At 41.3% G+C, this 72,089-nt stretch overlaps 3 protein-coding genes across 6 annotated transcripts in view; all 3 read left to right on the plus strand.

The window, feature by feature from the left end:
- Nucleotides 1-1,969, plus strand: part of LOC311123225 (ladderlectin-like) — a 12,650-nt gene extending 10,681 nt beyond the window's left edge. For both annotated transcript variants that reach the window (XM_084158155.1, XM_084158154.1), the window contains exons 4-6: nt 1,009-1,143; nt 1,422-1,533; nt 1,709-1,969. In XM_084158155.1, the coding sequence (XP_084014281.1) occupies nt 1,009-1,143; nt 1,422-1,533; nt 1,709-1,794 (333 nt within the window). In that variant the 3' untranslated portion in view covers nt 1,795-1,969. The remainder of the gene's footprint in view (nt 1-1,008; nt 1,144-1,421; nt 1,534-1,708) is intronic.
- Nucleotides 1,970-14,984: 13,015 nt separating this feature from the next.
- LOC311114777 (ladderlectin-like) lies at nt 14,985-17,053 on the plus strand. 2 transcript variants are annotated; one of them, XM_084157236.1, is made up of 6 exons: nt 14,985-15,189; nt 15,296-15,385; nt 15,675-15,808; nt 16,200-16,334; nt 16,506-16,617; nt 16,793-17,053. In XM_084157236.1, exons 2-6 carry the CDS (start codon nt 15,331-15,333, stop codon nt 16,876-16,878), a joined length of 522 nt encoding a protein of 173 aa, XP_084013362.1. In that variant the 5' UTR covers nt 14,985-15,189; nt 15,296-15,330; the 3' UTR covers nt 16,879-17,053. The 2 variants fall into 2 exon arrangements, with proteins under 2 accessions (XP_084013362.1, XP_084013361.1); XM_084157235.1 differs by having other exon boundaries at nt 14,986-15,189; nt 15,310-15,385.
- A 4,425-nt stretch (nt 17,054-21,478) lies between these two features.
- Nucleotides 21,479-38,862, plus strand: LOC311111906 (C-type mannose receptor 2-like). 2 transcript variants are annotated; one of them, XM_084154826.1, is made up of 10 exons: nt 21,479-21,684; nt 21,791-21,880; nt 22,170-22,303; nt 22,695-22,829; nt 23,001-23,112; nt 23,288-23,362; nt 23,971-24,098; nt 38,009-38,143; nt 38,315-38,426; nt 38,602-38,862. In XM_084154826.1, the coding sequence occupies exons 2-10, from the start codon at nt 21,826-21,828 to the stop codon at nt 38,685-38,687; spliced, it is 972 nt and encodes a 323-aa protein (XP_084010952.1). In that variant the 5' UTR covers nt 21,479-21,684; nt 21,791-21,825; the 3' UTR covers nt 38,688-38,862. The 2 variants fall into 2 exon arrangements, with proteins under 2 accessions (XP_084010952.1, XP_084010951.1); XM_084154825.1 differs by having other exon boundaries at nt 21,805-21,880.
- Nucleotides 38,863-72,089: the final 33,227 nt, after the last annotated feature.

Genomic DNA, 72,089 nt, shown 5'->3' on the forward strand with positions numbered 1-72,089 from the left:
TTTCTCAATACTTTGTTATATACCCTTTGTTGGCAATGACACAGGTCAAACGCTTTCTGTAAGTCTTCACAAGGTTTTCACACACTGTTGCTGGTATTTTGGCCCATTCCTCCATGCAGATCTCCTCTAGAGCAGTGATGTTTTGGGGCTGTCGCTGGGCAACACGGACTTTCAACTCCCTCCAAAGATTTTCTATGGGGTTGAGATCTGGAGACTGGCTAGGCCACTCCAGGGCCTTGAAATGCTTCTTACGAAGCCACTCCTTCGTTGCCCGGGCGGTGTGTTTGGGATCATTGTCATGCTGAAAGACCCAGCCACGTTTCATCTTCAATGCCCTTGCTGATGGAAGGAGGTTTTCACTCAAAATCTCACGATACATGGCCCCATTCATTCTTTCCTTTACACGGATCAGTCATCCTGGTCCCTTTGTAGAAAAACAGCCCCAAAGCATGATGTTTCCACCCCCATGCCTCTTGCCATTCGAACTACTGAACAAAGAAAACCTCTCAGTTTACCTTTTGTTACACGTTTCTTCAACAACATCTGTTAACCATCAGTGGGCACTCCCTTCTTTGATGTTATTACCTTGTACCCCAAGTCAGTATATAATGTCTATCATTCATTCTAAGATAAACCACCAGTAAGCTCCCTTGACATACTGGAATCCTTGGTATTCAAACACTGTGGCACCCAGAATCACTTATTCTGCATGCGTCATGTAAAATACTGAACCTCCCCTTTAAGTTATTGTTTCATTGGAATTTTCTTTAAGCGTGGAATATTTATTGATATATTTATATTAATTAAGGCCTACTGTATATTGGAACCCACAGGACATTGGTTAAGACAGAGATAATCTAATATCTCTAAGAGCATTTTTAAAAGAGCATTAATTGCGATGGACAATATTTGATTGTGAGAGTCCAGAAGATAAGTAATCACAGACTGGACTACTGACTAATACTTACATTATGAAATGTCTTTGCCCCTGTCTACCTCTCACTGTAGCACCACTGTGTGTCCATTGGAGCAAACCTGGCGTCTGTGCACAGCTCTGCGGAATATCAATTTCTACAGGAAGTGGTGGGGAGCAAGATTGGCGGTTTCTCTACTACCTGGATTGGAGGATTTGATGCTGTTCAGGTGGAGTATACTCACATATCAGTAGTATCTTGGTATACTCATCAATATCTCAAGGGTCACTGGTAAAGTCAGATCTAGGTTTGGAAGATCTTATAGATCTACAAAAAAACACTGCAGTATCCACTGGCATACTATAATAATAATAATAATAATAATAATAATAATAATAATAATAATAATAATAATAATAATAATAATAATAATAATAATAATAATAATAAAATAATAATAATAATATGGGATTGCTTTGTTACTGAGACCTCACTTCTTCACCACAGGACAGGCTATGGTTTTGGAGCGACGGCTCCGAATTTGATTACCAGAACTGGAAGAAAGGAGAGCCCAATAATAGCGGTGGCAGAGAGCCATGTATGGTGATGAACTGGGGAGGTACAGTAGGCCCACTATCATTCACTGATACATTCATCAAATTAAACTTTATTCATAGTACATTTAACAAATAAAACTGACACACACACCACATCCCGCAAACACACTATTATATTGTTGTGTGAACATCTGAGATTATTTGAGAGGTCATTTCTGTTCTGTGTTTCCTTTTAAGATGAATACCGCTGGAACGATATAAACTGTGGAAACAGCTTTCCCTCTGTGTGCTCCAAAAGAATCTGTGAAATAGAGAAAAACTGAAACCATAAATGCTACTCGATAGTGTCAGCATCCAACTGAACACTTTTTATGGTAAAGTCAAATATTTAGTAAAGATTATTTGTTGCTGTAAACTGTACGTTTGAGTTAGTTGTTGTTCATAATTGTTGAGTAATGGTTTTGTTGTTTATTGTCAATAAAACGGTTGTACACATTATTAGTTTTCTCTTATGAGTCATTATTAAACATGAATGATACTGCCATAATTGTAAGAGGATTCTTAAAGGTACAGTCTAGGATTTCAGAGTTTGTTCAATGGTCATTTAAATTCTTGATATTTATCCATTGATTCAAGATTATTATTGTAAACAAAAACGGATACAAAAATAACAATTTAATTTGGATAAACAATTTAGTAAACTGAAATAAAATAATTAATACAAATATTTCAAAAAATACAACTATACTGAAACTATTATCTTTGACTGCAAATTAAAATAAAAAACATCATCAATTGTTTTGTTTCATTTTTTTCCCCTTTGGGCAATAATCTAATTGGGTTTTCAAGCTTTTCTTTCTAATGGGGTTTTCCAGTGTAGTATCTGAGGAATTATGACTTTGCTAATGTTTTCAAATGGTATCTGAGAGGATGTTTATTCAGCTTAGAGGGAGCATCTGGGGAGCAGTTTTATGGGGACACCCCATAGAACAGAGGAAGTCTGTTGTGTGGAGACAGGTGATTGGTCTGTATGGAAATCCACCCATATCATGGTAAAGATTATAAATACTTGGTTGAGACAAAGTAGATCAGAACAACTTATTATTTTGGGTCGTTGGTCTCCAGATGTCTGCAGATATCTGTAAATTGAAGCTGTAACCCTTTGATATAAATAAACCTTTATGATCAAAGTACAGCGTCAGCGGATTTCCTTGGTCTCACAGCATAATTAGCAACGTTTTCTCGACACAACAAAATGGCGACGAGGATTTGGACGAATTGTGTTTTTTCTCAGCGTTCCATTCATGGGCGCCGAGCTGACTCTGGCTCCAGAATCCGGCAGATAAGGGTGAGTTTTCTCACCACTTTGGGCTCTGGTTAGTTCGTGTGTCTGTGTGTCTGTGCGTTGAATGAATGCACCGTTAAGAACTTGCGTGTGTGCTTTGCTGTTATTTGCTGTGGGATAGGAGTCCGTTCTAAATTTGTTTGCGCTGGTAAACAACGCAAAAAGGGGGGAGTGTCTATAGGGATATTTTGCTTGAAAACAATTCAAGAATAATAGATTGAAAGGAATAAGGCCAAGGTAAATGTATACAAATTAGGACCATTGCGAATCTATGGAAGCCCTCTCAGAGGCGATCATTAGGATGGGCCAAAAATCCTAAAAGCACGTTAGGTGTATTTAGGTAAGTCCAGGGGGCATGAGGCTGTGGTATATATATATTCGGTTGCAAGTTACCTCTCAACATGTGGTTGACTAATTATATGATTGATGTGACCGCTCATTGAATTTCCGCGGACCTCGTGGTAGCCTAAATTTAGGAACAAAGGAATTTTACGGCGCAATGGAGGTAACATGCTACATGCTACATGCTACATGCTACCTTAGGGGTCCATAGGAATGGATTAAGCCTCTTAAACTGTGTTTATGTGTGTAGAATAGAGTAGGATTTGTGTTCTATGGTTTGTGAGCTCTGTTAAGTGTTATTGTTTGTCTATGGGGGGTAAAAGAACGGAGGTACAACGGGACTGTTAACTTTCTGTTGTCTGGCTTGGAGAGAGCTGGGAGAAAGCTCCATCCACTCTGAAATTGTATTGGTGAATGTACTACGTATGCACGTGATTTTATGACTTTAGAGTTACGTAGGGCAAATATGCCACTCCCCTGCACTGAGCTGCTGGGAGACGCAGACAAAGAGAGAGAAGATTTAGACACTAATAGTGTATTCTGGTTGTTAAATCGGCTGTTGTTTGAAGATGAAACTGTTTTCTTGAGACTTATCGAATTGATAAACTAGAGATATGTTGACAGATTAAAAATAATTAAATAAATAAAATAAAATGTTATTGAGCTATTTATACTATTCCTGAGTTAAGTTGTTTGCTTATTTCTTAGCGCGAATGTGACTAGAGGAATATTGAATGGTTGAAATAACTCAGTGAGTGCATAAACTACTAAAGTCTTGTCTGTTCTTTGTTCTTTTGTCATATGAGAGACGATAAGAAGAAGGAGAGAGAGAGAGAGAGAGAAAGGAATTGCTGACGTGTACATCATGCGACAGAGTCTGCTGCAATGGATCAAGTCAAATCAAGGCCAGTACTGTTCTATTTACAAAACTTACCTTCCCATACAGGATATTTTGTGTGCCTAGCATAATTGATGTTATGACAATTTGACAAGGACTTGGCAACAGACTGATCAATTGATGTAATTGCATATTGGAGTTTTTGTGCATGAGTGGGTTTGATTAGAGTTCTGTTGGGAATCGAGTACTGACATTATTCTGTAAAATTAAGGTAATTGGGTGCTTATTAAGCAATTGGTTTGTGAGTACTGTAGTGTTGCTGGATTGTAGGTCTTTCTTTTTTGGATTGCTCTGAAGTTGACTACTTTCCTTTACTTTTCCTGATCGGATGTGGTAAGATTGCCACTAATTAATAACTTGGTAAAATAAAACTCAATAAAAAAATAAAAAAATAAAATAAATACATTATACATTTTTTAATTGATTAATGTTTATTTAATTGTTTAATAAAAAAATAAAATAAAAATAATAATAATAGGGAGGAAACCATAAGCTATATAGTCTAAAATAATAAAATAATTCACAATAAAGGAATATAAAATAGTTGTTACAATGGGGAAAAAGGACATCAAAACTATGAAAGGAATTACTCCTGTTGATATAGTACAAAATAGTAATCCTCTAGTTAATGGTATTGCAAGGTTATCTGGAAAATGGAATAAACGTTGGCCTGACATTGAACAACCATGGCCAGTGGAAGGGACTCTTAACCCTGACGTCATCAACATAATGAAAGTGCTTCTGTCAATTCATAAGGCAGATCAAAAGAAAGGGAAAAAAGGGAACAACGTAAAGAAAAGAGACAAAGAGAGCTGGGTGTTCTTAAGCTGTTTGAAAATGAAGGACAAAAACTGATAAAAGATACCAACGATAAAAGAAACAAAGGTATAGAGAAAATTGTAAAAGCAGTGAAGGTGACAGAAAAACTAATGACAGAAGTCAGTACACCTTCTCACATACAGATTCAGCAAAAAGACCCCCACCTTATGAGAAAGAAGTAGAGTTTAAGGACGTCTATCCTCAGCTTCCAATGATCATTCAGGAGGGTGATTATTGCATCAGAGATGAGGATGAACGAATAATAGAGACAGGACAAGCAGAAACGACCATAAAAATGAATCCAAACTCCAAAAGTAGGAAGAAAACGAGATGTCTGGAAACTAAGGGTGGAGTGAGGTTCAGGAGGATGGAACTTGAAGATGATGAAGATGATGATGATGATCAGAGTGATTCAGAAGAGATCATGGGTGGATATGACCCTGTGATCAGACGGAGGCTGGCCAGAGCGGAAAGAAGGGGTGATGGATGTTTGAAGAAGAAGAATACAAGATATTCCAGTTCTGATGAAAGCGAAGATGAAGACAGCAATAAAGATTTGGAGATTAAAGGTGCTGCATATTCAAGAGGATTTTATCCTACAATGATTAGCACAGAAGAAATAGAAAGAGATATAGACCGATGCGTATTATGCCTGGATAAAGCAAATAATTTAGAAGAAGTAAGAGAACTGGAACAACAACTCAAGAAGCTGAAGATACAGAAGAAAAAACTGCTGAGAAAAGGATCCCAAGAATTGGAGAAAAAGTATACATTGAGGCCAAGGAAAGAGGGCACCAGTAAGAAAATGATGCCAGTGATCATTCGAGGACAAAACCTAGAATATAAGCCTTTGCAAAATACTGATATGTCAGATATACTTGAGAAGCTGCCTACTCTTCAAGATGGAGCCTATCCTTGGATTTCAAAATTGGAAGAAATTACGGTGGGAACACAGTCAGCCATAGGAGACATTAAGAGACTTTTGGATAATCTCCTTGGGATTCCAGATATGGAAGAAATATTTCAGAGAGCTGGACTCAATAGATATGTGGGGACTGCAGTGAATGATCCTGAATTGTTGGCTGCAAGTAGGAATCGGCTGTGGAGAGCACTGAAAGATACGTTTCCAACAAATGTGCATCCTGACAACATTCTGATTGATCCACTAGGACAACAAGAAAATCAGAGAGCCTATGTGTCAAGAGTCCATCAAGTGTGGAGAAATATTACCGGAAATGATCCAGATGTGAGTCAAATTGAGCAGTCAATTTTGAGAGCTAAACTGCAGATGGGACTGCCCTCACCAGTAAGGAGCAAACTGGCAAAGGTGGTTGGACTTGGAAGCATGACAAAAGGTGTCTATACAGATCATATAGCCCATGAAGTGGATCTGTACAGGAAAAAGGAACACAACCAGAAAGAACAGGACCAAGAAACTCTCAGAAAACTCAATCAAATACAACTGGTGGAGAATAAGAAGGAGAAAAAACAAGCTTTGGTTATGCAGAATCAGTGTGCACCAAATCAACAATCACTGCCAGAGCTTCAACCGGACCAGTTCCAACCGCAATTGTACCAGCCACCAATAGCGGTACCAGTTGTTCCATATCCACAGCCAGTTTCTGGACAGACACAGAATTGGAGAGGAAGAGGACGAGAAGGCTTAGAAAGAGGAAGATGAGGAAGATTTAAGCCATACTTCCAGCAACCTTCAGAAGTGTGTTATAATTGTGGACAGGTTGGTGACTTTGCTGTGAGTGCAATGGGCCAGGAGGAAACATCAGAGGGAATTTCAGAGGAAGATACAGGGGTCAGTCAAGATCATCTGGAGGACAGGTGAACCCCTATAGGGGCCCGGAGCAAGGATTCTAGGGGTGCCCAGAAGATCCGAAAGGGGGGTGTCAGCTGGTAGCATCAGGACCGGAAAAAGATCCAACAATTGAAGTGAAAGTAAACAAAGGACCATGGGAGGTGATGATGGATAGTGAACCTGCTTTTGTCTGTGTTCAGCCTAAAGAGGTTACACATCTCACTATGTCAAATCAACTAATTAGGATAGGGATTCGAGAGAGTAAAACTGCTGATTCCTCTTACGGAACCAATTGAGCTCTGCTATAAAAATCAAAAATTACAATACCCATACTGGTATCAGAACATACACCTATTGCATTGTTGGGAAGAGATGCATTGTGTAAGTTGAACTGTACAATAAGATGTACACCAGACGGCTGTCTGGTAGAAGATTACAAAGGAGTAGGGTTTTTGGGAATCATATTTGCTTGAAAAGATTGATTATATCATAGGAAGGAGCACAATCTGTCTGAAAAGTAATGTTTACAGGGGGTGACTGTTATTCTTGGTTACATTCCTACACCAAGAGGGGAATAAGATGTCAAACTAAGCTAAAAGATGCTCAGTCGTTTGCCAAGTCTGTGTGTAAAGAAGTCATAAGCAGGTGGGGACTTCCCGATCACATATCCTAAAATTAGTGGGAAAGGAATTTGTGGATAAATCAGTGAAATGGTTTTTAAAAGTTAGGAGAAAAAGTCAGATTAAAAAAGTTAGGAAAACTAGGGTTGAAGGAACTCTAGGACAGTCAGCTAAGCTTCAATGTTAGTAGTAAGAGAGAGAGAACAGTGGTGAAGGGAAATTTAGAGTTCAGTGGGAAGATAGATATGGCAGGAGTTTAGATCTGTTGGGAGCAGTTGCATTGAGAAAGTATGCGTTGCTGAATGATAAGAGAAGAATGAAGATTGAGGGTGATTGCAGTATCTATATTTACAATTCCCAGCAGGAAGATGAAGGTGATTATAAATGTATTTTTTATAATCAACAGGTTGAAAGTGAGGGATTAGAGTTGGGACTGAGAGTTGATGTAGTGACACTAGGGGTGATAGATGGAAATACAAGTAAAGACTTATAATAATAATAATATGCCATTTAGCAGACGCTTTTATCTAAAGCGACTTACAGTCATGCGTGCATACATTTTTGTGTATGGGTGGTCCCGGGGACTTCAAAGCTTAGGGAGAATGGATGAATTAACAACAATGACATCAACACTTCAGCTTATTATAACAACAGTGAGAAGCAATTTAACTCTTTCAACATTGACAGTTATTAAAGCTATAAATATATCACATTTGATTACAAGGGAGCCAATCGCTCCAGCACCAATTTTAGAGGAAAATACTGTCATTAGGGTTAGGATGGGTGGTACAGCTCATCTTCCTTGTAGATGTGAGAGAAGGAATGTGTAGAGGTGAGATTCCTCTCATGTGGAGAGATAATTATGGAGAAGAAGTGTTGTTATGAAGACTAGAAGTAGAAGCTGTTTCACCTAGTCAAAGGAAGTATATTTTGTACAACGATATGAAGTGGAAGAGGGTTATGAGTGATTGCTCACTTATTTTGCGTAATGTTACATGGAAAGATCAGGGAGAATATATGTGTACTTATCTAGTGCAAGCATTAAAATTTGTTCCGGCTAAGAATTATTGGTTAAAAGGCTATGTAACTCGTAAGGTGACGCTTATGATGGAAGATTTGAAGTCTGTTGAAGCTTCCACAGTCACCAAAGGAGTTCAGGAGAAGTATATTACAGTAGCCACTCCAACAGTAAATACTACACAGAGGATATCTGTAACTTTCCCACTGGAAATAGTTAAGAGTGTTAATACATCAACTAAAGCAACTATTTTAATAGTAACTTTGAAAGAGATTAATGGTACGACGGCAATAACAAATGTAGGAAATATGACACAGACACCAACAGCAACTTTTCTGAAACTAAAGGATGTAGCAAGAGTGACTCAGGAGTTTATGATACGGATGTCACGATCGTCGTATTGAATAGACCAAGGCGCAGCGTGATGAACGAACATGGTTAACTTTATTATCTTTAGTGATAATAGAAACAATCAACAAAACAAGAAACGACTCGTGAAGTCCACGGTAACAATGACCAACACGGAACAAGAACCCACAAACACAAAGGGAAAACAGACAGTTTAAATATGGCTCCCAATCAGAGACAACCAACGACAGCTGACACTCGTTGCCTCTGATTGGGAGTCACTCTGGCCAACCTAGAAATAAACACAACAGAACTACCAACATAGAAATAAACACATAGAATGAACACACCCTGGCTCAACATATAGAGTCCCAGAGCCAGGGTGTGACAACGGATGGAGAGTGCTGTCAATGGTAGTAAGGATAGTGTTGAGATAGAAGAGCAGATGGTAGTAGAGAATGATGCAGATTCATCTGAAATAGTGCAGGATACTATCATGGAGGTGCAGGATGAGTTCTTTGATTTTAATGAAAGACAAGAAGATATATTTGATCAGTACCGCTCGTTAGGGAAGAGAGAAACTAAATGGAAGGCATATGGATTTGATTCTTCTGTTTTGCAAATTAAAGATGGATGGGCAGGTAGGAATCTTTGGTTCCAGCAGTTAACTCATTCTGTAATATCAGTGAGGAATCTTGAGGGTCCATGTCTGTTGAGAATTCCAGCACCAGGCACATGGGGTTCTATTTTAAGGACGGTTGCTAAACCTTTATCAAGTACGTGTCAATCTTATGCTTTATCATGGCTGTTGTATCAGCAACAATCATTAACAGATACAATAATGTCGTTGTCGAAACATTTGTTTAGGCCTAGGTTTAAGTGTTCTTGGTTAAATGAATTACCCTATGTGAATTTGTTAGATGGGAAGGAAAATCAGTTAACTGCGACTCCTGAAGCATTGGAGGTGAAACCAGTGAGGGCTAAAAGCTGTTTTTGTTCTAATAAAAAATATGATGAAAAGAGGATGTTTAGGGGAATATCAGATGGTGATGATTATATGATGACTTTGGGTAAGCATGAACATAAGGTTAGTAATGAGAAATATAATGTAACTTTTTATGTTCCAGTTAGTAAGAAGAGCAGGACTTTGATGGTGAAAGATCAGCTTTTGCCTGGTAATGTGACTATTGGGAATTTTAGAGATATTTGGTGGGTTTGTGGTGATAAAGCGTATATATTCTTACCCTATGGATGGACAGGATGTTGTTACATGTCAACGTTGAAGCTTCCATATGAGGATTTTACCATTAAAAGAGGGGAAGCACCGGACACGGATAAATCTGAGTCTAGGTTTGGAAATGAAAAGGGACATGGCGGAATTTCATAGTCTGGAAGCCTACCATTGGAGGATAAGTCTAGGAGAGAAGTGGGGACTGGGACTTTTTCCATGGTATGGTGTAACATTTTTGGCAGAACATATTGATAATATTACCTATACTTTGCAGGGTTTTGCAAATGAAACGATAAGAGGGTTTAACCTTCTGTCGAATACTCAAAGAAGTCACAGACTGACGCTGTTGAAACATGACATGGCTCTTGACTATATTTTAGCAAAACAAGGTGGCTTATGTTTGGCTATGAATTTGACGGGGGATGATTGTTATACTTTGATCCCAGATAGTTCCAATAATATCACTAGTGTTATAGATGCATTGAAAAATATAAGGGATGCGTTTGGTAGATCTGAAGGAGCTGGATGGTCAGCGAAGGCTTGGTTGCAAGATCAGTTAGGCCCAGTGGGAGCAGTGATAGTTCAGATTTTAGTAGCAGCTCTGATAGCGCTGTGTGTGATGTTTTGCTTTTGTACTTTGTTACTGACCTTTGCGAAGGCGATGATAATACTCAAACATGGACAATATGAAAGGAGAATATGAATGGACTGGAGGAAGTGGAACAAGGAAGGTGTGGAAACGTTCAGATTCCATCATCGACGTTGCATTGGAAGTCAACACTGCTGAGGAGATGAAGTGTAGTGGACTACATTCCAGTGTCTGCAATGATATATAGACATATTTGCATGTGTAATACATAATTTGTGTCATATTCTTTCTGTATTAATTTTTGTAGAATGATATTTGCTGTTATTGGGTACATGTGGGGATCTCAGATGTTTTTGTTTATTTCGTGGATGCTTAGGGATATTGGGTCTAGGCAGGGATAGAAAGAATCCACAGGAGTGTCCGATGGGTCAACCAGCCTGAATGTGGACATTTTGGATTGTATTTTGTTTGCTGAGGCTTTCATGTGTATTCAAATTGCATCATAGTTTCAAATGCATTGATAAAGATTTATGAATTGATCTGGAGTACTTAGGTGGTTGCCTGGGGCAGAGGGGCCGTGAGAGAATTTTACTGTCTTGATTGATTGATGGATATTTGGAAAGAAGGCTGCCAGACAGGTTTTTCGCTCTCACACTCCATAGAGATTTGTTCATATTTCATAGAAATTTATTTACACTCCATAGAAAAATGAGTTTTTGGTTTATTGTTAAAAGTTACTCAATAAGAGAGAAATTGTTATTTGTCATAATCCTATTCTTTTTATTTTCGAGACTTAATTTGTCTCGAAGGGGAGAATATGTAGTATCTGAGGAATTATGACTTTGCTAACGTTTTCAAATGGTATCTGAGAGGATGTTTATTCAGCTTAGAGGGAGCATCTAGAACAGAGGAAGTCTGTTGTGTGGAGACAGGTGATTGGTCTGTATGGAAAACCACCCATATCATGGTAAAGATTATAAATACTTGGTTGAGACAAAGGAGATCAGAACAACTTATTCTTTTGGTTCGCTGGTCTCCAGATGTCTGCAGATATCTGTAAATTGAAGCTGTAACCCTTTGATATAAATAAACCTTTATGATCAAAGTACAGCGTCAGCGGATTTCCTTGGTCTCACAGCATAATTAGCAAAGTTTTCTCGACACAACACCAGCTACTGAATCTGACGGGTAAATGCTGCCAGTAAATGGCAACCATAGGTGTGAACAATGGCGGCAGCAAAAGGTACAGCACTGTATGGGATTGTTTTGAGTATGTTGCTGCAAAGGACAAAAGCAAATGTATTTAAAGTGTCAGAAGATGGCAGCGTGTGTGGAACAGAGATAAAAAGGAAAACCCAACCAACCTCAAAGTTCATCTGAACAGCGCCCACAAAGAATCATACAAACAATTTCAGGATAAATACAAGGTGAGATAGCCACCAGCTAGCTATTAGTAACTGCACGTCAACGGCAACCAGTAGCTGCACGTCAGGACAACCAACTTTAGCAGTTTGCATGAAAAGAGAAGAAACATGGCAACCTAATTCAAATGAGAAAAGAGAAGAAGCATTGGTTAATTTATTCATCCAGTCTGGCAAGTCCACGATGAGCCAGCCTTCAGAAAATACAACCAAACACGATACCAAATGTAAAACTCCTGGTGCTGTTAGCGCAAACGGGTCGATTGCTTTGCAAAACTATACAGCAACCCAGAAAGTTAAGAATCTGAAAGAGGCATAACAAATAACCCTGTGTGTAGACGGATGGAGCAAGAAAGGACTGACTGCTTCCTTTATGGGCATATCAACCTGCTTCTTTTACCCCTCCTCCAAACAAGGACATTGAGCAAGTTGAGGAGACTAAACTGCTTGGTGTAACCCTGGATTGTAAACTGCCATGGTCAAAACATATTGATGCAATGGTAGCTAAGATGGGCAGAGGTCTGTCCGTAATAAAGTGCTGCTCTGCTTACTTGACAAGGCTATCAACAAAACAAGTCATACTGGCTCTAGTTTTGTCACACCTGAACTGCTGCCCAGTCATATGGTCAAGTGCCACAAAGAGGCAAATTACAGTTGGCCCAGAACAGAGCGGCTGGCCCTTAAATGTACACGGAGAGCTCACATTAATAATATGCATGTCAATCTCTCTTGGCTCAAAGAAGAGGAGAGATTGACTTCATCACAACTTGTATTTGTGAGAAGTATTGACATGTTGAATGCACCAAGCTGTCTGTTTAAACGACTAGCACAAAGTTCATAGACCCATGCATACCCCACAAGACATGCCACCAGAGGTCTCTTCACAGTCCCCAAGTCCAGAACAGACTATGGGAAACACACAGTACTACACAGAGCCATGAATACATGGAACTCTATTCCACATCAAGTAACTCATACAAGCAGTAAAATCAGCTAAAACCCCCCAGTTAAAACTACACCTTATGGAACAGGGCGGGCTGTGAAGAGACACACACACAGGCACAGACACACGCAAAAACACACACACTCTACACACACGAACATATGGATTTTGTATTGTAGATATGTTGTACTAGAGTAGTGTGTAATAATGTGTTGTGAAATGTAATGTTTTAATGTATGTAATTGCCTTAATGTTGCTGGACACCAGGAAGAGTAGCTGCTACCTTGGAATAATAAAATACAAAATACAAATACAAAAACAAGGCATAGCATGCATTGCTCAACCTCCATCCGATTTAGCATCCACACACCGAAGAGGTAATTGACCCCACATTGAACGCATGGGACATACCAGCGGAGAAGATCCTACTATTCGTAACTGACAACTGGGCGAACATAGTTAAGGCTATTATAGAATAGACAAGGGAATACCCATGATCAACAACAACCAGAGCTGGCCATAGCTTTGAACGGTGCGACAGAAATGTCTGAATCTGAGTCGGACACCGACAATTATTATTTTAAGGCTAGGCACCACACCCTCATATTTGTTCCCTTAATCATATCACAATCAACTTTTACCAGTTGGATGTAGACACAAATATCATACTTTTTTGTATTACAATGTTTCTGAAATATCTTATAAAAATATGCAAATGAGACAATAGCTCATGAAATATGTGCATATTGGCATATCGCGCAAATCCATTTTTTCTAGACACTAGATGAAGTTAGCCTATATTTTGGTTTAATTTTGTTAAGACACTCCAGGATCGGAGTTGTCCAGAGGAGATTGTGGATAAATTCTTTTTTTCATCTTTCTATCTGGAAAATACTAAAAACATGCACGTAAAATGCATTTTTTTGTGCATTTCCCCCCCAAAAAATTATCTACAATAAAAAATGTACAACATATCAACAAATCCTTCTGGGCAAATCTGGAGAATGTCTCTAAGGATAACCAAACAAAGTGTGGTATGTAGTATGATAAACTAAATAACATTTACATGATACTTCAGGAGACAGCAGAGGGAGCACACCCCCATCCACATCGACAGGACCGCAGTGGAGAAGGCGAAAAGCTTCAATTTCCTCGGCATACACATCACTGACAATCTGAAATGGTCCACACACACAGACAGAGTGGTGAAGAAGGCGCAACAGCGCCTCTTCAATGTCAGGAGGCTGAAGACATTCGGCTTGGCCCATAAGACCCTGACACATTTTTACAGATGCACAATTGAGGTTTTCCTGTCGGCCTGTATCACCGCCTGGTACGGCAACTGCACCGCCCCCACCTCACCGGGGGCACACTGCCTGCCCTCCAGGACACCTACAGCACCTGATATCACATGAAGGCCAAAAAGATCATCAAGGACATCAACCACCTGAGCCACGGCCTGTTCACCCCGCTATCATCCAGAAGGCGAGGTCAGTACAGGTGCATCAAAGCTGGGACCGAGAGACTGAAAAACATCTATCTCAAGGCCATCAGACTGTTAAATAGCCTTCACTAGCCAGCTACCACCCAGTTACTCAACCCTGCACCTTAGAGCCTGCTGCCCTATGTACATAGACATTGAATCACTGGTCACTTTAATAATGGAAAACTAGTCACTTTAATAATGTTTACATACTGTTTTACTCATTTCATATGTATATACTGTAATCTAGTGTATTTTAGTCAATGCCACTCCGACTTTGCTCGTCCTAATATTTATATATTTCTTAAATCCATTCTTTTACTTTTAGATTTGCGTGTATTGTTGTGAATTGTTAGATACTACTGCATTGTTGGAGCTAGGAACACAAGCATTTAGCTACACCCGCAACAACATCTGCTAAATATGTGTATGTGCCCAATAACATTTGACTTGACTTGATTTGATGTCAAGAATTTTATAGGAATTTATATTTTAATTGGCCCCAACCATGGATGCAAAACTATTCCAAATAACATTATCATGAACATGGCATTTGAACTTTGTTCAACAGGACACTAGTTCCATGGAACACCAATACTAGTTATCCATTTATTTTTTGGGATAAACCTTTATAGCTCACACGATAGGTAAACATTCCAAAGAACATTGCCATGAAAAGTCATTCATATCTGGAATTTGAACATACCTCAAATCAGCTCTATGGAACACCATTACCAGTTAACAATTGTTTGAAATTGCTAACTATTTATTTGTAGCTAACAATATAAAAGTGCTCCTCTTTCTTCAGATGAACAGAACCTGCAGAACTTACCAGTGATTCACATTAACAGGTAAGTCTTCAATTCATGTACATTACATCATAAACTGTTTACTCTCCTGTTATGCTCTTTTCCAGAGAATTCTGGATGTTTCTAGCATTATTTTCCTTGGTTATAGTACCTTGTTTTTAGGAGACCATCATCACCATTGCAATGTTGACCATATCTCTGCTGCTGTGTGCTGCCCTTGCTCTGAGTCAAGCAACAGGTAAGACGCACAGCAAACCAAGAATATACACCTTAGTTCACACTTAACAACATTCTTTACATAACACTCCTTTCCTGTCGATCCCTGTAACTCCAGCTAACTGGAGTTTTTGTTGTCCAGGTGCTGAGCTCTACCGTCATTCTTTTTTGTGTACCAGTTCTTGTTTCAGAGCAAACATGAGAAAAACGTTTTCACTCTACTGAGTCGAGGCGGACTGCACTGGGTTGTTTGTGAACAACATTGCTATGACTGGTCCATTTGAATTCCTTTCTGTCTGTCCTTCTTCCAGGAGCTAAGGGGGCAGAGGAGGGCGTAGTGGCAACGGCAGCAGAGAACAGGAACCAATGCCCCACAGGCTGGTTCCAATATGAATCGCGCTGCTTCATGTTCGTTGAGACTGCAAGGACATGGCCCCTAGCAGAGGTATCATGGTTACTCTCTACTGTGAATTAAAGGGAAAGTTCAATCGAAATCAACTCGCTTATTTGGTTTGAGGTTACCCTTAAAGGTGATTTGCCATTGCGTCCTGGAAAATACTGAACCTCCCCTTTAAGTTATTGTTTCATTGGAATTTTCTTTAAGCGTCGAATATTTATTGATATATTTATATTACCTGAGGCCTACTGTATATTGGAACCCACAGGACATTGGTTAAGACAGAGATCTAACATCTGTAAGAGCATATGTAAAGAGCATTAATTGCGATGGACAATATTTGATTGTGAGAGTCCAGAAGATAAGTTATCACAGACTGGACTACTGACTGATACTTACATTATGAAATGTCTTTGTCCCTGTCTACCTCTCACTGTAGCGCCACTGTGTGTCCCTTGGAGCAAACCTGGCGTCTGTGCACAGCTCTGCGGAGTATCAATTTCTACAGGTAGTGGTGGGGTGCAAGGCTGGCGGTTTCTCTCCTACCTGGATTGGAGGATATGATGCTGTTCAGGTGGAGTATACTCACAGATCAGTAGTATCTTGGTATACTCATCAATATCTCAAGGGTCACTGGTAAAGTCAGATCTAGGTTTTTTAGTATCCACTGGCATACTATAATAATAATAATAATAATAGTAATATGGGATTGCTTTGATACTGAGACCTCACTTCTTCACCACAGGACAGGCTATGGTTTTGGAGTGACGGCTCCAAATTTGATTACCAGAACTGGAAGAAAGGAGAGCCCAATAATAGCGGTGGCAGAGAGCCATGTATGGTGATGAACTGGGGAGGTACAGTAGGCTCACTATCATTCACTGATACATTCATCAAATTAAACTTTATTCATAGTACATTTAACAAATAAAACTGGCACACACACCACACACCGCAAACACACTATTATATTGTTGTGTGAACATCTGAGATTATTTGAGAGGTCATTTCTGTTCTGTGTTTCCTTTTAAGATGAATACCGCTGGAACGATATAAACTGTGGAAACAGCTTTCCCTCTGTGTGCTCCAAAAGAATCTGTGAAATAGAGAAAAACTGAAACCATAAATGCTACTCGATAGTGTCAGCATCCAACTGAACACTTTTTATGGTAAAGTCAAATATTTAGTAAAGATTATTTGTTGCTGTAAACTGTAAGTTTGTGTTAGTTGTTGTTCATAAATGTTGAGTAATGGTTTTGTTGTTTATTGTCAATAAAACGGTTGTACACATTATTAGTTTTCTCTTATGAGTCATTATTAAACATGAATGCCATAATTGTAAGATGATTCTTAAAGGTACAGTCTAGGATCTCAGAGTTTGTTCAATGGTCATTTAAATTCTTTACATTTATCCATTGATTCAAGGTTATTATAGTAAACAAAAACTGAAACAAAAATAACAAGGCAGAGCATTCATTGCTCAACCTTCATTGGATTTAGCATCCACACACCGGAGAGGTAATTGACTGCACATTGAACGCATGGGACATACCAGAGGAGAAGATTCTACTCTTTGTAACTGACAACGGGGCGAACATAGTCAAGGCTATTACACAATAGACAAGAGATACCCGTGATCAACAACAACCAGAGCTGGCCATAGCTTTGAACGGTGCGGCATGTAGTGAGCTTTAAAATGATTCATGTACAGTGGGGAAAATAAGTATTTAGTCAGCCACCAATTGTGCAAGTTCTCCCACTTAAAAAGATGAGAGAGGCCTGTAATTTTCATCATAGGTACACGTCAACTATGACAGACAAAATGAGAAAAAAATCCTGAAAATCACATTGTAGGATTTTTAATGAATTTATTTGCAAATTATGGTGGAAAATAAGTATTTGGTCAATAACAAAAGTTTCTCAATACTTTGTTATATACCCTTTGTTGGCAATGACACAGGTTTCTGTAAGTCTTCACAAGGTTTTCACACACTGTTGCTGGTATTTTGGCCCATTCCTCCATGCAGATCTCCTCTAGAGCAGTGATGTTTTGGGGCTGTCGCTGGGCAACACAGACTTTCAACTCCCTCCAAAGATTTTCTATGGGGTTGAGATCTGGAGACTGGCTAGGCCACTCCAGGACCTTGAAATGCTTCTTACGAAGCCACTCCTTCGTTGCCCGGGCAGTGTGTTTGGGATCATTGTCATGCTGAAAGACCCAGCCACCTTTCATCTTCAATGCCCTTGCTGATGGAAGGAGGTTTTCACTCAAAATCTCACGATACATGGCACCATTCATTCTTTCCTTTACACGGATCAGTCGTCCTGGTCCCTTTGCAGAAAAAAAGCCCCAAAGCATGATGTTTCCACCCCCATGCTTCACAGTAGGTATGGTGTTATTTGGATGCAACTAAGCATTCTTTGTCCTCCAAACACGACGAGTTGAGTTTTTATCAAAAAGTTATATTTTGGTTTCATCTGACCATATGACATGCTCCCAATCCTCTTCTGGTTCATCCAAAGGCACTCTAGCAAACTTCAGACGGGCCTGGACATGTACTGGCTTAAGCAGGGGGACACGTCTGGCACTGCAGGATTTGAGTCCCTGGCGGCGTAGTGTGTTACTGATGGTAGGCTTTGTTACTTTGGTCCCAGCTCTCTGCAGGTCATTCACTAGGTCCCCCCGTGTGGTTCTGGGATTTTTGCTCACCGTTCTTGTGATCATTTTGACCCCACGGGGTGAGATTTTACGTGGAGCCCCAGATCGACGGAGATTATCAGTGGTCTTGTATGTCTTCCTTTTCCTAATAATTGCTCCCAAAGTTGATTTCTTCAAACCAAGCTGCTTACCTATTGCAGATTCAGTCTTCCCAGCCTGGTGCAGGTCTACAATTTTGTTTCTGGTGTCCTTTGACAGCTCTTTGGTCTTGGCCATAGTGGAGTTTGGAGTGTGACTGTTTGAGGTTGTGGACAGGTGTCTTTTATACTGATAACAAGTTCAAACAGGTGCCATTAATACAGGTAACGAGTGGAGGACAGAGGAGCCTCTTAAAGAAGAAGTTACAGGTCTGTGAGAGCCAGAAATCTTGCTTGTTTGTAGGTGACCAAATACTTATTTTCCACCATAATTTGCAAATAAATTCATTAAAAATCCTACAATGTGATTTTCTGCATTTTTTCCCTCAATTTGTCTGTCATAGTTGATTGTACCTATGATGAAAATTACAGGCCTCTCTCATCTTTTTAAGTGGGAGAACTTGCACAATTGGTGGCTGACTAAATACTTTTTTCCCCCACTGTATGCATTGCATTTCTTATCCAAATGAGCGGTTGTTTCTAAATGTAACAATGATAAATTGAATCTCTGTCTCTCCCTTTCACTCTCTTTCTATTGACCCCTCCTTCCCCTAACCAAGCAGTCATGCTATTGTTAGTCCAGTCCACTAGGGACCTGTTTTCATTGTATTATGTTAGTAATCAATAACCTATGCAGTGTGTGTGTGTGTTTGTATTCTGTGTTATTATTTAGTTAGTTAGTAAATAAATAATTAAGCCAATTTGTGTATTGCTGATTCATCAATATGGTTAGGGTTCTTGCAGGTTCAAGGATTATGCGACGTTCAGAATGAGACTGATGAGGTAATGATTGAATAAGTGACTGTTATTGATATATAACATATATATATCTTCTACGAGTTTAATTTGGGAGATGGTAACTCGTTAATTGTTACATGAGTAATTTAATCGAGTGACAATTAAACATAGTTAGTTGATTCTATACATAACAGTCATCACATTAATGCAAGTCACATTACGACAATAGTTTGTAGTAGAGTAGTTTGTAATAATGTGTTGTGAAATGTAATGTTTTAATATATGTAATTGCCTTAATGTTGCTGGACACCAGGAAGAGTAGCTGCTGCCTTGGTATAATAAAATACAAAATACAAAAACAAGGCATAGCATGCATTGCTCAACCTCCATCCGATTTAGCATCCACTTTGAACGCATGGGACATACCATTGGAGAATATCCTACTCTTCGTAACTCACAATGGGGCGAACATAGTAAAGGCTATTGTAGAATACACAAGAGAATAACCGTGATCAACAACAACCAGAGCTGGCCATAGCTTTGAACGGTGCGGCAGAAATGTCTGAATCTGAGTCAGACACCGACGATTATTCTTTTAAGGCTAGGCACCACACCCTCATATTTTTTCCCTTAATCATATAACAATCAACTTTTACCAGTTGGATGTAGACACAAATATCATACTTTTTTTGTATTACAATGTTTCTGAAATGTTTAAAAAATATATGCAAATGAGACAATACCTCATTAAATATGTGCATATTGGCATATCGCGCAAATCCATTTTTCTGGACACTGGATGAAGTCAGCCTATATTTTGGTTTAATTTTGTTAAGACACTCCAGGACCGGACTTGTCCAGAGGAGATTGTGGATAAATACTTTTTTTTCTATCTGGAAAATACTAAAAACATGCACGTAAAATGCATTTATTGTGCATTTTCCCCCCCAAAATTATCTAGAATAAAAAATTGACAACATATCAACAAATCCTTCTGGGCAAATCTGGAGAATGTCTCTAAGGATAACCAAACAAAGTGTGGTATGTAGTATGATAAACTAAATAACATTTACATGATACTTCAGGAGACAGCAGAGGGAGCACACCCCCATCCACATCGACAGGACCGCAGTGGAGAAGGCGAAAAGCTTCAATTTCCTCGGCATACACATCACTGACAATCTGAAATGGTCCACCCACACAGACAGAGTCGTGAAGAAGGTGCAACAGCGCCTCTTCAACGTCAGGAGGCTGAAGAAATTTGGCTTGGCCCATAAGACCCTGACAAACTTTTACAGATGCACAATTGAGGTTTTCCTGTCGGCCTTTATCACCGCCTGGTACGGCAACTGCACCGCCCCCACCTCACCGGGGGCACACTGCCTGCCCTCCATGACACCTACAGCACCCGATGTCACAGGAAGGCCAAAAAGATCATCAAGGACATCAACCACCTGAGCCATGGCCTGTTAACCCCGCTATCATCCAGAAGGCGAGGTCAGTACAGGTGCATCAAAGCTGGGACCGAGACACTGAAAAACAGCTTCTATCTCAAGGCCATCACTGTTAAATAGGCATCACTAGCCAGCTACCACCCGGTTACTCAACCCTGCACCTTAGAGGCTGCTGCCCTATGTACATAGACATAGAATCACTGGTCACTTTAATAATGGAACACTAGTAATAATGTTTACATACTGTTTTACTCATTTCATATGTATATACTGTATTCTACTGTATTTTAGTCAATGCCACTCCGATATTGCTCGTCCTAATGTTCATATATTTCTTATTATTTTACATTTAGATTTGTGTGTATTGTTGTGAATTGTTAGATACTACTGCACTGTTGGAGCTAGGAACACAAGCATTTAGCTACACCCGCAACAACATCTGCTAAATATGTGTATGTGCCCAATAACATTTGTCTTGACTTGATTTGATGTCAAGAACTTTATAGGAATTTATATTTTAATTGGCCCCAACCATGGATGCAAAACTATTCCAAATAACATTATCATGAACATGGCATTTGAACTTTGTTCAACAGGACACTAGTTCCATGGAACACCAATACTAGTTATCCATTTATTTTTTGGGATAAACCTTTATAGCTCACACGATAGGTAAACATTCCAAAGAACATTGCCATGAAAAGTCATTCATATCTGGAATTTGAACATACCTCAAATCAGCTCTATGGAACACCATTACCAGTTAACAATTGTTTGAAATTGCTAACTATTTATTTGTAGCTAACAATATAAAAGTGCTCCTCTTTCTTCAGATGAACAGAACCTGCAGAACTTACCAGTGATTCACATTAACAGGTAAGTCTTCAATTCATGTACATTACATCATAAACTGTTTACTCTCCTGTTATGCTCTTTTCCAGAGAATTCTGGATGTTTCTAGCATTATTTTCCTCGGTTATAGTACCTTGTTTTTAGGAGACCATCATCACCATTGCAATGTTGACCATATCTCTGCTGCTGTGTGCTGCCCTTGCTCTGAGTCAAGCAACAGGTAAGACGCACAGCAAACCAAGAATATACACCTTAGTTCACACTTAACAACATTCTTTACATAACACTCCTTTCCTGTCGATCCCTGTAACTCCAGCTAACTGGAGTTTTTGTTGTCCAGGTGCTGAGCTCTACCGTCATTATTTTTTGTGTACCAGTTCTTGTTTCAGAGCAAACATGAGAAAAACGTTTTCACTCTACTGAGTCGAGGCGGACTGCACTGGGTTGTTTGTGAACAACATTGCTATGACTGGTCCATTTGAATTCCTTTCTGTCTGTCCTTCTTCCAGGAGCTAAGGGGGCAGAGGAGGGCGTAGTGGCAACGGCAGCAGAGAACAGGAACCAATGCCCCACAGGCTGGTTCCAATATGAATCGCGCTGCTTCATGTTCATTGAGACTGCAAGGACATGGCCCCTAGCAGAGGTATCATGGTTACTCTCTACTGTGAATTAAAGGGAAAGTTCAATCGAAATCAACTCGCTTATTTGGTTTGAGGTTACCCTTAAAGGTGATTTGCCATTGCGTCCTGGAAAATACTGAACCTCCCCTTTAAGTTATTGTTTCATTGGAATTTTCTTTAAGCGTCGAATATTTATTGATATATTTATATTACCTGAGGCCTACTGTATATTGGAACCCACAGGACATTGGTTAAGACAGAGATCTAACATCTGTAAGAGCATATGTAAAGAGCATTAATTGCGATGGACAATATTTGATTGTGAGAGTCCAGAAGATAAGTTATCCCAGACTGGACTACTGACTGATACTTACATTATGAAATGTCTTTGTCCCTGTCTACCTCTCACTGTAGCGCCACTGTGTGTCCCTTGGAGCAAACCTGGCGTCTGTGCACAGCTCTGCGGAGTATCAATTTCTACAGGTAGTGGTGGGGTGCAAGGCTGGCGGTTTCTCTCCTACCTGGATTGGAGGATATGATGCTGTTCAGGTGGAGTATACTCACAGATCAGTAGTATCTTGGTATACTCATCAATATCTCAAGGGTCACTGGTAAAGTCAGATCTAGGTTTTTTAGTATCCACTGGCATACTATAATAATAATAATAATAATAGTAATATGGGATTGCTTTGATACTGAGACCTCACTTCTTCACCACAGGACAGGCTATGGTTTTGGAGTGACGGCTCCAAATTTGATTACCAGAACTGGAAGAAAGGAGAGCCCAATAATAGCGGTGGCAGAGAGCCATGTATGGTGATGAACTGGGGAGGTACAGTAGGCTCACTATCATTCACTGATACATTCATCAAATTAAACTTTATTCATAGTACATTTAACAAATAAAACTGGCACACACACCACACACCGCAAACACACTATTATATTGTTGTGTGAACATCTGAGATTATTTGAGAGGTCATTTCTGTTCTGTGTTTCCTTTTAAGATGAATACCGCTGGAACGATATAAGCTGTGGAAACAGCTTTCCCTCTGTGTGCTCCAAAAGTTTTTGTTGTTCAGGTGCTGAGCTCTACCGTCATAATTTTTTGTGTACCGGTTCTTGTTTCAGAGCCTTTGCTGGAGACAAACATTGCGCAAGCTGGAGAAAAACACTGAGCAATAACATTTGACTTGACTTGATGCATAATTAGCTGCACTTGTTTTGAATTTGGCCAGTATGATAGTAACTTTTTCACACTACTGGGTCGAGTCGGACTGCACTGGGCTGTCCTGGTTACAAATCCACCATAGTTGCTGGAACTGTGCTGGGAAAGGCAATGTGAAAAGAAGATATCCAAGCCAGCACATTACGGTTTGGGTCGGCAAAGTGAATAGAACAGTCCCATGAACATTGCAAAGGCAGCTTTGATTTCATGTGTTTTCTTGTCTTTAACTACATACTCTATATAGCCCCATGAGAAGACAATGGATTTTGAGCAGGCTTTGCATCTGGGTAATTGTATGAAACTAATGTCAGTAGATTAATCTGCAGTACTACTAGGTAGACAACTCTCACAGGCTGATGCCTCCACTAATCAGAATAAGAATTGTGTGCAGGGGCGGTTGTTTGTGAACAACATTGCTATGACTGGGCCATTTGAATTCCTGCCTGTCTGTCCTTCTTCCAGGAGCTAAGGTGGCAGAGGAGGCCGTAGCGGCAGCAGAGAACAGGAACCAATGCCCCACAGGCTGGTTCCAATTTGGATCGCGCTGCTTCATGTTCGTCGAGACTGCAAGGACATGGCCCCTAGCAGAGGTATCATGGTTACTCTCTACTGTGAATTAAAGGGAAAGTTCATTTGAAATCAACTCGCTTATTTGGTTTGAGGTTACCCTTTGTTATGATGAGTTTCTAGGGTATCAAGTAATTAATGATGCAAGAAGATATTTAACACTTAGATGGAGAGTTCATTCAAATATTTAATATTCGATACCGGGTTCATCTAACAAAAGGCATGTGCTTCGCCTCTTGCCATTTTAACTACTGAACAAAGAAAACCTCTCAGTTTATATACCTTCTGTTACATGTTTCTTCAACAACATCTGTTAACCATCAGTGGGCACTCCCTTCTTTGATGTTATTACCTTGTACCCCAAGTCAGTATATCATGTCTATCAATCATTCTAAGATAAACCACCAGTAAGCTCCCTTGACATACTGGAATCCTGGGATATTCAGACACTGTGGCACCCAGAATCACTTATCTACTAAATGTAACCTGGTTCCCACCACACTATGAAATGACATCATAACAATCTTTCATTTTTTTCTCTTTGTGGTAAGTAACATTACTCAGATATTCAATTACTTAACCTCAACAATTCACATATAACTTCATATAAAATAAAATGTTCTCCAATCAGTAGCATAGATATATGATTAGAGTCTAAACTATGCTAGATAACTGAGAATTCATCCCTCTGTACCTTATACCTGAATCCAACCAGATTTTCAATATAATCAACAAAAGTATACATTCTCTATCACTTATCTCATGCACAATCACACCTCTCAAACCTCTAAGTAGTCAGTCTGAGTAAAAGATCAATACATGATTAACTAATATGTTCATGCTAAAAATCTATGTAGTCAAAACCTTACTGATATATAAGGAAAAAAGCCCACATAGACTATCCCTATTTCTTAAATGACAACCTTGTATACATAATTTTCAAATATACCCATCCTCTTAGACATGCTACCAAGAAAAACATACATAGAAATACATTCTCAACATCATGACATCATCCACACAAATACAATGATACATGACCCTTTCTAAGTTACATGGATATTATAATATATTCAAATGAATATATCCCAATAAAAATAACTATACCCCAAGCTTTTCTCTGGTCACTTGGGGTGCTATCTGATCAACTTTTTACATTTTAGCAGACACTCTTATCCAGAGCGACTTACAGTTAGTGAGTGCATATATTTTTTTTCATACTGGTCCCCCGTGGGAAACGAACCCACAACTCTGGCGTTGCAAACGCCATGCTCTACCAACTGAGCTACACGGGACAATCCTGTAAACCTTAAATTCCACGTTATACAGTTCCAACTTTAACATTCCCCATTACTCAATCAATGGACTCTACACTTGAATGGACTCTACACTTGAATAACATGATATAGATGAATAATTAGTACTCTTAATACCTTCCTGTATGTCTCTAATATTTCCCATAGCTTTATTTAAATTCCCAATACCTTCTTCATTCTGATGGTAAGTATGTACAACATGTATCCCCTATATAATCGCATACATTCCCCCTTTATCTACTATAATAGCATCCAATGCTATTATCAATTGCGTAGTGTCCAATAAGTGACATTTCAAACCCAATTGCTTGAAAACCCCTTACTGTTAACGTTTACATTTTAGTCATTTAGCAGACGCTCTTATCCAGAGCGACTTACATGAGCAATTAGGGTTAAGTGCCTTGCTCAAGGGCACATCGACAGATTTTTCACCTAGTCGGCTCGGGGATTAGAACCAGCGACCTTTCGGTTACTGGCACAACGCTCTTAACCACTAAGCTACCTGCCGCCCTGTTAAAAGGTACCATCTTCAATTCTGTTCAACCCTGACTCTGTTCTGATAATATGCCTGAGGAGAGATACACAGTATAACACTCTGGTTTCAGTCCCTGTTAAATCAGTACATCCCTGAACTACAGTGGGGAAAAAAAGTATTTAGTCAGCCACCAATTTTGCAAGTTCTCCCACTTAAAAAGATGAGAGAGGCCTGTAATTTTCATCATAGGTACACGTCAACTATGACAGACAAATTGAGGAAAAAAAATCCAGAAAATCCCATTGTAGGATTTTTAATGAATTTATTTGCAAATTATGGTGGAAAATAAGTATATGGTCACCTACAAACAAGCAAGATTTCTGGCTCTCACAGACCTGTAACTTCTTCTTTAAGAGGCTCCTCTGTCCTCCACTCGTTACCTGTATTAATGGCACCTGTTTGAACTTATTATCAGTATAAAAGACACCTGTCCACAACCTCAAACAGTCACACTCCAAACTTCACAATGGCCAAGACCAAAGAGCTGTCAAAGGACACCAAAAACAAAATTGTAGACCTGCACCAGGCTGGGAAGACTGAATCTGCAATAGGTAAGCAGCTTGGTTTGAAGAAATCAACTGTGGGAGCAATTATTAGGAAATGGAAGACATACAAGACCACTGATAATCTCCCTCGATCTGGGGCTCCACGCAAGATCTCACCCCGTGGGGTCAAAATTATCACAAGAACGGTTTAGCAAAAATCCCAGAACCACACGGGGGGACCTAGTGAATGACCTGCAGAGAGCTGGGACCAAAGTAACAAAGCCAACCATCAGTAACACACTACGCCGCCAGGGACTCAAATCCTGCAGTGCAAGACGTGTCCCCCTGCTTAAGCCAGTACATGTCCAGGCCCGTCTGAAGTGCATTTGGATGATCCAGAAGAGGATTGGGAGAATGTTATATGGTCAGATGAAACCAAAATAGAACTTTTTGGTAAAAATTCAACTCGTCATGTTTGGAGGACAAAGAATGCTGAGTTGCATCCAAAGAACACCATACCTACTGTGAAGCATGGGGTTGGAAACATCATGCTTTGGGGCTGTTTTTCTGCAAAGGGACCAGGACGACTGATCCGTGTAAAGGAAAGAATGAATGGGGCCATGTATCGTGAGATTTTGAGTGAAACCCTCCTTCCATCAGCAAGGGCATTGAAGATGAAACGTGGCTGGGTCATTCAGCATGACAATGATCCCAAACACACCGCCCGGGCAACGAAGGAGTGGCTAGGTAAGAAGCATTTCAAGGTCCTGGAGTGGCCTAGCCAGTCTCCAGATCTCAACCCCATAGAAAATCTTTGGAGGGAGTTGAAAGTCTGTGTTGCCCAGCGACAGCCCCAAAACATCACTGCTCTATAGGAGATCTGCATGGAGGAATGGGCCAAAATACCAGCAACAGTGTGTGAAAACCTTGTGAAGACTTACAGAAAACGTTTGACCTGTGTCATTGCCAACAAAGGGTATATAACAAAGTATTGAGAAACTTTTGTTATTGACCAAATACTTATTTTCCAAAATCATATGCCAATAAATTCATTAAAAATCCTACAATGTGATTTTCTGGATTTTTTTTTCTCATTTTGTCTGTCATAGTTGACGTGTACCTATGATGAAAATTACAGGCCTATCTCATCTTTTTAAGTGGGAGAACTTGCACAATTGGTGGCTGACTAAATACTTTTTTCTCCCCACTGTATTTATGATTGAGGAATTCAACCAAAATCAGATCAGATGAAAATAGCATAAACATTCCTATGTCACAAATACCAAACCCCATGATAGGAACCAATATCTTTCTTGCCTAGCAACAAAGATATGTACCACTCTAAAGATTCACATCAATACCACCCAATACTTCAAATGTATATAGTGACTACTATGTTAATACGGTGACTTAATAATCAACATAATCATGATTTCAGTCACAATCCTCAAACAGTATGATTCATCAATGTCTACTCAAAATAAATCATATAAGTGTATCCTAAGACATTACCATAAAGTATCGCTGTTTTAACCATAATATCTATATAAGACAATTATCTCAATTGTACAAGCAATACCCTTCATGCTGAAAATATTTATACTAATATATACTAATGATTTACTTAAATCACTCAGTCATCTTATAAATTATAACCAAAACCAAATTACTTATCTCAACCCAAATTTAGAATGACAATTCTTAGTGATTCACATTGATCCTATCACTCAAAATTAAAACCCTCAACTTTTAGCACCCATTACAACTGAATGTACACTTATATTAACATACAGTATAAATATCCATAATTCTATTATGACCTTCCTCATTCTGAGAATAACTACAGATCATTATCTACATTTACGTCATTTAGCAGACACTCTTATCCAGAGCAATTAGGGTTAAATGCCTTGCTCAAGGGCACATCAACAGATTTTTCACCTAGTCGGCTTGGGGATTAGACCTTTCGGTTACTGGCACAACGCTCTTAACCACTAAGCTACCTGCCGCCCTACTATTAATTTAGCAGTGTATATAACTCCTACCCAAATTAGCAAATTTAGATAAATCCACATTTATTATCAACACAGCTAAGCAACCCCTTTTTTCTCCGGCACTTAAATCTTCTGGCGTCTCTTCATTATGTTCTTCAGACAGCTTCATATTTCTAAATGAATTGTCCATGACAATGTCACAACTACAATGTCTCATCCGAGTCACCACCTTCCCTACAACCTCATTGTGTCTTGTCCATTTGCCAACCAGTATACCACCAACATGAGAAATGTTGCCTTTGAACATATCTTTCTCCATTCTCACTCAATGGTGGACTCTTGTCCCACTCCCTAGAGATAAAATAATGAGAGAAAATCCTTTGATAGATTCGATTGGCTGTTGTACACCGGTTGCATGTAGAAGTGGTACTTTACAGGAACGTCTTCAATGCCTCTGATATTCATCTTCAGCCGGTTCAGAGATTGTTTCTTTTTAAGGTTCACACCATTCTATGCCAAATTATCCCTGCTATGCATCAAGACACCATCTGTATTTACCTCAATAGAAGACAAAACATAACAGTTTAGTTGAGTTCATTTCTAATCCAAGAAATCCATATAAGCATTGACTATATAACAAATTACTATGTTTTACCAATTATTCTCAATACCAATTTCTAATATACTCCACAATTTATGTTAGGTAAAACCTCCAAATACAGATAAGTGAATATTGTGACAGTCAGGTGATTCTTGAAATTCTGGAAGATCTTAAGTACTTGGAGGTCTGTAGGTCTGTCCCTCCCCCGAGGGAATCAGCCAGAACACGTAGCTCATCAGTAGCATTCCTCTTGACATCGTCTCCCATCACCTGATCCTTGTCAGCTACATCATCCTCAACTCCCTCATCTCTAGGTCGTCGTTTCCTCATAGTACTCTGTTGCAGTGGTTTACGTGATACCAGGTTGATCTCCCCTCTATCCATACCTCCGTTGGTGTAGACTGGGTGACGATGTATGGTCCCTTTAGCTCTGACCCTTCTTCCTTCACTATGGTCTAGGATCATGCAGAGTCCTTCTCCATTTATCAACATCGCTCTGTGAAGTGTGTCCTTCTTGCAACTTACCAATAGGGAAGTTGAGAGTCCCTGCTGCAAAAACACACAGACACAGACACAAAAACAATGCTCCGCAGTGGCGATGCCATCTTCCTCCTCTGAGTTGGAATACTCCTACAGTGGGACACATAGATCTAGGAATCTGTCTCTGCTACTTTCCCCTCCATAGAGTTAGCCAGCAACACTTAGTACTGACCTCCCCACCTAGATTCTGTCCAGCACTTACTTATTTAATCCTTTACTACCACAAAGCCTCCAAGGCACATACAATGTCCAGATTCTCCTGTTAGGTTTGGCAGAGAAGCCTTCACCCTTGGAATAAAGTCTTCAGAACATTGTTAGGCGAGACACAGTATGCTACTTTACCCTGTCTTCTTATCAGTCAGGAGAAGCCTTGAGATTAGGAAGTGAACAACTTGCAGCTTGTTGCAGTCCACTCGTTTCATAGACAGGCCACCTCTACATCCTGCCTTATACCACAAATACATTTTCACCTAAAAAAATAATAATCTAACCCATAACACATTAATTACTACTTCTCATATTCCTACTACAATTTGCATATTTACCAATAAATCCTCATGCGATCAGTACTTCCCCCCTTTGGACACATGACTCACATCATGATTCACGCATTCAAAAACAAAACAACGACATTGTTTGTTAAACCAAAATAATAAATGACAATATTGATAATACCTTCACTTACTTGTATCCCAGAAGGTAATTCAAGAATAGTACAATTGACTAGCGACAGGTATCCCTTATTCAGGGATAGTGCTCTCTCTGACCTTATTATGGTCCGAATCATATATATAGGCCTATTACCATAATAATAAACTTCTTCATTATTATCCTTATTATAAATTATTCTCAACTCGATATAATAAATCACCTTAAATTCCTCATCCCATGCCTCTAGGATTTCCAGTGTGGGTGATCAATTCACACTAGAAAGTCAGGACAGAGTTAAAAGGTCATTCAAACCCTTCAAATAATTGTTCCATTCTATAGTAGACTAATCATTAACAACAGTCAAAACATTTCATAAATGTTGTATCCCAAGTGTACAGCAAGTCCTCATGACATTTCTTCTCAAAAGAAATCACGTGTTTACCCAAAACTTACTCATAAAAGAAAAAAACGTAATAAAGCTCCGTGTGTGTCCCTTTAAGACCTACCATCTTTGACCCGTTAAAACCCCCAACAATCAAAATAACAACCCTACACAGTGGCTTGCGAAAGTATTCACCCCCCCTTGGCATTTTTCCTATTTTGTTGCCTTACAACCTGGAATTAAAATAGATTTTTGGGGGGTTTGTATCATTTGATTTACACAACATGCCTACCACTTTGAAGATGCAGAATAAATTTTTTTGTGAAAGAAACAAGAAATAAGACAAAAAAACTGAAAACTTGAGCTTGCATAACCATTGCTTTAGCAGTATGCTTGGGTCATTGTCCTGCTGGAAGGTGAACCTCCGTCCCAGTCTCAAATCTCTGGAAGACTGAAACAGGTTTCCCTCAAGAATTTCCCTGTATTTAGCGCCATTCATCATTCCTTCAATTCTGACCAGTTTCCCAGTCCCTGCCGATGAAAAACATCCCCACACTATGATGCTGCCACCACCATGCTTCACTGTGGATGGTGCTCTCAGGGTGATGAGAGGTGTTGGGTTTGCGCCAGACATAGCGTTTTCCTTGATGGCCAAAAAGCTAAATTTTAGTCTCAACTGACCAGAGTACATTCTTCCATATGTTTGGGGCGTCCCCCACATGCCTTTTGGCGAACACCAAATGTGTTTGCTTATTTTTTTCTTTAAGCAATGGCTTTTTTCTGGCCACTCTTCCATAAAGCCCAGCTCTGTGGCGTGTACGGCTTAAAGGGGTCCAATGGACAGATACTCCAATCTCCGCTGTGGAGCTTTGCAGCTCCTTCAGTGTTATCTTTGGTATTTTTGTTGCCTCTCTGATTAATGCCGTCCTTGCCTGGTCCATGAGTTTTGGTGGGTGGCCCTCTCTTGGCAGGTTTGTTGTGGTGCCATATTCTTTCAATTTTTTACAATGGATTTAATGGTGCTCCGTGGGATGTTCAAAGTTTCGGATATTCTTTTATAACCCAACCCTGATCTGTACTTCTCCAAAACTTTGTCCCTGACCTGTTTGGAGAGCTCCTTGGTCTTCATGGTGCCGCTTGCTTGGTGGTGCCCCTTGCTTAGTGGTGTTGCAGACTCTGGGGCCTTTCAGAACAGGTGTATATGTACTGAGATCATGTGACACTTAGATTGCACACAGGTGGACTTTATTTAACTCATTATGTGAATTCTGAATGTAATTGGTTGCACCATATCTTATTTAGGGGCTTCATAGCAAAGGGGGTGAATACATATGCACGCACCACTTTTCGTTATTTAGTTTTTTGAATTTTTTGAAACAAGTTATATTTTTCATTTCACTTCACCAATTTGGACTATTTTGTGTATGTCCATTACATGAAATCCGAATAAAAATCAATTTAAATTACAGGTTGTAATGCAAAAAAATAGGAAAAACACCAAGGGGGATGAATACTTTTGCAAGGCACTGTATAAACATCATACTAGGTGGGTTGTGTGTGGTTATTTGAAAAGCCCTATTGGAAAACAACAAATAAAAATAGCCAGGCCTTATGTAATTTGGTAGCTCCTTTTTACAACCTAAGTATAAAACTGCAGAATTTTACTAAATTCTCCCCCTAGCCTACAGACTTGGGAAACATTCCAATGGGAGATAAGGAAATCCCCTTTCTTCTGGAAGAGAAAGTATACATTTCGTTAACATTCAGTTATAATCAGCAATCCAAAAATAGTAATTACACACAAACATGATTCATATATACACCGTCCTACCTCACATCAATAGTCGTTTGTTTTAATCTCTCATAACTACTCCAGTCGAAGATTACATAAAATCTCTCAAAAGATGAAAACCACTCAATTTTCTCTGAGTTTACAATGAGTATTTGTAATTGATTACCCTTCAGACTTCATCCTCTGTAATTCTCACAATGATTATTCAACCCCAAAATCTGCTCCTTTTGATCCCATATCAAATTATCCTAGTATCGTTACTTGATCAACAACATAGGAAATATCTGTTTCCCCTGATATTGTTCCTGTCACCCCTCTAAATGTCATATTTAATTAATTCGCCAATATAATCAATTACTCTGCGTAAGTAAGCCGTGATATCTTTCCCTTAACATATACTGTAGGGGACTTCCATCAATCCTGGATAAAAAACTCCCACTCAAAACACATCAGATAATACCACGTTTCATTAAGTTCACTACACCTTCTAATATAAACCTATAACCCCTTTCCGGTAATGTAATCATCGCAACCTGTTGTATTGATGTACTAAAATATAAACCTATTGTTTAATAAGTCCAGAACCTACAAAACATTTTTACTACTCCATCAGCCTAATAGTAAAAACTACCTGCACTCCACTGGTCCACGTAAAGAAAACAAATTATCGTTTTAGAATTCATTAACTATTTGCATACATCACTGGTGTTACGCAAACTATATAATGTAATAATAATAATTAAAAATTGTCACAGAATGGTCTATATTCAACTATCTAGACATGTGCTCCTCATTACCCTCTGCGTCCTTTATATCTTTATCCACAAACCACTACTACCTAATAACATATTTTAATTGACCTTACTACAAATAATTATTTTAATACCAGTCTATTCAAACAATCCAATTCAACATTTATCATCTCCTAATTAACCTACTTATCCTTCTAACACAGAAAACCCTCAACAATATCTATTATTCTCTATCGCTGACTTTCCATCTAACGGTACTTTAGCATATGACAAATTATTTTTAAGTTATAGTCAAAACAAACAAAACATATATTCACAGTGATGCAACTTTAATTACTATGTTATCCTATACGATGTGTTGGTAAAACAATCTCTTTCCTATAATGTTATCAATTCACCCAGTGATCTAGGTCAATAGCATCTATGTAAAAGTTTTGCTTCCGTCCCTACCTGGGCTTGAACCAGGACCCTCTCAAAATAGCTATTTCATGACTTATTTCATGATGATACAACACATCTCTCTATTTCATTATGATACTACACATCCAAATAGTTATTTCATGAATTATTTCATGATGATACAACACACCTCTCTATTTCATGATGATACTACACATCAAAATAGTGCAAGTTCTCCCACTTAAAAAGATGAGAGAGGCCTGTAATTTTCATCATAGGTACACGTCAACTATGACAGACAAAATGAGGAAGAAAAATCCAGAAAATCACATTGTAGGATTTTTAATGAATGTATTTGCAAATTATGGTGGAAAATAAGTATTTGGTCAATAACGAAAGTTTCTCAATACTTTGTTACAGTGGGGGAAAAAAGTATTTAGTCAGCCACCAATTGTGCAAGTTCTCCCACTTAAAAAGATGAGAGAGGCCTGTAATTTTCATCATATGTACACGTCAACTATGACAGACAAATTGAGAAAAGAAAATCCAGAAAATCACATTGTAGGATTTTTTATGAATTTATTTGCAAATTATGGTGGAAAATAAGTATTTGGTCACCTACAAACAAGCAAGATTTCTGGCTCTCACAGACCTGTAACTTCTTCTTTAAGAGGTTCCTCTGTCCTCCACTCGTTACCTGTATTAATGGCACCTGTTTGAACTTGTTATCAGTATAAAAGACACCTGTCCACAACCTCAAACAGTCACACTCCAAACTCCACTATGGCCAAGACCAAAGAGCTGTCAAAGGACACCAGAAACAAAATTGTAGACCTGCACCAGGCTGGGAAGACTGAATCTGCAATAGGTAAGCAGCTTGGTTTGAAGAAATCAACTGTGGGAGCAATTATTAGGAAATGGAAGACATACAAGACCACTGATAATCTCCCTCGATCTGGGGCTCCACGCAAGATCTCACCCCGTGGGGTCAAAATGATCACAAGAACGGTGAGCAAAAATCCCAGAACCACACGGGGGGACCTAGTGAATGACCTGCAGAGAGCTGGGACCAAAGTAACAAAGCCTACCATCAGTAACACACTACGCAGCCAGGGACTCAAATCCTGCAGTACGAGACGTGTCCCCCTGCTTAAGCCAGTGCATGTCCCGGCCCGTCTGAAGTTTGCTAGAGTGCATTTGGATGATCCAGAAGAGGATTGGGAGAATGTCATATGGTCAGATGAAACCAAAATATAACTTTTTGGTAAAAACTCAACTCGTCGTGTTTGGAGGACAAAGAATGCTGAGTTGCATCCAAAGAACACCATACCTACTGTGAAGCATGAGGGTGGAAACATCATGCTTTGGGGCTGTTTTTCTGCAAAGGGACCAGGACGACTGATCCGTGTAGAGGAAAGAATGAATGGGGCCATGTATCGTGAGATTTTGAGTGAAAACCTCCTTCCATCAGCAAGGGCATTGAAGATGAAACGTGGCTGGGTCTTTCAGCATGACAATGATCCCAAACACACCGCCCGGGCAACGAAGGAGTGGCTTTGTAAGAAGCATTTCAAGGTCCTGGAGTGGCCTAGCCAGTCTCCAGATCTCAACCCCATAGAAAATCTTTGGAGGGAGTTGAAAGTCCGTGTTGCCCAGCGACAGCCCCAAAACATCACTGCTCTAGAGGAGATCTGCATGGAGGAATGGGCCAAAATACCAGCAACAGTGTGTGAAAACCTTGTGAAGACTTACAGAAAACGTTTGACCTGTGTCATTGCCAACAAAGGGTATATAACAAAGTATTGAGAAACTTTTGTTATTGACCAAATACTTATTTTCCACCATAATTTGCAAATAAATTCATAAAAAATCCTACAATGTGATTTTCTGGATTTTTTTTCCTCATTTTGTCTGTCATGTTTGACGTGTACCTATGATGAAAATTACAGGCCTCTCTCATCTTTTTAAGTGGGAGAACTTGCACAATTGGTGGCTGACTAAATACTTTTTTTCCCCACTGTATATACCCTTTGTTGGCAATGACACAGGTCAAACGCTTTCTGTAAGTCTTCACAAGGTTTTCACACACTGTTGCTGGTATTTTGGCCCATTCCTCCAAGCAGATCTCCTCTAGAGCAGTGATGTTTTTGGGCTGTCGCTGGGCAACACGGACTTTCAACTCCCTCCAAAGATTTTCTATGGGGTTGAGATCTGGAGACTGGCTAGGCCACTCCAGGACCTTGAAATGCTTCTTACGAAGCCACTCCTTCGTTGCCCGGGCGGTGTGTTTGGGATCATTGTCATGCTGAAAGACCCAGCCACGTTTCATCTTCAATGCCCTTGCTGATAGAAGGAGGTTTTCACTCAAAATCTCACGATACATGGCCCCATTCATTCTTTCCTTTACACGGATCAGTCGTCCTGGTCCCTTTGCAGAAAAACAGCCCCAAAGCATGATGTTTCCACCCCCATGCTTCACAGTAGGTATGGTGTTCTTTGGATGCAACTCAGCATTCTTTGTCCTCCAAACACGACGAGTTGAGTTTTTACCAAAAAGTTATATTTTGGTGTCATCTGACCATATGACATTCTCCCAATCCTCTTCTGGATAATCCAAATGCACTCTAGCAAACTTCAGACGGGCCTGGACATGTACTGGCTTAAGCAGGGGGACACGTCTGGCACTGCAGGATTTGAGTCCCTGGCGGCGTAGTGTGTTACTGATGGTAGGCTTTGTTACTTTGGTCCCAGCTCTCTGCAGGTCATTCACTAGGTCCCCCCGTGTGGTTCTGGGATTTTTGCTCACCGTTCTTGTGATCATTTTGACCCCACGGGGTGAGATCTTGCGTGGAGCCCCAGATCGAGGGAGATTATCAGTGGTCTTGTATTTCTTCCATTTCCTAATAATTGCTCCCACAGTTGATTTCTTCAAACCAAGCTGCTTACCTATTGCAGATTCAGTCTTCCCAGCCTGGTGCAGGTCTACAATTTTGTTTCTGGTGTCCTTTGACAGCTCTTTGGTCTTGGCCATAGTGGAGTTTGGAGTGTGACTGTTTGAGGTTGTGGACAGGTGTCTTTTATACTGATAACAAGTTCAAACAGGTGCCATTAATACAGGTAACGAGTGGAGGACAGAGGAGCCTCTTAAAGAAGAAGTTACAGGTCTGTGAGAGCCAGAAATCTTGCTTGTTTGTAGGTGACCAAATACTTATTTTCCTCCATAATTTGCAAATAAATTCATTAAAAATCCTACAATGTGATTTTCTGGATTTTTTTTCCTCAATTTGTTTGTCATAGTTGACGTGTACCTATGATGAAAATTACAGGCCTCTCTCATCTTTTTAAGTGGGAGAACTTGCACAATTGGTGGCTGACATAATACTTTTTTCCCCCACTGTATTTCATGATGATACAACACATCTTTCTATTTCATGATGATACTACACATCAAAAATGTATTTAATAATATAATAATAATAATAATAATAGTATTTCATGACTTATTTAATGATGATACAACACATCTCTCTAAGTTCTACACCCACTCCTGTATTATCTTTTGTCTTTGTACTCATTAATGTTAACACACCCTGTTTCGAATCATAGCACCATGTAATTGTCTAATTTGATATTCCTCCTTACATCCCTTCTACACAACACCAGTCATCGTCCCCTTTAAAAATATTGAATTTTAAATGTTTGTTACAGCTCAGCTTTACCACAGATAAGCAGAATTTGACATAATCAAATAAATGAAAGTCTGCTTACCTGTTAGTTCGGCTGTGAACTGCATCCTGTTCATTCAGACGTCAATCTGTTATGATGAGTTTCTAGGGTATCAAGTAATTCATGATGCAAGAAGATATTTAACACTTAGATGGAGAATTCATTCAAATATTTAATATTCGATACTGGGTTCATCTAACAAAAGGCATGTGCTTCGCCTCTTGCCATTCGAACTACTGAACAAAGAAAACCTCTCAGTTTATATACCTTTTGTTACACGTTTCTTCAACAACATCTGTTAACCATCAGTGGGCACTCCCTTCTTTGATGTTATTACCTTGTACCCCAAGTCAGTATATAATGTCTATCAATCATTCTAAGATAAACCACCAGTAAGCTCCCTTGACATACTGGAATCCTTGGTATTCAGACACTGTGGCACCCAGAATCACTTATTCTGCATGCGTCATGTAAAATACTGAACCTCCCCTTTAAGTTATTGTTTCATTGGAATTTTCTTTAAGCGTGGAATATTTATTGATATATTTATATTAATTAAGGCCTACTGTATATTGGAACCCACAGGACATTGGTTAAGACAGAGATAATCTAATATCTCTAAGAGCATTTTTAAAAGAGCATTAATTGCGATGGACAATATTTGATTGTGAGAGTCCAGAAGATAAGTAATCACAGACTGGACTACTGACTAATACTTACATTATGAAATGTATTTGCCCCTGTCTACCTCTCACTGTAGCACCACTGTGTGTCCATTGGAGCAAACCTGGCGTCTGTGCACAGCTCTGCGGAATATCAATTTCTACAGGAAGTGGTGGGGAGCAAGATTGGCGGTTTCTCTACTACCTGGATTGGAGGATTTGATGCTGTTCAGGTGGAGTATACTCACAAATCAGTAGTATCTTGGTATACTCATCAATATCTCAAGGGTCACTGGTAAAGTCAGATCTAGGTTTTTTAGTATCCACTGGCATACTATAATAATAATAATAATAATAGTAATATGGGATTGCTTTGATACTGAGACCTCACTTCTTCACCACAGGACAGGCTATGGTTTTGGAGTGACGGCTCCAAATTTGATTACCAGAACTGGAAGAAAGGAGAGCCCAATAATAGCGGTGGCAGAGAGCCATGTATGGTGATGAACTGGGGAGGTACAGTAGGCTCACTATCATTCACTGATACATTCATCAAATTAAACTTTATTCACAGTACATTTAACGAATAAAACTGACACACACACCACACACCGCAAACACACTATTATATTGTTGTGTGAACATCTGAGATTATTTGAGAGGTCATTTCTGTTCTGTGTTTCCTTTTAAGATGAATACCGCTGGAACGATATAAACTGTGGAAACAGCTTTCCCTCTGTGTGCTCCAAAATAATCTGTGAAATCGAGAAAAACTGAAACCATAAATGCTACTCCATAGTGTCAGCATCCAACTGAACACTTTTTATGGTAAAGTCAAATATTTAGTAAAGTTTATTTGTTGCTGTAAACTGTAAGTTTGAGTTAGTTGTTGTTCATAAATGTTGAGTAATGGTTTTGTTGTTTATTGTCAATAAAACGGTTGTACACATTATTTGTTTTCTCTTATGAGTCATTATTAAACATGAATGATACTGCCATAATTGTAAGATGATTCTTAAAGGTACAGTCTAGGATCTCAGAGTTTGTTCAATGGTCATTTAAATTCTTTACATTTATCCATTGATTCAAGGTTATTATAGTAAACAAAAACTGAAACAAAAATAACAAGGCAGAGCATTCATTGCTCAACCTTCATTGGATTTAGCATCCACACACCGGAGAGGTAATTGACTGCACATTGAACGCATGGGACATACCAGAGGAGAAGATTCTACTCTTTGTAACTGACAACGGGGCGAACATAGTCAAGGCTATTACACAATAGACAAGAGATACCCGTGATCAACAACAACCAGAGCTGGCCATAGCTTTGAACGGTGCGGCATGTAGTGAGCTTTAAAATGATTCATGTACAGTGGGGAAAATAAGTATTTAGTCAGCCACCAATTGTGCAAGTTCTCCCACTTAAAAAGATGAGAGAGGCCTGTAATTTTCATCATAGGTACACGTCAACTATGACAGACAAAATGAGAAAAAAATCCTGAAAATCACATTGTAGGATTTTTAATGAATTTATTTGCAAATTATGGTGGAAAATAAGTATTTGGTCAATAACAAAAGTTTCTCAATACTTTGTTATATACCCATTGTTGGCAATGACACAGGTTTCTGTAAGTCTTCACAAGGTTTTCACATATTGTTGCTGGTATTTTGGCCCATTCCTCCATGCAGATCTCCTCTAGAGCAGTGATGTTTTGGGGCTGTCGCTGGGCAACACGGACTTTCAACTCCCTCCAAAGATTTTCTATGGGGTTGAGATCTGGAGACTGGCTAGGCCACTCCAGGACCTTGAAATGCTTCTTACGAAGCCACTCCTTCGTTGCCCGGGCGGTGTGTTTGGGATCATTGTCATGCTGAAAGACCCAGCCACCTTTCATCTTCAATGCCCTTGCTTGTGGTCCTCTGTAGCTCAACTGGTAGAGCACGGCGCTTGTAACGCCAAGGTAGTGGGTTCGATCCCCGGGACCACCCATACACAAAAAAATAAATAAATGTATGCACGCATGACTGTAAGTCGCTTTGGATAAAAGCGTCTGCTAAATGGCATATTATTATTTATTATTATTACTGATGGAAGGAGGTTTTCACTCAAAATCTCACGATACATGGCACCATTCATTCTTTCCTTTACACGGATCAGTCGTCCTGGTCCCTTTGCAGAAAAACAGCCCCAAAGCATGATGTTTCCACCCCCATGCTTCACAGTGGGTATGGTGTTCTTTGGATGCAACTCAGCATTCGTTGTCCTCCAAACACGACGAGTTGAGTTTTTACCAAAATTTCATTTCAGCCTGTGTTGCCTGGCCTTAAATCGAAGTCACATTAAGATTGATTTATAATTTAAACCTAACCAAACCTATTACCTGACCTCCCCCCAGTGGAAAGAAGTGACATCCCAAAAAAACACAAACTATAGGCCTTTAACACATAAATGGCTCCTAGCCTCAGATGCATAAGGCTAGCTACCCACTGGTCAAAAACTGATTAAATCAATGTTGTTTCCACATCATTTCCACAAAATAAATAACTGTGATGACGTTGAATCAACGTGGAAATTGATTGCATTTGCAAAAAGTCATCAACATAAGGGAATTTAGTCTTTTTTTCACCCAACTTTTAACCTAAATCCAATGAGATGGTAATTTTTGGGGGATTTCATGTTGAATTCATGTAAATCAAAAATAAATGTCACCTGTTTGAACTTGTTTTCAGTATAAAAGACACCTGTCCACAACCTCAAACAGTCACACTCCAAACTCCACTATGGCCAAGACCAAAGAGCTGTCAAAGGACACCAGAAACAACATTGTAGACCTGCACCAGGCTGGGAAGACTGAATCTGCAATAGGTAAGCAGCTTGGTTTGAATAAATCAACTGTGGGAGCAATTATTAGGAAATGGAAGACATACAAGACCACTGATAATCTCCCTCGATCTGGGGCTCCATGCAAGATCTCACCCCGTGTGGTCAAAATGATCACAAGAACGGTGAGCAAAAATCCCAGAACCACACGGGGGGACCTAGTGAATGACCTGCAGAGAGCTGGGACCAAAGTAACAAAGCCTACCATCAGTAACACACTGCGCCGCCAGGGACTCAAATCCTGCAGTGCCAGACGTGTCCCCCTGCTTAAGCCAGTACATGTCCAGGCCCATCTGAAGTTTGCTAGAGTGCATTTGGATGATCCAGAAGAGGATTGGGAGAATGTCATATGGTCAGATGAAACCAAAATATAACTTTTTGGTAAAAACTCAACAAGTCGTGTTTGGAGGACAAAGAATGCTGAGTTGCATCCAAAGAACACCATACCTACTGTGAAACATGGGGGTGGAAACATCATGATTTGGGGCTGTTTTTCTGCAAAGGGACCAGGACGACTGATCCGTGTAAAGGAAAGAATGAATGGGGCCATGTATCGTGAGATTTTGAGTGAAAACCTCCTTCCATCAGCAAGGGCATTGAAGATGAAACGTGGCTGGGTCTTTCAGCATGACAATGATCCCAAACACACCGCCCGGGCAACGAAGGAGTGGCTTCGTAAGAAGCATTTCAAGGTCCTGGAGTGGCCTAGCCAGTCTCCAGATCTCAACCCCATAGAAAATCTTTGGAGGGAGTTGAAAGTCCGTGTTGCCCAGCGACAGCCCCAAAACATCACTGCTCTAGAGGAGATCTGCATGGAGGAATGGGCCAAAATACCAGCAACAGTGTGTGAAAACCTTGTGAAGACTTACAGAAAACGTTTGACCTGTGTCATTGCCAACAAAGGGTATATAACAAAGTATTGAGAAACTTTTGTTATTGACCAAATACTTATTTTCCACCATAATTTGCAAATAAATTCATTAAAAAATCTTACAATGTGATTTTCAGGATTTTTTTCCCTCATTTTGTCTGTCATAGTTGATGTGTACCTATGATGAAAATGACAGGCCTCTCTCATCTTTTTAAGTGGGAGAACTTGAACAATTGGTGGCTGACTAAATACTTTTTTTCCCCACGGTATAGTATATAAATAAATAAATAGGAGATAAATACATGAATGGACATGTGTATTTATCCTGCAAACAAATGTCAAAACTCAGTTTGTGAGTACAAGATATTTACATTTTACATTTACGTCATTTAGCAGACGCTCTTATCCAGAGCGACTTACAAATTGGTGCATTCACTTTATAGCCAGTGGGATAACCACTTTACAATATGTTTTTTTTTTTTTTTTTGGGTGGGGTGGGTTAAGGGGGGGTAGAAGGATTACTTTATCCTATCCCAGGTATTCCTTAAAGAGGTGGGGTTTCAAGTGTCTCCGGAAGGTGGTGAGTGACTCCGCTGTCCTGGCATCGTGAGGGAGCTTGTTCCACCATTGGGGTGCCAGAGCAGCGAACAGTTTTGACTGGGCTGAGCGGGAACTGTGCTTCCGCAGAGGTAGGGGGGCCAGCAGGCCAGAGGTGGATGAACGCAATGCCCTCGTTTGGGTGTAGGGACTGATGAGAGCCTGAAGGTACGGAGGTGCCGTTCCCCTCACAGCTCCGTAGGCAAGCACCATGGTCTTGTAGCAGATGCGAGCTTCAACTGGAAGCCAGTGGAGTGTGCGGAGGAGCGGGGTGACGTGAGAGAACTTGGGAAGGTTGAACACCAGACGGGCTGCGGCATTCTGGATGAGTTGTAGGGGTTTAATGACACAGGCAGGGAGCCCAGCCAACAGCGAGTTGCAGTAATCCTGACGGGAGATGACAAGTGCCTGGATTAGGACCTGTGCCGCTTCCTGTGTAAGGCAGGGTCGTACTCTCCGAATGTTGTAGAGCATGAACCTACAGGATCGGGTCACCGCTTTGATGTTAGCGGAGAACGACAGGTTGTTGTCCAGGGTCACGCCAAGGCTCTTTGCACTCTGGGAGGAGGACACAACGGAGTTGTCAACTGTGATGGCGAGATCATGGAACGGGCAGTCCTTCCCCGGGAGGAAGAGCAGCTCCGTCTTGCCGAGGTTCAGCTTGAGGTGGTGATCCGTCATCCACACTGATATGTCTGCCAGACATGCAGAGATGTGATTCACCACCTGGTTATCAGAAGGGGGAAAGGAGAAGATTAGTTGTGTGTCGTCTGCGTAGCAATGATAAGAGAGGCCATGTGAGGATATAACAGAGCCAAGTGACTTGGTGTATAGCAAGAATAGGAGAGGGCCTAGAACTGAGCCCTGGGGGACACCAGTGGTGAGAGCACATGGTGCGGAGACAGATTCTCGCCACGCCACTTGGTAGGAGCGACCAGTCAGGTAGGACGCAATCCAAGAGTGAGCCGCGCCGGAGATGCCCAACTCGGAGAGGGTGGAGAGGAGGATCTGATGGTTCACAGTATCAAAGGCAGCAGACAGGTCTAGAAGGACAAGAGCAGAGGAGAGAGAGTTAGCTTTAGCAGTGCGGAGAGTCTCTGTGACACAGAGAAGAGCAGTCTCAGTTGAATGACCAGTCTTGAAACCTGACTGGTTTCGATCAAGAAGGTCATTCTGAGAGAGATAGCAAGAGACTTGGCTAAAGACGGCACGCTCAAGAGTTTTGGAGAGAAAAGAAAGAAGGGATACTGGTCTGTAGTTGTTGACATCGGAGGGATCGAGTGTAGGTTGTTTGAGAAGGGGTGCAACTCTCGCTCTCTTGAAGACGGAAGGGACATAGCCAGTGGTCAAGGATGAGTTGATGAGCGAGGTGAGGTAAGGGAGAAGGTCACCGGAGATGGTCTGGAGAAGAGAGGAGGGATAGGGTCAAGCGGGCAGGTTGTTGGGCGGCATCAGCTCATGCAATCCATGTTTTGGAGAAATCACCAGTACTGGTCATCAACACCTCCTGTAAGAAATGGTACTCGGCAGAGCTTTGCACCGATGCAAGGTTTGCTCCAAAGTGCACACAGTGCCGCTAGAGAGAGAGGTGGACAAGGACAGATTCATTTTATAGTGAAAAAAAGAGTCGCTACATCTGCATTGCTTTCTGTTTGGGGTTTTAGGCTGGGTTTCTGCATAAGCACTTTGTGACATCTGCTGATGTAAAAAGGGTTTTATAAATACATTTGATTTGAGTTTGTCTACAAATTCATTGTCTGTACGATCTCCATGGAAACATGCTCATGAAGACATTACGTCACTTTATCTCCAATGTTCTGTGAGTCTGAACCAGACATGAAATAAATGTCTCAACCAAGTCCAATCAAACAGTAACTTGATTCACAGTAGAAGGTAAACATGATATGTTACTGTACGTCAGCTGTAGCCCATGTCCCTGTAGCAGCATGATCTGTATTTGGTCCATGCCCTCCTCTGTCCACTCCATCTCTGGAGGGGAGGACAGACACAAAATGAATTCACTGGTGGGGGTCACAAGCAAAACAAAACGTCTGTAGACACACAGTTAGTTTCACTGGCAAACATTAAGAATGGCTAACGTACCCAGAGGCAATGTCTGCTCAGCGTCCATCTCCTCAAAGGGTTCTACAGTGAAACACGAGGGGATACATTCAATCAAAACTGTCGTAGCAATATTTATGCAGCATCTTTGTTTGAACGTCTACTCCTCACTTCACAACTTACTCTGAAAACTGGAAGCATCTAGTGAAGGGAGTCTACCTGGTAAAGACTTACCAAGAGGTGGGTTCTGTTTAAAGGTGTTTCCCTCATCATCCATATCCTCTGTGAAATGGAAACATATGGGGGGAAAGACACTGATAAATAACACACTCACCTAGAGGAATCTGTTCCATATTAGTCTCCAGAAAGAGCCAGTCATGTAAATCCTTGGTTTCAATAATGTCCGCAGGACAATCTAGACATACAGTGGATTCGGAAAGTATTCAGACCCCTTCCCCTTTTCCACATTTTGTTACATTACAGCCTTATTCTAAAATTGATTAAATTATGTATTTTTCTCATCAATTTATACACAATACCCCATAATGACAAATGAAAACAGGTTTTTCGAAATTATTGCAAATGTATTAAAAAATAAGAAACAGAAATACCTTATTTACATAAGTATTTAGACCCTTTCCTATGAGACTCAAAATTTAGCTCAGGTGGATCCTGTTTCCATTGATAATCTTACAACTTGATTGGAGTCCACCTGTGGTAAATTCAATTGATTGGACATGATTTGGAAAGGCACACACCTGTCTATATAAGGTCCCACAGTTGACAGTGCATGTCAGAGCAAAAACCAAGTCATGAGGTAGAAGGAATTGTCTGTAGAGCTCCGAGACAATTGTGTTGAGGCACAGATATGGGGAAGGGTACCAAAAACATTCTGCAGCATTGAAGGTCCCCAAGAACACAGTGGTCTCCATCATTCTTAAATGGAAGATGTTTGGAACCACCAAGACTCTTCCTAGAGCTGGCCGCCTGGCCAAACTGAGCAATCGGGGGAGAAGGGCCTTGGTCAGGGAGGTGACCAATAACCCAATGGTCACTCTGACAGAGCTCCAGAGTTCCTCTGTGGAGATGGGAGAACCTTCCAGAAGGACAACCATCTCTGCAGCACTCCACCAATCAGGCCTTTATGGTGGAGTGGACAGACGGAAGCCAATCCTCAGTAAAAGGCACATGACAGCCCGCTTGGAGTTTGCCAAAAGGCACCTAAAGGGCTCTCAGACCATGAGAAACAAGATTCTCTGGTCTGATGAAACCAAGATTGAACTCTTTGGCCTTAATGCCAAAGGTCACGTCTGGAGGAAACCTGGCACCATCCCTAAGGTGAAGCATGGTGGTGGCAGCATCATGCTGTGGGGATGTTTTTCAGCGGCAGGGACTGGGAGACTAGTCAGGATCAAGGGAAAGATGAACGGAGCAAAGTACAGAGAGATCCTTGATGAAAACCTGCTCCAGAGCGGTCACCTTCCAACAGGACAACGGCCCTAAGCACACAGCCAAGACAACACAGGAGTGGCTTCGGGACAAGTCTATGAATGTCCTTGAGTGGCCCAGCCAGAGCCCGGACTTGAAACTGATCTACATCTCTGGAGAGACCTGAAATAGCTTTGCAGCGACGCTCCCCACCTAACCTGACAGAGCTTGAGAGGATCTGTAGAGAAGAATGGGAGAAACTCCCCAAATACAGGTGTGCCAAGCTTTTAGCGTCATACCCAAGAAGACTCAAGGCTGTAATCGCTGCCAAAGGTGCTTCAACAAAGTACTGAGTAAAGGGTCTGAATCCTTATGTAAATGTAATATTTCAGTTGTATTTATTTTTGAAAATGTGCAAAAATGTCTACAAACCAGTTTTTGCTTTGTCAATTTGGGGTATTGTGTGTGATGAGGGGGGGGGGGGGGGGAACAAGGTGAGAAGAGGTCTTACCAGTTGTTATTTTTGAATGTTTCCTCCCTGTCTGCCAGATTATGATATAATATCAATACAAGCACTTTATCTTTAGTCATCTGTGTCTATGTGAAATTAGGATGAATTGCAATGTCCAATCAAGAGCTGCCTAAATCATACTACACAAAGCCCTCTTGTTGTTAGTAAAGTCTAATTAAAATGAAGAGGGTTGAAATTAATTATGCTTACTCGAATTTGCTTACTTTCAGCACCATGAGCTGTCCGTTTCCTATTGATTGCACCGTGGCTGCTGCTTCAAGTTTCAGCACCACAATGTAAATTACTCGAATCTGGCTTATTGTGAGATCAATAACTCTGATAAATACTTAATGGACAAGAAACATATTGTTTTTAATAAATTCAATTATAGTAGTAGCAATCTATCAAAGTTGACCTCCAGTCCTCCTTCTCATCGCGCTCTCCTTCTCAAACTGAACAGAACATAGGCTATAGGCTAATCCACGCGCAAGATTAAAAAATAAAAAAATTCGGGAAGAAGCCTTTGACTCTCCTCCTGAACTGCCACCGTAGCCCTACACAGCCCAGCCACTGGTTAAGCAGCACACACAAAAAAGTTTTTGATTAGCAAGAGCAGAGCAGGCCAGGGCTCAGGTTTGGAATATCCATTGCAGTGTGTAATCCAGCCTAGTGTTATTTACACCATTCCAGCAGCTATCGTAGAAATATAACTTTGCTCTGTGGTTCTCCGAGCATGCACTTTGTAGCCTATAGGCTATGGATCATTTGATTGAGACCACACTAAATAGCCAATAGGCGCATCGTTATTGCGCGCACAGTGGCATCGGGCACACATCGATATATAGCCTAATAATCAACTAATTCTAAAACACTGTGAAATTTAATCAATTACAAATTACATGACCCTCCCCTTGACTGAAATTGAAAAAGCATCCATCCCTATGTAACTCTCCAACCATATGATGGCAGGTGATGTAAAGCCATAACAAGTGAGTTCATAACAAATTATAATCAATAACATCAAAGGCTGCACTGAAATCTAACAATACAGCTCCAACTATCATCTTATTATCAATTTATTTTAGGCAATCATCAGTCATCTGAGTCAATGCAGTACAAGTTGAGTGTCCTTCCCTACATGGGTACTTAAAGTCAGTAGTTAACTTGTTCTTTAAAAAATAGCATTGTATTGGTTAAACCAAGATGGCGTAGTAGTGCAGTACTGTTTTTGTCGTGTGTCTGTAAATAGCCTGTAAATACCCTGTTTTTTTTGTATTTTTCGTACATATTTCCCTATCAGACTTTTCATCCTTCTACAAAATATACTTTCCTGCAACCCGCCTCACTCAATGTGGAACGGATTCTATTCTTGACTTACCTTCTATCTAGAATCTCCAGTTGAAACTAGCTAGCCAGCTAACTAGCTACTTGCTATTAGCCACAGTTAGCGGTATTTCACCCAGAACATTGGATTTTCTGCGGGAATAATTTAATCACTGGACATTAATCACCGGATCGCAACTAGCTAGCCGCAACCGAATGGATGTTGCTGTCTGGCTATTTCACCACTGCCCCCGATGCAAGCACCAGTTAGCCTCGAGCTAGCCTAGAGCCAGGCTCATATCTACCTCTAGGTCTACCGGACGGGAGTAGCCAGCTAACTAGCTACTTGCTATCAGCTACCGTTAGCGGTTTTTCACCATTGTCCGTGGCCTGCACCACCCACCAGCCAGCTCTAGTCTGGACTATTATTCGGCCAGTCTGCACTGTCTGCACAGCGCGTTATCGACCCAGAACATATCAGTTTTTCTGCCGGAATCACTGAATCACTGGACCTTTAACTCCGGATTCATTGCTACCAGCTAGCTGCAACAAAATGGACGTTGTGGTCTGGCTAATCATCCTGAGCTAGGCCCATCTCCCGGCTATCTACCTCTACGTCAACCGGACGGGACCACCTAGTGTTGACACGGAGCCCCGCCGATCCTACACGACTGGTCTGCCGACGAAATTGTCTGATGTGATTACAACAGGCTTCCCGTTACCACGTCGACCACGAAGATTCCATCTGCTAACCCCGGCCCGCTAGCACATGCTAGGCGTGGCCTCTTGCTCGCTAGTGCTTTAGCAGCCCCCAAACTATCCTATTGCTGTTCACCGGACCTTATGATAACTCAGCTATACAGCTGATGCCTGCTGGACTGTTCCTTTTTACGGTACCGCATCCTGTTTATGTTTAGCCTCAGCCCAAACTGTGTCGTCATTACCAGCTGTTGTCTTAGCTCTCTCAAATTACACCGTGATTGCTTTATGCCTCTCTCCCATCTCAATATGGTTAGCTTATTGTTGTTTCGGTTATTTCTAATTGTACTATTTCACTGTAGATCCCCCAGCCCAGCTAAACCTGCCTTAGATAGCTCCTTTGTCCCACCCCCCATACACGCGGAGACCGACTCAATTGGTGCCTCCAGTGATGCTATCTCTTTCATTGTTACCCATTGCTTAGGTTTACCTCCACTTTACTCATATCCTTCCATATCGTTGTCTGTACATAATGCCCTGAATCTTTTCTACAACGCCCGGAAATCTGCCCCCTTTATTCTATGTACACAACGCACTAGAAGACCAGTTCTTAAAGCCTTTAGCCGTATCCTTATTCTAGTCCTCCTCTGTTCCTCCGGTGATGTAGAGGCTAACCCAGGCCCTGCAGCCCTCAGTATCACTCCTACTCCCCAGGCGCTATCATTTGCTGACTTCTGTAATCGCAAAAGCCTTGGTTTCCTGCATGTAAATATCAGAAGTCTACTTCTTAAGTTTGAGTTATTCACTGCGTTAGCACACTCCGCCAACCCTGATGTTCTAGCAGTGTCTGAATCCTGGCTTAGGAAGGCCACCAAAAATTCTGACATTTCCATCCCCAACTATAACATTTTCCGTCTAGATAGAACTGCCAAAGGGGGTGGAGTTGCAATCTACTGTAGAGATAGCCTGCAGAGCTCTATCATACTATCCAGGTCTGTGCCCAAACAGTTTGAGCTTCTACTTCTAAAAATCCACCTTTACAGAAATAAGTCTCTCACTGTTGCTGCTTGCTACAGACCCCCCTCAGCCCCCAGCTGTGCCCTGGACACCATATGTGAATTGATTGCCCCCCATTTATCCTCAGAGTTCGTACTGCTTGGTGACCTAAATTGGGATATGCTTAATAGCCCGGCCATCCTACAATCCAAACTAGATGCCCTCAATCTCACGCAAATTATCAACGAACCTACCAGGTACAACCCTAAATCCGTAACCATAGGTACCCTCATAGATATCATCCTGACTAACTTACCCTCTAAATACACCTCCGCTGTCTTCAACCAGGATCTCAGCGATCACTGCCTTATTGCCTGCGTCCGTAACGGGTCCGCGGTCAAACGACCACCCCTCATCACTGTCAAACGCTCCCTAAAACACTTTAGCGAGCAGGCCTTCCTAATTGACCTGGCCCAGGTATCCTGGATGGATATAGATCTCATTCCGTCAGTAGAGGATGCCTGGTTGTTCTTTAAAAGTAATTTCCTCTCAAACTTAAATAAACATGCCCCATTCAAAAAATACAGAACTAAGAACAGATATAGCCCCTGGTTCTCCTCAGACTTGACTGCCCTTGACCAGCACAAAAACATCCTGTGGCATACTGCATTAGCATCAAATAGCCCCCGCGATATGCAACTTTTCAGGGAAGTTAGGAACCAATATACACAAGCAGTCAGGAAAGCAAAGGCTAACTTTTTCAAACAGAAATTTGCATCCTGTAGCACTAACTCCAAAAAGTTTTGGGACACTGTAAAGTCCATGGAGAATAAGAGCACTTCCTCCCAGCTGCCCACTGCACTGAGGCTAGGAAACACTATCACCACCGATAAATCTACAATAATCGAGAATTTCAACAAGCATTTTGCTACGGCTGGCCATGCTTTCCACCTGGCTACCACTACCCCGGCCACCAACTCTGCACCCTCCGCTGCAACTTGCCCATGCCCCCCCCGCTTCTCCTTCACACAAATTCAGACAGCTGATGTTCTGAAAGAGCTGCAAAATCTGGACCCCTACAAATCAGCTGGGCTAGACAATCTGGACCCCTTCTTTCTAAAACTAGCCGCCGAAATTGTCGCAACCCCTATTACTAGTCTGTTCAACCTCTCTTTCGTAACGTCTGAGATCCCCAGAGATTGGAAAGCTGCCGCGGTCATCCCCCTCTTCAAAGGGGGTGACACTCTAGATCCAAACTGTTACAGACCTATATCCATCCTGTCCTGCCTTTCGAAAGTATTTGAAAGCCAAGTTAACAAACAGATCACCGACCATTTCGAATCCCACCGTACCTTCTCCGCTATGCAATCCGGTTTCCGAGCTGGTCATGGGTGCACTTCAGCCACGCTCAAGGTCCTAAACGATATTATAACCGCGATCGATAATAGACAGTACTGTGCAGCCGTCTTCATCGACCTGGCCAAGGCTTTCGACTCTGTCAACCACCGCATTCTTATTGGCAGACTAAATAGCCTTGGTTTCTCAAATGACTGCCTCGCCTGGTTCACCAACTACTTCTCAGAATGAGTTCAGTGTGTCAAATCGGAGGGCCTGTTGTCTGGACCTATGGCAGTCTCTATGGGGGTGCCACAGGGTTCAATTCTTGGGCCGACTCTTTTCTCCGTGTATATCAATGATGTCGCTCTTGCTGCTGGAGGAGGTCTAAGAGAGAGAGGGAGGAAGATTGTGAGCTTGAGTTGGTTAAAAATGGCGGGAAAAGGGAGAAGGTTTGTCAAAGAAGAATGGTAGAAAATGTAAGCAGAGTGAGCTGAAGACAGGAGGAGAAATTGAAGTGAATTAGGGAAAAGTATCGGAGGTGGTAAGTGTGGTGAAGTACTCAGAGCCCGAGGCTTGCACCGAGGGTCAGGATAAAGATGAGTCTGTGACAGTGGGAGTGAAGTTTTTGGAAAAAGTGGACCCTTGCCTTTTGGCTGATCCATTTGTGGTTTCAGGGTGGGTGAAAAAAGAGTTGGGTATAGTGGAATCGGTGAGGGTAACCAGAAGTGGTCTAATGATAATTGTTTGTGTTTCTGCTGGTCAGGGAGAAGGCGCTCGGAGTTAAAGAAATGGGGGCAAGAAATGTGAATTGTTTCGCTCTCAAGAAAAGGGCACCATTGAAAGGAGTGATTACTGGGGTAGCAGTAAATGTAAAAGTTGACCAACTGAAGGGGCAGATTCCCGGTGTTTGTGATGCTCGTCGTTTGGTGCGACGCAAACAGGGTGGCGAGACTGGGGAAACAGAAGAGTCATTGTCTGTTCTTTTGAGTTTTGAAGTTGAGTCTTTGCCCGACAAAGTGAAGTTAGGATATATAAGTTATCCTTTACGAGCTTATGTGCCAAATACTTTACGATGTTACAGGTGTCAAACTTATGGGCATGTGGCAGCAGTGTGTAGGAGGGAGTTTCCAAGGTGTGGGAAGTGTGCAAAAGGGCATGAGACAAAGGAATGTGTAGCAGGTAGGAATAAATAGATTTAAATAGTGGAGTAGGGTGGTGTTCATTTTATTTACAAAAATTGTTGGTGAATTTGTGAGTGTAGTGTTAGATGGTAGGGTATTTCTTTATTTGATTTTTTTTCAAGCAAAATATAAGGGAGTTATACTCCAGTCTAGTAGGTGGCGGTAATGCAACATATTGAATGCCAACCGCCATTAAACCTCATCGAAGAATAAGAAGAAGAACCATTGTACCATAGTGTCAAAGTTGCGTCAATTCAAATCTGGTATTAGGAACAAAAGAGGTCAACACGACTTCTAAGATATACTAGTATTTTAATTAATGTAAAACCTTCAATGGTAAATATGATGTTTCGTATATACGGGCTCCTTGAAATACCTCGCAGGGCACTCAGAGAACTAAATCCATTGTTACATGTTCTTCCTCAAATACTCTGACAGAGAGAGAGTTCCCCACCTCTCTACTGGCCAATCAGAGTAGACGCTGAGCGTGGTTTAGACTTACTCAGCCAATCCGTTGGCGCACGGGCTAGTCCCAGCCCCTTAGCGCATCCCGGTTGCCAGGCATAAGTTTATCATAACAACCTGTCATGGTGAGAAGAGCCAGCTCCCCTAGACACCATTCCTACGTCCAAGGAAGGTTCACAGATCACAAAGAACCAGTATAGTCTAGTATTTGGAGACACAAATTATTATCTTATCTTTACCCCTAAAACACCTCTTCACATCAATCACAGCTTGCCAGGTGACACAACCTACATCAGCCCAGTCTAGAATGCATTCTTTCTAAGTTAGTCATCCCATCAATTAGGAGAATAATAAATCCCCCATAATCCCCCTTTTCACACCCACTGGGTGTGATTCAAAATAAGAAAACACAGGGTGTCATTCATTATAATACAATACAAACAAAAATAATCACACTTTTATTAATAGGCTATGATGATACTAAAAAATAAAAACCCTCAGTCCATCTACACCCAACTTGCAAATTGTTACCAGTCACCAAGGAACTTCAAACCATAAAACACAGAATTAATAGAACACAAAACATAAGACTATTAAAACATAAAACACAAACAGAGAAGTACATTTTGGCCCCCTTTAGACACCCTCTAGAGTCACTCCACCAAGCCTGGTAGGTCATATCCTTAATTCCTTAGGTCGGAGTCCAGGATTGGGCCTTATCTCACCATCTGTTGGGAAACCACCTTCCCCATCTCCTTTTCTCACCAAACCTCAGACACAGGAAATAAGACAACATCCACAAAGAACAAGTATACCCATAGAAGCTATAACTTCACCCAGAATAGTTACAACAATAGTTTTCCATTTACCAAATATGTTATCAAACCAACCGTTTATGAGCTATCAGTACCAGAGTTCTCAGCCAGTTCGTTCGTCAGCGTAGTTACTCCCTGAAGCTCTTTGGTCACGGACCCGTCCGGTGCTATGTTGTTTGAGGATGAAAGTACAGCACATATATCCAAACAGAACACAAACTCTGCCCCGCTCAGCCAAAATATATCTAAAGCTATTCTATTCTGCCATGTCATTAAGCTAGTTGCCGCTGTCTGCTCAGCTAATCCCTTTATTGCATCACGAGTGTGGTTTATAAATCTTTGCTGGTTATAGTAAATATAATTAATCCAATCTACGTTTCTATTAATTGTTGACCACTAAAAAAGACTTGATTCAAACCCAGCTGCGATCTGATTCCTAGCTTTGAATTGTTCTGGAACCCCTCGAGGTACTGCTATTCCATCAATATATATATCCTTTCATCAAAGGATCCCGGGAGGAGGTCCCACTTTCTACGTGACAACTCACCAGTCTCTGACACGTTTGATTGTTTACATATGTAGGTGAGTTCACAATCAGTTATCACCACACAACCATCAGATGTCAGCACGGGCCTGGTTTTGGTTCCTAAAATCCTCTGGCTGCAACAAAGAGGAGAGATTAGTCATGGTCTCTTTTAGTTGTGATATTCTCTGTGTGGGAGCAGGAGCTAAGATGCCCTACCCTGTATCCTATCTTACTAGTCCTAGAAAAACAATTAGAATCCCCTGAGACTTCAAATGGAGGCAACCTAGGTCGGAATGACTTTGTTTTCGGGGGATACAGATAGTTCAAGTTACTACAAGACTCTTTCACCACATTCCCAGGTGGCTTGCATGGAGGATAAACCTGACAGAGAGTTAAAGCCTGTCAAGGGGAACGGAGTAGTTGTTAACCTTGGTTTTCCCACAGGCATAACAGTCCTCTTTAGACATTTCTTGCCGTATACTAAATCCATTCCAACCACCGGTCAAGATTCCTACAGTTTGTACTATCTTTACCACAGCCCCGGTCTCACTACCTCCCTCAGAGAGGTTTAGTCTATAGGGTGCCCCAGTTGAAGAGGATATCTCACTTGTTCAGGTCTGTAACCTGTTTTAGCATAATTCAGACTTTCAGACAGTACCCTACCCTTATATGGGTCGCACTGCCATTTCTGGTAATTCCCTACTTTCACAATACTACACCTGTCCCTAAACTGTGTATGGAGATTGACATATCCCCCCCCCCCCCCGCTTGGTATGAGCAACTACATAGTCCCAGGATGTACATGGTGACATACATATGGTGATGTCCTTCCCTAAAGTCCCTAGTACTTCCCCTTTCCCTACGTCTAGCTGTCTCCTATGCCTTCGTAGACTGTGCTCAGGTATTATTTTATCAACTTGTGTTAGGTTAACTACTACTTCTGGCTGATCAGGAGGGTTTGAGTGTGTTAGGAATATGGCCCCCACAATCAGACAGCTACCTACCATCGGGAGACCTGTGAATCCCCACCCTCGCCCTGAGAACATGTCAGACGCCAACCCATTGCTTCACCTTCTATCGAACTCACACTGGGATGATCAGACAGGGTAAGGGAATCTTCGTTAAGGAGCCAACCCCCGAGCCCTAGTGGTGATCGGTTCTTTCTCCTAACTCTGTGTTTGTTCATCAGGTGTAACTGGGTTTACCTTTTTGCAGTGTGTGACATGCACCCAGGTGGATCTAATAGGACTTGATAGGGCCCTTCCCAACAGGCCTGCTTCCAGTTTTTCTTCTTTTAGGGACTGGATCCACACCCAGTCTCCTGGTGAGATAGAGTGGGTCACCTTCTTCTCTAGTTCACCTGTGGGGCACAAAACCTCTGACATACGGGTGTGGTTAATAAACTATCTTCACACATACATGTTGAGCTCTCAATTTCTATTTTTAATTTTTAATTTTTTTAAGTAAAGTATTTTGTCCTCTCCTTCGTATATATTTATTATTTAATCCTATCATTATTATTTAATCCTATCACTCCCCCTTTTTGACACATGATTTGCCCATGTGTCAATATTACCACCTACCTAAACCATCCTTTAGGTAATTTATCATCCAATTGCCATGCCTTTCATTTTTGAGATTGTCTTTTGCTTCTTTATTGCTCCTCCCACTTCCTTTGTCTTTTATGGCAGCTAAATTCGACTTTCATCCAGTTCATAATCAATTAGTAATCCAATCTTCAATCTCTTATCTTGTAAAAACACTCATGTTTAGTTCAAACTCTGTTCTACCCAGGCTCTCCCGGGCTTGACCTGAAGACTGATTGTTGGACATGACAAGTCCATATTTAGGTCACCTAAGTCTTTTTTATTTTTTTTATTTTTTTTATTTTTTTTATTTTTTATTTCACCTTTATTTAACCAGGTAAGCCAGTTGAGAACAGGTTCTCATTTACAACTGCGACCTGGCCAAGACAAAGCAAAGTAGTGCAACAAAAACAACACAGAGTTACATATGGGGTAAAAAAAAAAACATAAAGTCAGAAATACAACAGAAAATATATATACAGTGTGTGCAAATGTAGCAAGTTATGGAGGTAAGGCAATAAATAGGCTATAGTGCAGAATAATTACAATAGTATTAACACTGGAATGCTAGATGTGCAAGAGATTATGTGCAAATAGAGATACTGGGGTGCAAAGGAGCAAATTAAATAACAATATAGGGATGAGGTAGTTGGGTGGGCTAATTTCAGATGGGCTGTGTACAGGTGCAGTGATCGGTAAGGTGCTCTGACAACTGATGCTTAAAGTTATTGAGGGAGATAAGAGTCTCCAGCTTCAGAGATTTTTGCAATTCGTTCCAGTCATTGGCAGCAGAGAACTGGAAGGAATGGCGGCCAAAGGAGGTGTTGGCTTTGGGAATGACCAGTGAGATATACCTGCTGGAGCGCAGACTACGGGTGGGTGCTGCTATGGTGACCAATGAGCTAAGATAAGGCGGGGATTTGCCTAGCAGTGATTTATAGATGGCCTGGAGCCAGTGGGTTTGACGACGAACATGTAGTGAGGACCAGCCAACAAGAGCGTACAGGTCACAGTGGTGGGTAGTGTATGGGGCTTTGGAGACAAAACGGATGGCACTGTGATAGACTACATCCAATTTGCTGAGTAGAGTGTTGGAGGCTATTTTATAAATGACATCGCCGAAGTCAAGGATCGGTAGGATAGTCAGTTTTACGAGGGCATGTTTGGCAGCATGAGTGAAGGAGGCTTTGTTGCGAAATAGGAAGCCGATTCTAGATTTAACTTTGGATTGGAGATTCTTTATGTGAGTCTGGAAGTTGAGTTTACAGTCTAACCAGACACCTAGATATTTGTAGTTGTCCACATACTCTAGGTCAGACCCGTCGAGAGTGGTAATTCTATTCGGGTGGGCGGGTGCTAGCAGCGTTCGATTGAAAAGCATGCATTTAGTTTTACTAGTGTTTAAGAGCAGTTGAAGGCTACTGAAGGATTGTTGTATGGCATTGAAGCTCGTTTGGAGGTTTGTTAACACAGTGTCCAATGAAGGGCCAGATGTATACAAAATGGTGTCGTCTGCGTAGAGGTGGATCTGAGAGTCACCAGCAGCAAGAGCGACATCATTGATATACACAGAGAAAAGTGTCGGCCCAAGAATTGAACCCTGTGGCACCCCCATAGAGACTGCCATAGGTCCAGACAACAGGCCCTCCGATTTGACACACTGAACTCTATCTGAGAAGTAGTTGGTGAACCAGGCGAGGCAGTCATTTGAGAAACCAAGGCTATTTAGTCTGCCAATAAGAATGCGGTGGTTGACAGAGTCGAAAGCCTTGGCCAGGTCGATGAAGACGGCTGCACAGTACTGTCTATTATCAATCGCGGTTATAATATCGTTTAGGACCTTGAGCGTGGCTGAAGTGCACCCGTGGCCAGCTCGGAAACCGGATTGCATAGCGGAGAAGGTACGGTGGTATTCGAAATGGTCGATGATCTGTTTATTAACTTGGCTTTCGAATACTTTCGAAAGGCAGGGCAGGATGGATATAGGTCTGTAGCAGTTTGGATCTAGAGTGTCACCCCCTTTGAAGAGGGGGATGACCGCGGCAGCTTTCCAATCTCTGGGGATCTCAGACATTATGAAAGAGAGGTTGAACAGACTAGTAATAGGGGTTGCGACAATTTCGGCGGCTAGTTTTAGGAAGAAAGGGTCCAGATTGTCTAGCCCGGCTGATTTGTAGGGGTCCAGATTTTGCAGCGCTTTCAAAACATCAGCTGTCTGAATTTGTGTGAAGGAGAAGCGGGGGGGGGGCATGGGCAAGTTGCAGCAGAGGGTGCAGAGTTGGTGGCCGGGTTAGTGGTAGCCAGATGGAAAGCATGGCCAGCTGTAGCAAAATGCTTGTTGAAATTCTCGATTATTGTAGATTTATCGGTGGTGATAGTGTTTCCTAGCCTCAGTGCAGTGGGCAGCTGGGAGGAAGTGCTCTTATTCTCCATGGACTTTACAGTGTCCCAAAACTTTTTGGAGTTAGTGCTGCAGGATGCAAATTTCTGTTTGAAAAAGTTAGCCTTTGCTTTCCTGACTGCTTGTGTATATTGGTTCCTAACTTCCCTGAAAAGTTGCATATCGCGGGGGCTATTTGATGCTAATGCTGTACGCCACAGGATGTTTTTGTGCTGGTCAAGGGCAGTCAAGTCTGAGGAGAACCAGGGGCTATATCGGTTCTTAGTTCTGTATTTTTTGAATGGGGCATGTTTATTTAAGATTGAGAGGAAATTACTTTTAAGGAACAACCAGGCATCCTCTACTGACGGAATGAGATCTATATCCATCCAGGATACCTGGGCCAGGTCAATTAGGAAGGCCTCCTCGCTAAAGTGTTTTAGGGAGCGTTTGACAGTGATGAGGGGTGGTTGTTTGACCGCGGACCCGTTACGGACGCAGGCAATAAGGCAGTGATCGCTGAGATCCTGGTTGAAGACAGCTGAGGTGTATTTTGAGGGTATGTTAGTCAGGATGATATCTATGAGGGTACCCATGTTTAAGGATTTAGGGTTGTACCTGGTAGGTTCGTTGATAATTTGCGTGAGGTTGAGGGCATCTAGCTTGGATTCTGCCTAGCAACAAAGAATAAAAACCTATATGTTCATGATTAACCCAGTTATATCTAATAGCCCACCAAAAAAAACCCTCATCATCTTTAAATCACGACCAATGTCATATCCCTCTTTACTCTCTACCATTTGGATAACATCCCTGATGTATGTATGCCTCCTTAGAGTTCCAAATTATTTTACCATGGGCTGCCATTGCCTTCCCATAGTTAAGATCACTTAATTTACCCGTATGCAGTACATAATGGAGTACCCAAACTTTACAGCAGTTTATCATTACCAAAAAGCTCATCATTTGTTTTTTGTTTAACGGTTTTGGCGCTTCAAGTATAGCAGTTTTCCTGGATGAGTTTAACATTCGCCCCTCCTGAGTTATAGTGTGTCCTAGGTAAATGACCTCGCTCTGCCAAAGTTGAAGTTTCTTTTTGCTCACTTTGTGTCCCTGTTCTGCCAGGAAGGTTAACAATTGGATTGTATCCCTCTTACATCCCTCCTGAGTGGGATTAGCCAATAGAACATCATCTACATAAACTAACATTTTTGGCTTCCTTCCCCAGGTTCAAACTTTCCCAAATTCCTAGTTATAGCCTGGGCAAAGATTGTAAGACTTTCCGAGTAGCCTTGAGGCATCCTAGCGTAAGTCCATTTCCTTCCCTGAAAAGTAAAGCCAAACCACCCCTGACTATCCGGATGAACTGGGATACTAAAGAAAGCATTAGCTAAATCTATCACTGTAAAATAGGAGTTCTCTGGTTTCAATTGGTTCAGCAATGTATGTGGATCTGGTACACATGGAGCTCTGGGAATTATATTTCTATTAACCCCCTGCAAGTCCATGACCATCCTCCAGTCGGCGCTAGGTGCCGCCTTTTTAACAGGAAATACTGGAGAGTTGCATTGTGCCTCATCTCCAGGAATTATCACCCCTCCCTTAAGTAAATGCTCAAATGTAGGTGTTATCTCTTTTATTGCTTCTGGTTTCATAGGGTATTGCTTTTGGTATGGTCTATGATCGGATCGAGGAATCACTTGTACTGGAGCTACCCCCTTAATTAGTCCTACATCGGCTGGTCCTTGTGACCATAATTTGAACGGAATTGCTGCTAACTCAGCCTCCTGTTCCTGAGTTAAGAGAATCTCTTCCTGTCATCCGTTAAAACTTATCTCCAGGTGGACCCCGGGCAGGGTTTTTGCTCTCCAATTCAACTTTCTTCTATATCTCCCAGTGGAGTGGCTATACTGATCCCCATTTGGTGTATTCTGCCAGTCAGTAATGTTTTCCCCCTGTTTTATCAATTTACCTAGTGATAACCATTCCTCTGAATGTTCTTTCACTAGGGCAACATGGGGGCTCCACCTTTCTCTGTACAGCCTCTGGCTCTGTGAACCCATTTTAACCCAATTTGAAAAACAACAACCACATATAGCCAGGCCTCACTTAATTTGGTAGCTCACTTTTATGACCTAAATACTGCCTAACTGAGATGAGCTAATCTCTTTCTCCTGGTTATAATCTAAAGATGGTAGTACACACAAAACATGATACAGATATCCCCAGTCTTAACCCATCAATAATTGTTTGTATCAATCTAATTCCTCATAACTAATCCATTAAACCACTAAAAATTCCTCGAGTATACAATGATTATTTAATTGATTACCCTAACTCTGCTACATGTGATCTCATCTCAAATGATCCATTATCAATTATTTGTTCAACCCCCTAGGAAAATCTGTCTCCCCTTCTATTGTTCCCGTCCCCCCTGTTTCACCAATCCAGAACCCACCACAGGCTGGCGCTATTCCTCCAGCACAACAGCCAATGCATACTTGCATCCCCGTAACCAAAATAAATTATCGATCTAGAATGTACCAACAATTTATATTTTCCCGCTAACCCATTTCAGTTCGCTATTCAATTTCTTTAACCATTCTCTCTGATTAGGCCCTAATTAATAAAACAAATACTTGCTATCGTTGATAAGCATACATTTAATGACATTCCTACCATCTGAACTATGTACTGTCTCTCACCTCTCCTCCCCCTCTCCTGCTCCTTCCTACATTATGGGGGAGGCGCGGGAAACTTCCCTACAATCTTCCTTCTTAGGAAATAATGTCATTCGTACTTGTAACATAGTTTCATAGACCTATCTAGAATACTACTAAAGCTATCTTATGCAACTTTTAATGCACGTAAAAACTCTCTCTCTCTCCACCCATTCTCTATTGAATAAGTGAGTCTTTCTATTTAACCCCAAAACACGCTACAAATAGTCCATTCAACATTACCAAACCAAATACTCCATCGTACCCATTCAATCAACACATCAGCAGTGGAATATACACTCATAAATGCATATTGTTACTCCATGCCTTGAAATGATAAATGATAAATAGCACCATTACAATGATTTCTCATCTTACCCTCTGACACAAAATGAAGTTCCCTCACTGTACTACGTTAGCTCTACCATTATAATTAGTTCAATTGAACCCTCTATTTGCTTTGTACTATATTATACATTACGTCTAAAACAACATTACTTATGATCAGTTTATTCCACTATCACATGATCCAACAACGCCACAACCTTAAACTCATATGGGGCGGCAGGCAGCTTAGTGACCAATATCGCCGCGCCAACAACCGAGAGGTCGCCGGTTCCAATCCCCGAGCCGACCCAAACCCCAATTGCTCCCATAAATCGCTCTGGACAAGAGTGTCTGCCAAATTACCAAAAATGCAAATGTAAATATTCTCTACTTTCTCACCCATGACGTACGTCTATGTTCGGGTGAGCAAGTTTAGAACATCTCTCGTCAGAAACCCACATGCACCTCTCAAATAATCACCCCGTGTGGCGTTCCCAGCCAACTCCCAGTCTTTCCTGGCTCCAAAAGCCACACTTTCGCTCTCTCCAGCCCCTCCCCTCGCAACTCTATCTCTTTCTTGTCCAGGGGGAACAGGCTTTGTGAGGAGCTGTTTCTCGTTTTAATGTTTTCAATATTCTGCCGTTAATTAAGGTACTTTAGTCTATTTATTTAAATCAAATCATTCCCACCTAATTAGTTAAACTCGGTGCCAGATTATTTCAGCCTTAATTATTTGAAAGCAGTATTCTTACAGTGCCACACATCAAATGGTAAATCAAAACAAATAATCCAAAGTGTTTCAATTATTTAACCAATGGCTGATACGTCAAATTAAACGCCACACATCAAATGGTAAATCGAACGAATAAACCCAAGTGTTTCAATTATTTAACCAATGGTTGTTATATCAAATCAAGCGCCACACCATATCACTTCAATTTACTTATTTAAAACTAGTATTATGCTATGTCAAAACATCAAACGTTACAGTTCAAATATATCAGTTCAAACGTTTCAGTTCAGTCACACTCATTCATCACTTTTCATTTTATGTTTTCGATTGTCACTGACGGGTTATATGGTTTGAGTAACCACAAATCCAACAGTTATTCCCAAATTATACCGTTTGGACAGCCACAGACGTCTTTTATTCCCAATTAGTTTTCTATCAAGGTATACAGGTTTATCATTCACACTCTCATGCACACGACAACACTCGCACTGTCTAACTTTTTATAATACCTCCTATGGGTGTCTTTTGTTAACGTTTGCACAATTGAAACCTTATTTCCTAATTGTAATTCTCATTATTTACTGTTTTAAAATATTCTTTGTATTCACAGCCAAAAATGGTACACAGTTAAATGTAGTATACAGTTATCACACAGCAAAAATAGTACACAGTTATCGCACTCACTCAAAATACACAGTCATAATCCTATCACACAGTCAAATATGTCACACAGTCATAAATGACACACCTACACTCCACACACAATCTATTTGGGCACACAGCCTCTTCTATTTGGGCACACAGTCTCCTCTACTATCTTTAAAATACTCCGCTGAACCTAGCCATATCCTCGAAGTTATGGACCTTGCCAGTCGCTAGTATTTATCTAAAATTTCCCGAACCTAGCCGTATCCTCGTAGTTACGGACCTTGCCGGTGTAATTCTTCGAACCTAGCCGTATCCACGTAGTTACGAACCTTGCCGATAGCAATTACTTAAGTCAATTATTCCCTGTATCTCCGAACCTAGCCGCATTGTCGCAATTACGGACCTTGCCGGTAGATGTCAGTATTGTCTCCTGAACCTAGCCGTATCCCAGTTACGGACCTTGCCAGTAGCACAAATACTCTCTGGTACCATGGTTTAACATCACATTCACCAAAGGTTTGCATGTCACAATATTGTGCTTATCTACTCATAATAGTTTCATAATTTAGTTCACTTACATCAAACAGGTGTTTCACAAAATTAATTTGGATAAAACCAATGTGCAGAACTTTAGTTTATTTAACAATAGGTATCTGCTTACCTTTTTTAGTAGTCCGGACTCTTTGTGAAACATACCGTCCAATGACAGAGATGACCAAATGGGCCGGACAATACCCAGCGAAGACCCTTCTACCAGATCACGTCGGGGTCACCAATTGTCAAAGTTGCGTCAATTCAAATCTGGTATTAGGAACAAAAGAGGTCAACACGACTTCTAAGATATACTAGTATTTTAATTAATGTAAAACCTTCAATGGTAAATATGATGTTTCGTATATACGGGCTCCTTGAAATACCTCGCAGGGCACTCAGAGAACTAAATCCATTGTTACATGTTCTTCCTCAAATACTCTGACAGAGAGAGAGTTCCCCACCTCTCTACTGGCCAATCAGAGTAGACGCTGAGCGTGGTTTAGACTTACTCAGCCAATCCGTTGGCGCACAACCTACATCAGCCCAGTCTAGAATGCATTCTTTCTAAGTTAGTCATCCCATCAATTAGGAGAATAATAAATCCCCCATAATCGAAAGCATAAGCAATAGTGTATCTGAGCTCGATGGTATAGCAAGCAACTCCACTTGTCTGGCTTGCAGTACAGTAAGGCCACTATGACACAAGAAAGCAAATAATGCAGCTACTAAAAACACCTGCAAATGTTTTAGGACAATTGAAATATGGTAAATATGTACATTTTACATTTACGTCATTTAGCAGACGCTCTTATCCAGAGCGACTTACAGTTAGTGAGTGCATACATTTTTTTTTCTCCATGCTGGCCCCCTGTGGGAAACGAACCCACAACCCTGGCGTTGCAAAAGCCATGCTCTACCAACTGAGCTACATCCCTGCCGGCCATTCCCTCCCCTACCCTGGGCCAATTGTGCGCCGCCCCATGGGTCTCCCGGTCGCGGCCGGCTACGACAGAGCCTGGATTCGAACCAGGATCTCTAGTGGCACAGCTATCATTGCGATGCAGTGCCTTAGACCACAGCGCCACCCATAAAGAATGATGCTTGACAAGACAAAGACAATATTAATTTATGTCACTTGACAATAGATAATTGTGTCAATATCTCAAACAAGTTCGGGGAACCATCTGCACAAAATAATATTTGAACATAAATATATATCTACATTTAGGCCTGCAACTATTTCTTTACACGCTTATCTTTCCAGAAGTTGTGAGGTTGTATCTAGCACGCCAGGGGGCGACATTGCATAAGGTTTAAATGCATGAATACTTCACCAAGATCCCAATACTATATTGAAAAGTGCCACTTGTTAGGCTTGGATGGATATCACAGTGAATTTATTTATGAGAAGTTTATAGAAAGGTTAGGCCACTGATTTTACAAGAGACTTGATGTACCATAAAATGTGGTGAAATGTTTAGGCCTGTGTAATATATAATTGTTTATTGGTTCATTGGTTCATTGCATTTTGTAGGCTACTCATTCATAGCTAGGGGCTGAATTGCCAAATAGGCCTACAGACAAACTTAAGAAAATCAAGGAGGATCAAGGATTGAATACACCTAGGCCAGAGATGGTCTATAATGTTGTAACAGGCTTTGCCTAAGCCTCTGTCATACACACAGTAACACCATACAAGAAACGTAATAATAAATTATATTTTTAGATTGCAAATTGACCGCAAGAAGCCTAAACAGATATAATATTAGACTAAAACATAATAATTTCAAACCTTGATTACATTTGGGAACATTGTCTTGCGTAGGGTGCCGTCTTTCGGATGGGATGTTAAAACAGGTGTCCTGACTCTCTGTGGTCATTCAAAATCCCATGGTGCTTATTGTAAGAGTAGGGGTGTTCACCCTGGTGTCATGGCTAAATTCCCAACCTGGCCACCTAATCATCCCCCTCATTCCTAATTGGCATATATCACTCCTCACCCCTCCAACTGATAGCTGATGAGTGGTGAGTGTTCTGGCACAAAAATGGTCACCGTGCATCACTGAGGTGGGTGCTACACCTTGATGGTGGATGAGGTGAGTTTCCCCCTACTATGTAAAGTGCTTTGAGTACCTCAGTTGGTAGAAAAGTGTTATATAAATCCAATCAATTATTATGAATTATTATTTGTATACGATCACATACAGTACCAGTCAAAAGTTTGGACACACCTACTCACTCAAGTGGTTTTCTTTATTTTTACTATTTTCTACATTGTAGAATAATAGTGAAGACATCAAAACTATGAAATAACACATACGGAATCATGTAGCAACCAAAAAAGTGTTCAACAAATCAAAATATATTTGAGATTCTTCAGAGTAGCCTCCCTTTGCCTTGATGACAGCTTTGCACACTCTTGGCATTCTCTCAACCAGCTTCACCTGTAATGCTTTTCTAACAGTCTTGAAGGAGTTGGCTGCTTTTCCTTCACTCTGTGGTCCGACTCATGCCAAACCATCTCAATTGGGTTGAGGTCGGGTGATTGTGGAGACCAGGTCATCTGATGCAGCACTCCATCACTCTCCTTCTTGGTCAACTAGCCCTTACACAGCCTGTTGGGTCATTGTCCTGTTGAAAAACAAATGATAGTCCCATTAAGCACAAACCAGATGGATTGGCGTATCACTGCAGAATGCTGTGGTAGCCATGGTGGTTAAGTCTGCCTTGAATTCTAAATATATCACAGATAGTGTCACCAGCAAAGCACCATCACACCTCCTCCTCCATGCTTCACGGTGGGAACCACACATGCAGAGATCATCCATTCACCTACTCTGCGTCTCACAAAGACACGGCGGTTGGAACCAAAAATCTCAAATTTTGACTCATCAGACCAAAGGACAGACTTCCACCGGTCTAATGTCCCTTGCTCGTGTTTCTTGGGCCAAGCAAGTCTCTTCTTCTTATTGGTGTCCTTTAGTAGTGGTTTCTTTGCAGCAATTCGACCATGAAGGCCTGATTCATGCAGTCTCCTCTGAACAGTTGATGTTGAGATGTGCCTGTTACTTGAACTCTGTGAAGCATTTATTTGGGCTGCAATCTGAGGTACAGTTAACTCTAATGAACTTATCCTCTGCAGCAGAGGTAACTCTGGGTCTTCCTTTCCTGTGGCGGACCTTATGAGCCAGTTTCGCTTGATGGTTTTTGCGACTGCACTTGAAGAAACTTTCAAGTTCTTGAAATGTTCCGTATTGACTGACCTTCATGTCTTAAAGTAATGATGGACTGTCGTTTCTTATATCGCTTGATATGTGAGACCGTGGTGGGAAGACCTGGTTCACCGGCTTCCCCCAATCCCTGCTGGACACGGCCGGGTCACCTGCCCACAGGTGCCTCATGTGGCAGTGTTTAGCGGGGAGAGGGGGGATGGCGCCGGTCGGGCACATCCCAGGCAATATGGTTGGGAGGCACTTTCATTACTGTGTCCTCCCTTTTCTACTCCCTTCGGCCAGCACGTATTTACGCCTGTGCTAGTGTTGTTCCCTACTTGGCTGTGGTCTTTTGTCGGTCCACCGATAGTCTAACCCATGCCGTTTACCCACGCTTCAATGGTCTGTTTCCCTTGCTGGCCCTCTGTTTGTACATGTTAGATGGCCCTCTGACCTGTGGCCATTTCCTAGGATTAAATATTTGTTCGCTTTCTTGCATTGGCTCAAATTTTCACTTTTTCCACTGATTCTGGGCTTGAGGCCAGCCCCGCTTCGCACCCCAGCCCGACCGACCCAGCCCTTAGAGCCAATCCTTATCCCGAAGTTACGGATCTGACTTGCCGACTTCCCTTACCTAACTTGTTCTAACATGCCAGAGGCTGTTTACCTTGGAGACCTGCTGCGGATATGGGTATGGCCCGGCGCAAGATTTACACCCTCTCCCCCGGATTTTCAAGGGCCAGCGAGAGCTCACCGGACGCCGCCGGAACCGCAACGCTTTCCAGGGCTTGGGCCCCTCTCTCGGGGCGAACCCATTCCAGGGCGCCCTGCCCTTCAAAAAGAAAAGAGAATTCTCCCCGGGGCCACCGCCAGCTTCTCCAGGATCGGTTGCGTTACCGCACTGGATGCCTCGCGGTGCCCGTCTCTGCCACTCCGGATTCGGGGATCTGAACAAGACTCCTTTTCGATCGGCCGGGGGCGACGGAGGCCATCACCCCTCCCTTCTGAACGGCGTTCGCCCATCTCTTAGGACCGACTGACCCATGTTCAACTGCTGTTCACATGGAACCCTTCTCCACTTCGGCCTTCAAAGTTCTCGTTTGATTATTTACCACTACCGGCAGGTAGCTTAGTGGGTAAGAGCGTTGTGCCAGTCACTGAAAGGTAGCTGGTTCTAATCCCCGAGCCGACTAGGTGAAAAATCTGTCGATGTGCCCTTAAGCAAGGCACTTAACCCTAATTGCTCATGTAAGTTGCTCTGGATAAGAGTGTCTGCTAAATGACTGTAATGTAATGGTTCTCCTTGCTTATTTGAACTGTTCTTGCCATACTGATTGGCTCAAAAGCATTAAGAAGGAAATACATTCCACAAATTAACTTTTAAGAAGGCACACCTGTTAATTGAAATGCATTCCAGGTGACTACCTCATGAAGCTGGTTGAGAGAATGCCAAGAGTGTGCAAAGCTGTCATCAAGGCAAAGGGTGGCTACTTTGAAGAATCTCAAATATAAAATATATTTTGATTTGTTTAACACTTTTTTGGTTACAACATTATGTGTTATTTCATAGTTTTGATGTCTTCACTATTATTCTACAATGTAGAAAATAGTAAAAATTAAGAAAAAACCCTTGAATGAGTAGGTGTGTCCAAACTTTTGACTGGTGCTGTATATATATACTGTATATATATATATAATTATTTGTTTTATTACGGGCCGCCAGGTGGGGAACCCTTCCCTATAGGCTAGTTATTTTTCAATTACTTTCGGACACCTACAGTCCTGCAGGCCAGTTCAGTGTTTTTCCACTTAGTATGTAAAGATGTGTTGCCTGGTTACAACCTGTGCAAGCATTTAACTGCTAATGTTTTCCTTAATTTCTTTGAATCTGTAAAAGAAGATCTACCCTTAAGTGCAGTGTTAGAGAGGACAAGCAAGCTTGAGTGCCAAAGCTTTTAGAGGATTAAAAACAAATTGGCTTAATCTCCTTGGAAATTCCTCACCGTTTGCACATTATAAGCTTGGGGGCCTCATTGCACAGTCCATCATTATTTGCTTTGCACACTGAAGGCTGCTGTCAGCAATGGTGCCAACTGCTTGGCATTCTGTAACTCTATCAGCACAGGTGTGGTGGCACAGCTGTCTACAATATTTCAACCTATCTCTGTAGTTTTATATAACGTTCTATAAACTACAAACACATTTTTGGCAAGATGCAAATTAAAAGAAAAGGCTAGGTCTATATTCACGAAGACCCACCCCTTCAATTTACGAACAAGTGCACGGGCAGCAATTTTGACTGGAAGATGAATGTAATATTAATATAGTGAGTGATTAATAATCAATGAGTAAATAGATTAAACATTGTTGACAGACATGCTTTTCTCTCACACTGCCACACATTATAATTCACCCAACCAAGGTTATCAAATATTGGCAGTGAATTTAGGCTTTTAAATGTGAAGTAGATGTCCACTTTGTTAAACAGTGAACCTCTGGGAGCAATACAGAGCTCCGAGGTTAAGATGCCATTGTCAGTCAGCACAGTCAAAGCATTTTGAACTGGGAAACATATCTAAGATCTCTCATATCCAGTTGGAGTTGGGTTGGGTATTGCACTCTCCTGTTACAACATGGGAACAGGAAATTACCTCTGTTCCACAGCATTTAAAACACATTTAGCTCCAAGATTCCCAAGTCCTATCAAGGTCAAAATCTAAGTGAAATTGTTGGCCGTTCTGTTTGGCTAGGGACCCGCTCTGCCTGCGCCTCCATATACGCACGCACACAGACAATCCAATGGAAACCAAATGGTGCAGCATGTGTCTGTGTGATCCACTCTGCTGTAAGGGTCATAGTCTGTGTATTGTGTGTGTGCGTATATGGAGGCGCAGGCAGAGCGGGTCCCTAGCCAAACAGAACGGCCATCTGTTTTACCCTCAGAAAGCTCACACACTCACAGTCCAAGGAGAGAGCGGGAGGAGGAGTAGAGCGAGACATAAGATAGAGAAATTCACACTGACTGTTTCACACCCATTGACCCCCTAAAGCGAAACAGCTAATGTGCAGCCAACCTCAGTATGTCAGCCTACCAGCATTATCCATCACTAAGCATTCAATGTGATAGGGAGGGAGAGGGCTGACAGCTGGATGTGAGCCAATTTATCTGTGCATCTGTGTCTCTGTGTGTCTGTCTTTGTGTTTTAATTGGGTTGCAGTCTTGTGAGTATTTGTGTGTGCACTTTTCAGTATTTGTTTGTGTATAATGTACACCACAGGCTGAGGTACTGCACCCAAAGCAGATGTTGCTAGATGGCTATGTTTGAAACGACCAAAACGGCGACATCGACAGACTTCCTGTTTAAAAATGTTTTTTGTTTGTATTTTACCCCCTTTTTCGTGATATTCATCGCTGCAACTCCCCAATGGGCTCGGGAGAGGCAAAGGTTGAGTCATGCATCCTCCGAAACATGACCCGCCAAACCGCGCTTCTTAACACCCGCCCGCCAGCTGCACCAATGTGTCGGAGGAAACACTGTTCAACTGACGACCGAAGTCAGCCTGCAGGCACACGGCCCGCCACAAGTCGTCGCTAGAGCGCGCTGAGCCTTTATAGTGTACTATTTTTTACCAGGGTCCTAGGCCATTTGAGACGCAGCCCAGATATATGTAATTTCTAGTCACTGACATGAATCGATCCCGTAAGTGTCAGAGAGGGAGAAACATGAAAAAATAGACCCGGCAGCCCTTGAGGACTGTGGTGCGTGACACACCCTGAGCTAATGCATTATGTTGCTATGAAAACTAGTCCCTAGCTACCTATTATCCTTAGCAACAGACTAATCAGCTAGCAACAGGTTTGCACTCTTGACAAGCGTTCAAACGCCTCCGTAGCATCAAAACACTCATTAAGCGAACACAAAGATAACTCCAGTGAGTGTTTATTTTTGTTTGTATTATTCGACTGAAAGTAACTTCAAGCATTTATTTTATTTCTCTATGTCTGTGGTGATGTCCTAGAGTTCCGGAGTGGCGCTTCAGTCTCAGAATGGACTATCCCAGCACCAACTGAGACCCCAAAAGAGAACCTTCACGACAAACCCAAACTTGCCCTACCTGCACTCTTAATGGAGAAGAGATCGACTGGGCGTTCGACTCACTCCAGACTCTATCTTGGATCTTCTCTATTTAAGTCCAACAGCCCCCAGAACTAGAACAAGACCCAGACCCAAACGCTCATTCGCTACCAGTGTATGTGAGGCCCTGTTTGAGTCCCTGAGACTGTGACAGAAGCACAGAAAGCTGGTTAACTGTTCTGCAACCACTGGGTCAGAACCAAGGGACCAGGAAATGGACACAGAGTGTCTGCCTGAGATAGGACATTAAAAGGGGATAGAGGGACAGAGTGATGGAGGGAAAATAGAGGAGGGTGATGACAAAGAAAGGGAGGAAGAGGTAAACTGTGGAGGAGGGATGGAACAAGAACATAGCATTGAGACTGAATTAGAATAAAAAACAAACTCAAAATCCCAGAATTCCTTCCCCAAAACTCCCATGTTTACAAACCCTGCTGCCTGTAGTTCCAATCCAACTACTTCCTCCTCGAGCCAGACATTCTTCTGCACGGCCTGTGGCTTCAGCACTGATTCGGCGCTGAAGCTGCACCGAAAGGCCATCCATGGCTTGGTGGGGGCGCTACATCACTGTGATGTGTGTGGAGAGAGCTTTATGAACACTACCAAATACCTCTACCACCGCAGGCAGCACAGAGACAGATGGGAAGGGGACTCAGAGGGCTCCACACACCAGTGGAAAATAAACAATGGTAGGTACTAGGTAGGCTTCCTAAAGGAACTGTGTTCAGTAGAGTACAATGTAGCAAACCATTTTTTAACGGAAAATGCTTATCTTTGTTCTCATTGGATAATTTCCTGGGGCACCTCTTCCATTTCAAAACGTTTTCTCATGTTTTGTGTCTACTTTTGTGCCTACTTATTTGGATAAGTTATTTTTTCTTACAATTGACTTCCATAATTCTTTCAGCTGTGGTGAGTGGCAGAGAAGAGACCCTACCCCCCGTCCACCACTACCCCCACCCTCCCTGACCCCGAGCTGGGTAACTGTTCTGCAACCACTGGGTCAGAACCAAGGGACCAGGATATGGACACGGAGTGTCTGCCTGAGATAGGACATGAAAAGGGGGTGGAGAGACAGAGTGATAGAGGGATATATGTGTAAATAGAGGAGGATGATGACAAAGAGAGGGAGGAAGAGGAAGGAAGAGGTAGACAATGGAGAAGGGATGGAACAAAAACATAGCATTGAGACGGACTTGGAATCAGAAACAAACTCCAACTCCAAGAATTCCTTCACAAACCCTGCTGCCTGTAGTTCCAATCCAACTGCTTCCTCCTCAAGCTTCTTCTGTGCGGCTGTCATCAAGGCAAAGGGTGGCTACTTTGAAGAATCTCAAATATAAAATATATTTTGATTTGTTTAACACTTTTTGGGATACTACATGATTCCATATGTGTTATTTCATAGTTTTGATGTCTTCACTATTATTCTACAATGTAGAAAATAGTAAAAATAAAGAAAAACCCTTGAATGAGTAGGAAATGGACACAGAGTGTTGAAAATTCCAAATAGTTTGCATAGTCAACATACACACAGCTCTGACACACACACTTACCCCACCAGACATGCCACCAGGGGTCTTTTCACAGTCCCCAAATCCAGAACAAATTCAAGATAGCGTACAGTATTATATAGAGGAACTCCCTTCCATCTTATATTGCTCAAATGAACAGCAAACCTGTTTTCAAAAAACAGATAAAGCAACACCTCATGGCACAACGCCTCTCCCTTATTTTACCTAGATATTTTGTGTGTATGTATTGATATGTAGGCTATGTGTGCCGTTTTAGAATGTATGTAGTTCTGTATTATGTCATGTTTCATGTTTTGTGTGGACCCAAGGAAGAGTAGCTGCTGCTTTCGCAACAGCTAATGGGGATCCTAATAAAATACCAAATATCAAATTATTCTAAAATAGATTAAATAAATAAAAACCCTCATCAATCTACACACAATACCCCATAATGACAAAGTGAAAACAGGTTTTTAGAATTTTTTGCAAATGTATTAAATATAAAAAACAGAAATAACTTCTTTACATAAGTATTCAGACCCTTTGCTATGAAATTCGAAATTGAGCTCAGGTGCATACTGTTTCCATTGATCATCCTTGAGATGTTTCTACAACTTGATTGGAGTCACATGTGGCAAATTCAATTGATTGGACATGATTTGGGAAGGCACACACCTGTCTATATAAGGTCCCA

This window comes from Coregonus lavaretus (genome assembly GCF_964263955.1).
Source record: "Coregonus lavaretus genome assembly, chromosome: 3".
NCBI classification, from domain to species: Eukaryota; Metazoa; Chordata; class Actinopteri; order Salmoniformes; family Salmonidae; genus Coregonus; species Coregonus lavaretus.

Bases quoted from the DNA above. Each gene is read 5' to 3' on its own strand.
- LOC311114777 (XM_084157236.1), top strand. From the start codon at position 15,331: ATGTTGACCATATCTCTGCTGCTGTGTGCTGCCCTTGCTCTGAGTCAA. The intron at 16,335-16,505 runs GTGGAGTATACT...TCTTCACCACAG, and splicing joins GAGGATATGATGCTGTTCAG to GACAGGCTATGGTTTTGGAG. The intron at 16,618-16,792 runs GTACAGTAGGCT...TTTCCTTTTAAG, and splicing joins TATGGTGATGAACTGGGGAG to ATGAATACCGCTGGAACGAT.
- LOC311111906 (XM_084154826.1), top strand. From the start codon at position 21,826: ATGTTGACCATATCTCTGCTGCTGTGTGCTGCCCTTGCTCTGAGTCAA. The intron at 23,113-23,287 runs GTACAGTAGGCT...TTTCCTTTTAAG, and splicing joins TATGGTGATGAACTGGGGAG to ATGAATACCGCTGGAACGAT. The intron at 38,144-38,314 runs GTGGAGTATACT...TCTTCACCACAG, and splicing joins GAGGATTTGATGCTGTTCAG to GACAGGCTATGGTTTTGGAG.